Source organism: Aquarana catesbeiana, linkage group LG02 (assembly GCF_042186555.1).
Source record: "Aquarana catesbeiana isolate 2022-GZ linkage group LG02, ASM4218655v1, whole genome shotgun sequence".
NCBI classification, from domain to species: Eukaryota; Metazoa; Chordata; class Amphibia; order Anura; family Ranidae; genus Aquarana; species Aquarana catesbeiana.
The window spans coordinates 277089010-277161098 of NC_133325.1; the positions used below are offsets into that span (position 1 = coordinate 277089010).

The window sequence follows — 72089 nt, forward strand, 5'->3', positions numbered from 1 at the left end:
TTGGAGGTATAAAAATGTTCTTCCACATTGGAATAAAGAGGAAGGACTGCTGCACCATGTAATCCTGCTGGAGCACATGTCACCCTGCTAGGATTCCCTTGGAACCAGGAACCTACTGCTATTGGACTTGAGCTTAATGAACTTACCTTTCCTAGCAGGTATAACTTGGGCAACCTGAGCTAGGTAGCATTAGGACTGTATATGTGCTTTAAGAGAGACTATGCATTATGGACTGTACTGCTGTTGCACGAAGATAAAAAAGTTTCTGACTTTACAACCACTTTAACCACTTTCCGCCCGCCGTATGCAGAATGACGGCCGAGAAGTGGTTCTATTATCCTGACTGGGCGTCATGTGACATCCAGCAGGATAACATGCCGGCGCCCCAGTGGGGGCGCGCAGTGCGGCGATCGCGAGTGCGGCGTGTCAGTCTGACACCCCACATCTCCGATCGTGATAAGAAGCCCCTGTCAGAGGCTTCTTACCACGTGATCAGCTGTGAACAATCACAGCTGATCACAGCGTAAACCAGGAAGTGCAGGTAAACAGCATTCCTTGGTTCGCACTGACAGGGAGAGCCGATCGGCGGCTGTCCCTGTCGGGGGGGGGGGGGTTCTGTGCTGATAATCAGCGCATTGGTTATCAGCACAGCCCCCTCAGATGTGCAAATAAGCTACAAATCAGTGCCCAGCATTGCCCCAATAAAAAAGCCTTCAAGTGCCCACCACAGTGCCAATCAGAGCCCACCACAGTGTCAATCAGTGCCCACCACAGTGCCAATCAGTGCCCAGAAGTAACACATGTCAGTAAAACATTAGTACCTCATCATCAGTGCTGCCCATCAGTGCCACCTGTCAGTGCCAATCAGTACCACCTATCAGTGCCAATCAGTGCCGCTTGTCAATTCCCATCACACCCGCCTGTCAGTCCCCATCACAGCCGCCTGTTAGTGCCCATCAGTGCCGCCTGTCAGTGCCCATCAGTGCCACCTATCAGTGCCGCCTATTGGTGCCCATCAGTGCTGCATATCAGTGCCGCCTCTCAGTGCCCATCAATTCTACATATCAGTGCCTCCTCATCAGTACCCATCAGTGCCACCTTATCCGTGCAACTCATCAGTGCCCATCAGTGCCGCCTCATCAGTGGCGCCTCATCAGTGCCCATCAGTGCCGCCTCATTAGTGCCCGTTAGTGAAGGGGAAAACAAAATTTTATGACAAAAACTAAGAAAAACTTTTTTTTTTCAAAAAGTTTGGTCTTTTTTAGTTTGTTTATCAAAAAATAAAAACCCCAGAGGTGATCAAATACTACCAAAAGAAAGCTCTATTTGTGAGAAGAAAATTATAAAAACTTTGTTTGGGTACACAGTTACATGACCACGCAATTGTCATTCAAAGTGTGACAGCGCTGAAAGCTGAAAATTGTCCTGGGCAGAAAGGGGCGAAAGTGCCCGGTATTGAAGTGGATAAATAAATTCAACTTAGAAAAGATGGCCAAATATCCAATCTAATTATTACAGGTGTAGAACAAATATATTTACATTAGGATACTGTTTCAGAATATTGAAAACATAATATAAAGTACAAAAGAGTTACAAATTTGTAGATGATGCTTAATTGTTCAAATTCTCTTGAATGACAGTTTTCTGTTATTAACATGCAATTCCACACACAAAGACATATAATGTACACAATAATTTATTAGTATATACAGGAAGACATTTCAGTGTTACTTTTAATGTGGAAATGCATTGCTATTTCATATCACTATACAGTATGTAGTCCAGCTAAGGTAGCATGATATACAGAGTCCTAGACAAAAAGTTGACAATGTGCCACAGTTACAGGGAATTCAACTGGTGCTGGAGATGCGGTGTTCATTGTGGTGTAGTATAGAACCTCTACTTGAAAAAGGATCATTGGAACCTTCCCTTCATATGGGGTCCCCAAATATGGTAAGCAATAAATGCTGCAGGCTTAGTTTGATTTTGCCATCATGTGCCTCTGATTTCCTACCTGACATCTCAGCCCAATAGAAAAGGGTAAACCCCGTCAAAAGTTAATTTCATACATTCAACTTTCAACCTGGCATGGTTCTGGCTGGTCAGTCACTTTCAATCTTGCATGGTTCTGGCTGGTCACTTTCAATCTGGCATGGCTCTGGCTTGTCACTTTCAATCTGGCATGGCTCTGGCTTGTCACTTTCAATCTGGCATGGCTCTGGGTTGTCACTGACATCTCCATTGCTTAATTTGTCATCCATTTGAAACCCTGCATTTGCTTCTCCATCCACAAGATCAGCCTTATTTTCTGTTTTGTCACGAGTGAACCGTAACATCAATTTGTAACCTAAAAGGCAAATAACATCATATAATAATGGTATTATCTTAAATGGACTACGTTAAATGCTACCTCTGCTCTTGCTTCACTTAATTATGCGGCCTGATACTCAGATGGGTACTGCTTCCAAGGATAGACTTAACCTCAGCTTAGCCAGGTAAGAAGGGGCATGACAGGGCCCCATGTGTTTAACTTCAGTGTCTTTATACTGGTCATAGACCTTCAAAAAGGCCTTTGTTTATTGCTACAAATTGAACCAGTTCTAGAATAATATACTTTTTAAAGTAGCACACAAGGCAAAACTTTTTTTACATTTGGACAAAGTGGCAAGAAGTTGGAACCACCATCAGGTTTCTATCTCTCAATTTGTCCTGATCACTGGGAATCAAAGTGAGGGTAAAACCCAGATTTTTAGTTGACACCAGAACAGGGAAACTCTACCAATAGAGATGCTTGTCTAAAAGAAAATTCCCTTCACATTTAACAGATATCCTTTCACTTCCTGTTGGGTCTACAGGACAGGAACTAAAGGGAAATCTCCTAAATGATGGCAAAAAACAAAACAGGTAACCCAGTAGCCACCTCTACTCTATTCAAAATGAAAACAAGGTTTGCCTTTAGATATACTTTAAGAAAAATATACAAAACAAAAATTGTAGTTTACAAATTTTTCCTTTTCTTTCCTAGATAGGTAAAGTAGATGGTTCAATTTTATTTATACTGTCTTGAAGTGCTGAGCAGAATCACTATGGTGGTATCACCATGGTTTTTACCTACAAATTCTAATAATAACCAATCCTAAATTAGATTTTGTTAGGGAATTGCAAGATAGACTAGGAAAGAAATAACGATAACCATATGAACCAGTCTAACTTTTCTGGCTTACCTTGTAATGCTCACCCCATACCCGGATGTCCACAAAAAAACATATACAAATCAAAATCAATATATATTTGAATTTCTGAATTTTACAGATTAAAAAAAATATTAAAACTACACTGAGGGAACTTCTTATGGGATAGTTGCAACTTTGCCCCTAACCTGGCACTGACAAATCTGCTGCAGTCTGGTCAAACTGCTAAAAGAGTTTGGTGTTACTTCTCCTACTACGTGGCCCTTTGCCCGTCAACTTGGATGTTACCACAGGTATTATTTTACAGATTTTCTGGCTTTGTTGGGTCACGGATCAACTTGCACAATTTACTGTATATTGATCCAGGTTTGACAAATGTTATGCCCCGTACACACGATCAGATTTTCCGACAACAAATGTTGGCTAGCAGGTTCTCAAATTTTCCGCCAACAAATGTTTGTTGTCAGACTTTCCAATCGTGTGTACACAAGTCCGTCGGACAAAAGTCCTCACATGCTCGGAATCAAGTACGAGCCAGAGATATAACTAGCATTCGTAATGGAGACATCACGTACGTCTTGTACGTCACTATGTTTGTAATTGTTGGCCAACATTTGTGTGACCGTGTATATGCAAGACAAGTTGAAGCCAACATCCTTCGAACAAAAATCCATGGTTTTGTTGTCGGAAAGTCTGATCGTGTGTACGGGGCATTACAATTGTGCTAATTATGTTGATTTGCAAGGGCTTCTGGAAGAGAAGGCATTGGGGTTGATGTTTGCATAATGAGAACCTGTCACTGTCAGTCAAAGATATGACATTATTTGACCCCTTGTGATAGTAGTAAAGTGAAATAACTAGGTAAAATGTATGAACAAATAAATAATAAAATAATAGAAAAAAAATCTAAGGAAAAAGGGCCCTTACACATAGCCGATAGCATGCATATATGCACGTGAATGTTTAATATGCTGAACATTTTGGGTATTTCCATGAATGTATAGTTATAGGGTCCTCATTTTAGTTTACCATGAACTGATAAGCTGTCAAACCCCAGCCATTTTGACCAGGAAAGAAGCTGACTGAGCACAGTCTGTGCTCAATCAGCTTTAACAGAGTACAGAGGTGGCATTGGGGGTCAAATAGCAATGTGATAGCAATACAGTTAAGTTAAAAGTTAAATTCCCCCACCTGTACCTATGCATGTCGGGTGCATGAATGTACAAAAATGTTGGTTGGATATATTGTGTATCCCCACACATGCAGATGCAAGAGGATTAACTCTAAATGGATAAGCTGTGAGGCTCTAAATACCACCATTATAGTCTACAAATTCTCTGCTGTCAGCAAATTATAATGTCTTGGGGTTTAACCAGATGCCGACTGCCCACGTACTTTTACTGCGGCAGGGCAGCCGCTCTGGGCAGAATCGCATACCTGTACGTGATCCTGCACTTCTGGGTCTGGGGCACGCACGTGGGCCCCTTTGCAACCTGCTTCCACTGTGATTGAACACAACAGAAACCAATCAGTGGGTGCGGTGGACACGATGTCCACCGGGACCCACGACCGTTCAGGAGACAGGCAGAACAGCGATCTGCCTATGTAAACAAGGCAGATCGCTGTTCTGTGAGAAGGGGAGGTAGAGATCCTGTGTTTCTGCTAAGCAGGACCATTGATCTCTGCCTTCCCACAGTTCAAGCACCCACACACAGTTAGTAAGTACTCCCTAGGAAAATATTTAACCCTTTGATCGCCCCTGATGTTAACCCCTTCCCTGCCAGTGTCATTAGTACAGTGACAGTGCATATCTTTTTAGCACTGATCACTGTATTAGTGTCGCTGGTCCCCAAAAAGTGTCAAAAGTGTCCATTAGGAGTCAGATTTGTTTGCTGCAATATTGCAGTCCCGCTATAAGTCGCTGATCACCGCCATTACTAGTAAAGAAATTAATAAATAAATAAAAATTCAAAAAATGTATGCCATAATTTGTAAACACTATAACTTTTGCGCAAACCAATCAATATACGCTTATTGGGATTTTTTTTAACCAAAAATATGTAGCAGAATACATATTGGCCTAAATTGATGAAGAAATTAGATTTTGTACATTTTTTTTATTGGGTATGTTTTATAGCAGAAAGTAAAAAATATTGTTTTTTTTTTTTTTTTTTTCAAAATTGTCAGTCTTTTTTTGTTTTAGTGCGTAAAAAATTAAAACCAATGAGGTGATCAAATACCACCAAAAGAAAGCTCTATTTGTAGGAAAAAAAGAACATACATTTGTATAAAAATGGCCTGGTCATGAAGGGGGATAAACCTTCCGGAGCTGAAGTGGTTAAGTGCATTTATATGTGCAAAACGTGTATTTTATTACTCATGCTGAAAATGAAAATATAGCTCTGGTGGCAAATGGGCTAAATGAAGGACAATGCTTGCAGCTAACCAGTGCTATGTATTTTAAGTGACGGCTTACAAAAGCAAAAGAAAAAGGTTATAGGTTCCACTATTGGTTTCACTGATGATCAGATATGCAATAGCTTTTCTTTTGTTGGACTGACAATTTGGCATTACTGGATTAGGCTTCATAAATGATAGACTATGAACAATAATGCTTCATTACTTACCTATTATTAAGAAAATAGCAAATACAATTTGGAAAATGCTGTAGAGAAGTGGGAAAGTAAACATCAAGCTAAGCTCTTCTGGTGTAAATGAAAGCTGAATAATTGTTGTACAAAGCTGAGTATTTTGCATTCCGGTTTCCAAAGAGACTGTGCGACACCTAAACGATAGGGACACAAACAGATTTTTTTTATACCTTAATAGTTAAGCCAACCATTAAAAGACATAATTCTTTTCTACTGTAAATAATAATATATATAACTATGTAGTTATCTGTGTACTTTCCCCCCCTGGATAGTCTTTCTGATGCCATTAAATGGGAATGCCTCCTATGTTGGAGCCTGCCCATTGTAATAGGGTGCCTCTCTAATGTTGGTATTCATAGAGTCGGGGCAGGGATGGGAACTCCTAAAAGTAACTCTCTCTACTGACATTATGTTAGCTCTTTTAAACCCCTAACATCTAGACATAAATAATATGTTCTCATTCTGTTAGCAGAACTATATTTTTAAAGTGTATGTTAACCCTCACAATAAATGTCTCTTATTTGCTCTCCTTTGGTCTGCTCAATATACCATTGAAAGTATTTTGTTACATCTGTTTGATAAGTGCAAATGTTGATTTTGCCAGAAATCTTGTTCTCTCTCTACCTATGCATGAGGAGAGGCTATGGACATGAGGAGGGGGAGGGGATGAGGAAAGGGCTGGCAACACATTAAAAAAATTCAGAGCAGAAAATATACTGTATTGTCATATCAAAGAGGAAGGTATGAGCATACTATATTTCTGGCACATCAACAGTTATTTTTTTCTGTACTTGCAGCATGTTTAACCACTTCCATACCGGGCCATAGTAATATGGCGCCGGCAGGGACATCTCCTCCCTTTTGGTGGACATCATATGACATCCTCCGGTTCTCTCCGCTCCTGCGGGCCCCCTATCTCCAGCTCATGAGAGTACCTGTCACCAGTCCATCAGAGTACCCGAGTACCAGGCTGTCACCAGCTCATCAGAGTATCTGGTTACCTATCTCCAGCTCATGATAGTACCTGAGTGTCTGTCACCAACCCATCAGAGTACCCAAGTACCTGTCACCAGCTCAACAGAGTACCCGAGTACCTGTCACCAGCTCATCAGAGTAACCGAGTACCTGTTACCAGCCCATAAGAGTACCTGAATACCTGTCACAAGCCCATCAGAGTACCCGAGTACCTATCTCCAGCTCATGAGAGTACCCGAGTGCCTGTCACCAACCCATCAGAATTCCCAAGTACCTGTCACCAGCTCATCAGAGTACCCGAGTACCTGTCACCAGCCCATGCCTCATAGAATATATGTTGGGGTGTATGCTTTTTAAAATGGGGTCATTTTGTGGGTGTTTCCATTGTCCTGGTGCTCCAGGACCTTCAAAAGTTTGATAGGTTGTCAAGAAACTAAATGTGTAATTTATGCTCCTAGAATGCCTGATGGTGGCTTTGGCCAATTATGGCTCAGTACACGCCCCACACTATATAAGGCCGCCTGCACGTCGGCCCTGTGTAGTGTGTTCCGATGTTGAAAGAGAGAGAGTGTCATTTGATTTAGGTTAGATAGAGTAGGCAGGCGAGTCAGTTAGCTGCACTTACAGTGTATTGTGTATATATATATGCATCCTAGGTGTTGTATATATTTATATATACACTATATTCAGTTTAGCTAGATCTGTTCCTGTTATTCTCTTCCTACTGACAGGCAGGCAGGTGTTTTTTACAGTATTTACAGCTACCTGAAGAAAATTGCTGGTGTTCTTCTGATCCTATTAGTCCTATTAGCTACAGTATTTACAGTTAGTGTAATGCGTCCTCTGCACAAAGCTACCTGAAGAAAATTGGTGGTGTTCTTCTGATCCTATTAGTACCGCAGGCAGCTGCAGAATTTACAAGTTAGTGTAGTGCGTCCTCTGCACAGTGTGCACCTAAAGCTACCTGAAGAAAATTGGTGGTGTTCTTCTGATCCTATTAGTACCGCAGGCAGCTGTAGTATTTACAAGTTAGTGTAGTGCGTTCTCTGCAGTGTGCACCTAAAGCTACCTGAAGAAAATTGGTGGTGTTCTTCTGATCTTATTAATACCACAGGCAAGCAGGTACAGTATTTACAGTTAGTGTACTGCGTCCTCTGCACAGTGTGCACCTAAAGCTACCTGAAGACAATTGCTGTTGTTCTGCTCCTATTAATACCACAGGCAGGCAGCTACAGTATTTACAGTTAGTGTACCGTGTCCTCTGCATAGTGTGCACCTAAAGCTACCTGAAGAAAATTGGTGGTGTTCTTCTGATCCTATTAGTACCACAGGCAGGCAGCTGCAATGTTTACAGTTAGTGTACTGCGTTCTCTGCACAGTGTGCACCTGAAGCTACCTGAAGACAATTGCTGTTGTTCTGCTCCTATTAATACCACAGGCAGGCAGCTACAGTATTTACAGTTAGTGTACTGTGTCCTCTGCACAGTGTGCACCTAAAGCTACCTGAAGAAAATTGGTGGTGTTCTTCTGATCCTATTAGTACCACAGGCAGACAGCTGCAGTATTTACAGTTAGTGTTCTACGTCCTCTGCACAGTGTGCACCTAAAGCTACCTGAAGACAATTGCTGTTGTTCTGCTCCTATTAATACCACAGGCAGGCAGCTACAGTATTTACAGTTAGTGTACTGTGTCCTCTGCACAGTGTGCACCTAAAGCTACCTGAAGAAAATTGGTGGTGTTCTTCTGATCCTATTAGTACCACAGGCAGGCAGCTGCAGTATTTACAGTTAGTGTACTACGTCCTCTGCACAGTGTGCACCTAAAGCTACCTGAAGACAATTGCTGTTGTTCTGCTCCTATTAATACCACAGGCAGGCAGCTACAGTATTTACAGTTAGTGTACTGTGTCCTCTGCACAGTGTGCACCTAAAGCTACCTGAAGAAAATTGGTGGTGTTCTTCTGATCCTATTAATACCACAGGCAGGCAGCTGCAGTATTTACAGTTAGTGTACTGCGTCCTCTGCACAGTGTGCACCTAAAGCTACCTGAAGACAATTGCTCTTGTTCTGCTCCTATTAATACCACAGGCAGGCAGCTACAGTATTTACAGTGATGCCCTGTACACACGGTCAGATTTTCCAACAGAAAATGTGTGATAGGACCTTGTTGTCGGAAATTCCGACCGTGTGTGGGCTCCATCACACATTTTCCATCGGAATTTCCGACACACAAAGTTTGAGAGCTTACTATAAAATTTTCCGACAACAAAATCCGTTGTCAGAAATTCCGATCGTGTGTACACAAACCTGATGCACAAAGTGCCACGCATGCTCAGAATAAATTAAGAGACGAAAGCTATTGGCTACTGCCCCGTTTATAGTCCAGAGATACGTGTTTTACGTCACCTCGTTTAGAACAATTGGATTTTCCGACAACTTTGTGTGACCGTGTGTATACAAGACAAGTTTGAGCCAACATCCGTCGGAAAAAATCCATGGATTTTGTTGTCGGAATGTCTGATCAATGTCCGGCCATGTGTACAGGGCATTAGTGTACTGTGCTCTCTGCAGTGTGCACCTAAAGCTACTTAAAGTCAATTGGTGGTGTTCTTCTGATCCTATTAGTACCAGGCAGGCAGTTGATTCTGCTAGCTGCAGTATCAGTATATATATACATCCCAGCTTTGTGCAGCTACATCTCACTGCAGGCCATTAGTATGTCTGGAAGGCCAACAAGGAGAGGCAGACAGTCACAAGCCAATAAAAGAGGGCAAGCAGGCTCTGTGTCTAGAGGCAACAGTGCTGGTCGTGGAGACAGGGCATCCTCATCAGCACATGGCTGTGGGACACACTTGTCCTTTTTTTCGGCAGCTGGCTGTGTTGAGCCGCAACATGCGGAAGACTTGGTAGAGTGGATGACCAAGCCGTCCTCATCCTCCACATCCTCTCTCACCCAGTCACTCCTTCCCTAGCCCCACCATGTCCTCCTGAGGGGTCCCCGAACTGTTTGACCACAGTGTTGGGTACATGCTCCAGGAGGATGCCCAGCGTTTTGAAGGCTCCGATGATGGTACCCAGCTAGAGGAAGGCAGTAACGTGAGCCCAGAGAGAGGGGGTGCCCAAGAAGAACAGCAATCTGGCAGTCATGTTCCCCCAGCTGCAGCATACTGCCAGCTGTGCTCCAGTGATGAGGAGGGAGGGGATGATGAGGTCACTGACTTCACGTGGGTGCCTGATAGGAGAGAGGAGAAGGAGGCACATCTCCAACAAGGCAGGATGCCCTCCAGGGGCCAGCTTAAGGGCAGCACACCGAATGCATCACACCGCAGAGCTCCGCATGTGCAGGGCACTGCTGTTTCTGTGCGTTATTCCAAAAGTTTTTTGGTGTGGGCCTTTTTTGAGACGAGTGCATCAGATCCCACCGCCACCGCTGCTATTTGCAAGATATGTCTCAAGCGTATTTTGCGTGGCCAAAACATCACCCGCTTGGGCACCACATGCTTGACAAGACATATGTCAACCTGCCATGTAGTTCATTGGCAAGCGTACCTAAAAGACCCACACCAAAGAACAAAGTGGACCTCTCCTTGTTCCTCATCAGCTGGGATCTCCAACCCCACTATACCTTCAGTCCTCTCTGAAACCTGCACTGAGAGGAATGAAGGTGTAGAATTAGGTGTGTCACAGCCAAGTACTTGCGGGTAATCTGCTATCGGTACACCAACGTCAGGTTGTACCAGGCAAATTTCCCTGCCCCAGCTGCTGCACCGCTGAAAGAAGTTCGCTCCCAGCCATCCACATGCCCAGCGGTTGAATGCTAACTTGGCTAATTTGCCAGCACTTCAACTGCTGCCTTTTCAGTTGGTAGACTCTGCCCCCTTCCGTGAGTTTGTGGAATGTGCGGTTCCTCAGTGGCAGGTTCCCAAATGCCACTTTTTCTCACAGAAGGTGATTCCGGCTCTCTATCGGCATGTGGAAGGCAATGTCTTGGCCTCGCTGGACAGGGCGATCAGCGGTAAGGTGCATATTACCACTGACTCATGGTCCAGCAGGCATGGACAGGGACGTTACCTATCTTTCACCGCGCACTGGGTGACTCTTCTGGCAGCTGGGAAGGATGCAGGACAAGGCGCAGTAGTGTTGGAGGTTGTTCCGCCACCACGCCTCCAAAATTCTACTAGTGGTGATTCTGGCACACCTCTCTCCTCCACCCCCTCCTCTTCTTCTTCCTCCATGGCCTCTTCCTGTGCTGATTTGTCCTCGGAACCAGCGGTGCTCCATAGGCGTTCAAGGGGCTACGCAAGCACGCAGGCAAAAAGATGCCATGCGGTGCTTGAGCTGGTGTGCATGGGGAACAGGAGCCACACTGAGACAGAGATTCTGTCAGCTCTGCAGGGGCAGGTTCAGAGGTGGTTGACGCCACGCCAGCTTAAGGCATGTATGGTGGTTTGCGACAATGGCACCAACCTCCTCTCCGCCCTCTGACAGGGACAACTGACCCATGTGTCCTGTTTGGCTCACGTCTTTAACTTGGTGGTGCAAGGGCAGGTACCCGGGCTTACAGGATGTCCTGAGGCAGGCCAGGAAAGTCTGTGTGCATTTCCGCAGGTCATATAATGCCAGTGCTCGGCTGGCTGACCTCCAGAAGGAATTTAACCTGCCCAAGAACCGTCTAATCTGTGACATGCCCACCAGGTGGAACTTAACGTTGGCCATGCTGCAGCATCTGCACACGCAGCAGAGGGCCATCAATGAGTACCTATGTGACTATGGCAGCAGGACAGGGTCAGGGGACCTTGTTTTTTTTTTCCCACGCCAGTGGGCTATGATCAGGGATGCATGCACTGTCCTGTCACCATTTGAGGAGGCTCACGAGGATGGTGAGCAGTGACAGTGCATGCATCAGTGACACTGTCCCTCTTGTCCACCTGTTGGAGCACACGCTGCGTGGAATAATGGACAGGGCACTTGAGGCAGAACAGAGGGAGGAAGAGAAGGACTTCCTTACCTCTCAAGGCCCCCTTTAGCCAGACAGTATTCCTGCGTGCCCGTCGATCACACAGGAAGAGAAGGATGAGGAGGAGGATTGTGTCAGCATGGAGGTGGAGCCTGGCACTCAGCATCAGCAGCAGTCTTCAAGGGATAATTTACAGTCCGAAGAAACCCATGGACTTGTACGTTGCTGGGAGGAGGTGGCTGCAGATCATGTCGTCCTTAGTGACCAAGAGGACTCTGGACCAAATGCCTCAGCAAACCTACGCTGCATGGCCTCCCTGATCCTACAAAGCCTGCGGAAGGATCCTCGTATTCGTGGTATCAAGGGGAGGGATCATTACTGGCTGGCAACCCTCCTTGATCCATGTTATAAGGTTGCGGACCTTATCTTGCCGTCGCAGAGGGAAAAGACGATGAAACATCTTCGGGAGGCCTTGCAGAAAGGTTTGTGCAACGCGTTTCCAGAGCCTGGGAGGTTACAATTTCCTGGTGCTCCTGGACAACGTGCTGCTGAGGCTTCAGTCAGTCACAGAAGGAGCGGTGAAAAAGGTGGCCGCCTGACCGATGCGTTCAGACAATTTTTTAGTCCGCAGCCTGATGTCTGATCGGTTCCAGCAACCATCGCCAGCGTCTGATTCACATGGTGCAGGAATACCTAGGGGCAAGATCAGACTTGGACACCTTTTCCCCGAAAATCCTCTGGGTTACTGGGTCTTGAGGATGGATCACTGGCCAGACCTTGCACAATATGCAATTGAGCTACTGGCCTGTCCTGCATCCAGCGTTCTTTCGGAACGCACATTCAGTGCAACTGGAGGCTTTGTAACCGATCACAGGGTGCGCCTGTCCACCGAATCAGTCGATCGGCTTACCTTCATAAAAATTAATCAGTCTTGGATCACCAGCTACCAAGCACCTGGTGCTGATGTAACCGATTTATTTTTTTTTAATGTGAGATCCCTTCAAGACTGCCTATGCTGATGCTGAGTTACTATCCTGTTATGCTGAGTCACAATTCTCTTCCTCCTCAATTTTCATGCTGATAGCTTGTAAGAACATTTTTGGTTCTGGGCACCGCCACCAGTGGCCAAGGCCCAATTTTTCTGCCCCTGTTTAACAGGGGCATGTAATTACACTTTTTGATGCAATACTTTGCAGCAGGGCTCATTCCTGCCCTCCAACTATAGCATCTGTGAGGGGTTGCAGTGTTGTGGCAATTTTTCTGCCCCTGTTTAACAGGGGCATGTAATTACAATTTTTGATGCAATACTTTGCAGCAGGGCTCATTCCTGCCCTCCAACTATAGCATCTGTGAGGGGTTGCAGTATTGTGGCAATTTTTCTGCCCCTGTTTAACAGGGGCATGTAATTACAATTTTTGATGCAATACTTTGCAGCAGGGCTCATTCCTGCACTCCAGCTAGAGTATCTGTGAGGAGTTGCAGTGTTGTGGCACAAGCACCAGTGCCCAAGGCCCACATTTTCAGCCCCTGTTTAACAGGGGCCTATAATTACAATTTTTGATGCAATAGTTTGCAGCAGGGCTCATTCCTGTGCTCCAACTATAGCATCTGTGAGGGGTTGATTACCATACAAGACCCAAAGGGCCTGGTAATGGACGGGGGGGGTAACCCATGCAGTTTGTCTCACTGATTTTCATACATATTGCCGGGACCTGACATTACATTAAAGCCGCAAGCAGTTTTAAATGACTTTTATTCCTTTAAAAATGTCATTTTGTGCAGGGACTGTTCTAAGCACGGGAAACATGTGCCACTTTACAGGCATACTATAGACACCCCCCAGGTACGATATTTAAAGGAATATTCCACTTTTTTTTCGCTTTAAGCATCATTAACCAGTTACCAACCGGCCCATAGCCAAATGATGGCTGCAGGGCGGTTGGATAGCCCTGGGAGCACGTACTATGACGTGATCCCAGAATCCTGCTCTTGCGCGCCCCCGAGAACATCCGTGATCGCAGCCGTTTACCATGTGATCTCTCCGTCAAATGACGGAGCGATCACATGTAAACAAACCGGCGTCATGTCATGACGCTGGTTCCTCTCTCCCCTCTCTGTACCGATCGGTACAGAGGGGGAGGGATCAGATAGCAGCAGCGATGTGGGCTAGATGTGTAGTGCCCACCACGCTGCTCAGTGACAAATACAGTCACATCCATCCATGCCCCATCGAGCCATCCCCCCATTCTCAGCAATACCCAGGACTACTCTGCAATACCCTGCAATGCCCCACAATACCCTGCAATACTCTGCAATACCCTGCAATACTCTGCAATACCCCACAATACCCTGCAATACTCTGCAATACCCCGCAATACTCTGCAATACCCCGCAATACCCTGCAATACTCTGCAATGCCCCGCAATACTCTGCAATGTCCCGCAATACTCTGCAATAATCTGCAATGCACCGCAATACTCTGCAATGCCCCTCAATACTCTGCAATACTCTGCAATATCCTGCAATACTCTGCAATGCCCCGCAATACTCTGCAATACCCCGCAATACCCTGCAATACTCTGCAATACCCTGCAATACCCTGCAATATCCCGCAATACCCTGCAATAATCTGCAATACCCTGCAATACCCTGAAATACTCTGCAATACCCTGCAATACCCCGCAATACCCTGCAATACTCTGCAATACCCTGCAATACCCTGCAATACCCCGCAATACCCTGCAATACTCTGTAATGCCCCGCAATACTCTGCAATACTCTGCAATACCCTGCAATACCCCGCAATACCCTGCAATACCCCGTAATACCCTGCAATACTCTGCAATACCCTGCAATACCCCGCAATACCCCGTAATACTCTGCAATACCCCGTAATACTCTGCAATACCCTGCAATGCCCTGCAATACCCTGCAATACTCTGCAATACCCTGCAATACTCTGCAATTTCTTGCAATACTCTGCAATACTCTGCAATACTCTGCAATACTCTGCAATAACTTGCAATACTCTGCAATACCCTGCAATACCCTGCAATACCCTGCAATACTCTGCAATACCCTGCAATACCCTGCAATACCCCGCAATACCCTGAAATACCCTGCAATACCCCGCAATACTCTGCAATACCCAGCCATACTCTGCCATACCCAGCCATACTCTGCCATACCCAGCCATACTCTGCAATACCCAGCCATACTCTGCCATACCCAGCCATACTCTGCAATACCCAGCCATACTCTGCAATACCCAGCCATACTCTGCCATACTTTGCCATACCCTGTCATGTGCGGCCATGCTCGGCCGTACTCGGCCATACTTGGCCATACTCGGCCATACTCTGCCATACTCGGCCATACTCTGCCATACTCGGCTGAATCTATTATGGGGTGTCATTTTTGGTATGTACATGCTATGTGTTAGAAATATTGTATAAATGGACAGCTTTGTGTTAAAAAAAAATGCGTTTTAACCACTTCCCGCCCGCCGGCCGTCATACGACGTCCTTGACTTTGTGCGGGGATATCTGAATGATGCCTGCAGCTACAGGCATCATTCAGATATCAGCTTTTTCAGCCGGCGATTCCCTACACCATAACAATGATCATAGAGGCTGTTCCGCTGCTTGATTGTTCTTACGGGAGGCGAGAGGGGACATCTCCTGCCCCCTCCTGCCGCCCTTAGGTGCTTCTACCGACTCACCGCTACAATCAAAGGCAGGACCTTTTTTTTTTTTTTAATTTCGGGCTTCCCAGCCTAGAGGTGAGATGTGGGGTCTTATTGACCCCATATCTCACTGTAAAGAGGACCAGTCATGCCATGTTCCTATTACAAGGGATGTTTACATTCCTTGTAATAGGAATAAAAGTGATCAAAAAATTTATTTTTTGGAAAAAAGCATCAAACTAAAATGAATAAAGTAAAATGAACAATAAAAAAAATCAAAAAATTTCCCCCGTGTCCCTGTGTGCTCGCATGCAGAAGCGAACGCATACGTAAGTCCCGCCCACATATGAAAATGGTGTTCAAACCACACATGTGAAGTAGCGCTGCGATTGGTAGAGCGAGAGCAATAATTTTGGCCCTAGACCTCCTCTGCAATACTCTGCAATGCCCCGCAATACTCTGCAATGTCCCGCAATACTCTGCAATAATCTGCAATGCCCCGCAATACTCTGCAATGCCCCTCAATACTCTGCAATACTCTGCAATACCCTGCAATACTCTGCAATGCCCCGCAATACTGTGCAATACCCTGCAATACCCTGTAATACCCTGCAATACTGTGCAATACCCTGCAATACCCTGCAATACCCCGCAATACCCTGCAATACCCTGCAATACCCCGCAATACCCTGCAATACTCTGCAATACCCTGCAATACCCTGCAATACCCCGCAATACCCTGCAATACTCTGTAATGCCCCGCAATACTCTGCAATACTCTGCAATACCCTGCAATACCCTGCAATACTCTGCAATATCCTGCAATACTCTGCAATACCCTGCAATACTCTGCAATACCCCGCAATACCCCGAAATACCCTGCAATACCCTGCAATACCCAGCCATACTCTGCCATACCCAGCCAAACTCTGCCATACCCAGCCATACTCTGCCATACCCAGCCATACTCTGCAATACCAAGCCATACTCTGCCATACCCAGCCATACTCTGCAATACCCAGCCATACTCTGCCATACTTTGCCATACCCTGTCATGCGCGGCCATGCTCGGCCGTACTCGGCCATACTCGGCCATACTCTGCCATACTCGGCCATACTCGGCTGAATCTATTATGGGGTGTCATTTTTGGTATGTACATGCTATGTGTTAGAAATATTGTATAAATGGACAGCTTTGTGTTAAAAAAAAATGCGTTTTAACCACTTCCCGCCCGCCGGCCGTCATACTACGTCCTTGTCCTTGACTTTGTGCGGGGATATCTGAATGATGCCTGCAGCTACAGGCATCATTCAGATATCAGCTTTTTCAGCCGGCGATTCCCTACACCATAACAATGATCATAGCGGCTGTTCCGCTGCTTGATTGTTCTTACGGGAGGCGAGAGGGGACATCTCCTGCCCCCTCCTGCCGCCCTTAGGTGCTTCTACCGACTCAGCGCTACAATCGAAGGCAGGATCTTTTTTTTTTTTAATTTCGGGCTTCCCAGCCTAGAGGTGAGATGTGGGGTCTTATTGACCCCATATCTCACTGTAAAGAGGACCTGTCATACCATATTCCTATTACAAGGGATGTTTACATTCCTTGTAATAGGAATAAAAGTGATCAAAAAATTTATTTTTTGGAAAAAAGCATCAAACTAAAATAAATAAAGTAAAATGAACAATAAAAAAAATCGAAAAATTTCCCCCGTGTCCCTGTGTGCTCGCATGCAGAAGCGAACGCATACGTAAGTCCCGCCCACATATGAAAATGGTGTTCAAACCACACATGTGAGGTAGCGCTGCGATTGGTAGAGCGAGAGCAATAATTTTGGCCCTAGACCTCCTCTGTAACTCAAAATGGGGATTTTTAAGTAGCGAAGTTTGGCGCCATTCCACGAGTGTGTGCAATTTTGAAGGGTGACATGTTAGGTATCTATTTACTCTATTTACTCGGCATAACTTCATCTTTTACATTATGCAAAAACATTGGCTAACTTTACTTTTTTTTTTTTTAAAGCACAAAACTGTTTTTTTAAAAAAAAAAAAACGCGTTCGAAAAATTGCTGCGCAAATACCGTGTGAGATAAAAAGTTGCAACGACCGCCATTGTATTCTCTAGGGTCGTTGCTAAAAAACATATATAATGTTTTGGGGTTCTATGTAATTATCTAGAAAATAAATGATGATTTTTACATGTAGGAGAGAAATGTCAGAATTGGCCTGGGTGCTCCTAGAACACCTGATGGTGCTCCGTGCATGTTGGGCCTCTGTATGTGGCCACGCTGTGTAAAAGTCTCACACATGTGGTATCGCCATACTCTGGAGTAATAGCAGAATGTGTTTTGGGGTGTAATTTGTGGTATGCATATGCTGTGTGTGAGAAATAACCTGCTAATATGACAATTTTGTGAAAAAAAAAATTAAAAAAATCTTGATTTTGTAAAGAATTGTGGGAAAAAATGACAACTTCAAAAAACTCATCATGCATCTTTCTAAATACCTTGGAATATCTTCTTTCCAAAAAGGGGTCATTTGGGGGGTATTTGTACTTTTCTGGTTAGGGTCTCAAGAAATGAGATAGGCCGTCTGTACTTCAGGTGTGATCAATTTTTTAGATATTGGCACCATAGCTTTTGGACTCTATAACTTTCACAAAGACCAAATAATATACACCGATTTGGGTTATTTTTACCAAAGATATGTAGCGGTATAAATTTTGCCCAAAATATATGAAGGAAAAATTACTAATTTGCAAAATTTTATAACAGAAACAAAGAAAAAAACATTTGCAAGAAACAAACTTGCAGTTTTGCACTTTTTGTTTGGCATTGAATACCACATTTATCCTGTATGGATCCCTATGGACATTCATTATAATATTGCACGTCTAATTTGAATTAATTTTTGTTCCTACCATTATTGTGTTTTTATTCTTCTTTACCTTATGTCACGTTTTAAACAATATTAGAGGTGTTTAGATTGCACAAGTCACTTTCTTTAATTTTAATACAGTTGGTGCTGTTATATAAGTCACCGTTTTGATGTATTTGAATATTGTGTTTTTAAGCACCCACTATAGGTATAAGATATCTTTTTGCAGCAACTGTAGATCTCCACAGACACTTAGTGTAACTTTGCATACACCATTTTTCTTTTTTGTTTTATGCATTGGAGACCTTTTCTGATCCCACTGATTTTAGAGTGATTAGACACTTTTGTTTATTTTCACATATTCACGTCCAATCCCACACAGCACGTTAGGCACTACAGCCATCGTGTGATCAGTAGGCTCCTCATTCCACGGCCACTATTGTCTATATCTTAGCCACTGATTACTACTATTTTACCCACACTTGGGAAGTGTGGAGAACATTAGGATTAGCGCAGCACCATCCCTACCTATTAAGGGGGTTTAAGTGCCCAGTGGTCAAGTGGTTAAAATCACTGCTCCCGAAAAAACGGCCATTTTTAAAACTTTTCTGCATTGATACATGTCCCCTGGGGCAGGACCCCGGTCCCCAAACCCTTTTTAGGACAATAACTTGCATATTAGTCTTTAAAATTAGCACTTTTGATTTCAAACTTTCGAGTCCCATAGACCTTAATGGGGTTCTAAAGGTCAAGCAAACTTTCGGTCCGTTCGCGGTTCTGGTGCGAACTGAACCGGGGGGGGGGCGGGGTGTTCGGCTCATCCCTACGCTCTATGTAGCTAGGCTGTGTAAGGTCTCACACATGTGGTATCGCTATACTCAGGAGGCGTAGCAGAATGTTTTACGGGTTTTATTTTTGCTATGCACATGCTATGTGTTCTTATAAATTGACAACTCTGTAAAAAAAAAAAAAAAAAAAAAATAGGTTTTCCTTTTCTTTCCAAAACTTGTGGAAAAAAATGACATGTTCAAAAGACTCATTATGTCTCAAAGAATATACGTTGGGGTGTTTGCTTTCCATTTTGTGGGTAATTCCATTGTCCTGGTGCTCCAGGGCCTTCAAAGGTGTGATAGGTCATCAGGAAATTATATGTGTAATTTATGCTCCTACAACGCCTGATGGTGCTCCCTGCATGTTGGGCCTCTGTATGTGGCCACGCTGTGTAAAAGTCTCACACATGTGGTATGTGGTATCACCATACTCAAGATGAGTAGCAGAATGTATTTTGGGGTGTTATTTTTGCTATGTACATGCTATGTGTTAGAAAAATCGTATAAATTGACAACTTTGTGTAAGAAAAAATACGTTTTCATTTTCTTTCCACATGAGGACCCTTTCCAAAAACTTGTGGAAAAAAATGACATGTTCAAAAGACTCATAAAGCCTCATAGATTATACGTTGGGGTGTTTGCTGTCCAAAATTGGGTCATTTTGTGGGTAATTCCACTGTCCTGGTGCTCCAGAACCTTCAAAAGTGTGATAGATAGGAATTAAATTAGATGTGTAATTTATGCACCTTGAACGCCTGATGGTTCTCTCTGCATGTTGGGCCTCTGTATGTGGCCAGGCTGTGTAAAAGTCTCACACATGTGGTATCGCCGTACTCAGGAGGAGTAGCAGAATATTAACTTATTATGACAACTTTGTGTAAAAAAAAAAAAAAAATTTCTTAATTTTCTCAAGAATTGTGGGAAAAAATTACAACTTCAAAAACTCATCATGCCTCTTACTAAATACATTGGACTGCCTACTTTCCAAAAAGGGGTCATTTGGGAGGTATTTGTACTGTCCTGACATTTCAGGGCCTCAAGAAATGAGATAGGCCATCAGTATACCAGGTGTGATCAGGTGTGATCAATTTTTATTGATTTGCACCATAGCTTGTATAATTTTCACACAGACCAAATAATATACACTAATTTGGGTTATTTTTTACCAAAAATCTGTAGCAGTATAAATTGTGGCCCAAATTTCTGAACAAAAATTACTTATTTGCAAAATGTTATAATAGAAACTAAAAAAAAGTGTTTTTTTTTTTTCAAAATTTTCGCTCTTTTTTTACTTATATTGCAAAAAATAAAAAACACAGTGGCGATAAATACCACCAAAAGAAAGCTCTATTTGTGTGAAAAAAAATGATAAAAATGTTATTTGGGTATAGGGTTATTGGGTATATTGCATGACTGAGTAATTGTCATTCAAAGTATGAGAGCGATGAAAGCTGGAAATTGGTCTGGGCAGGAAGAGGGTATAAGTGCCCTGTATTTAAGTGGTTAAAAGGTATAAAATATATATATCTTTTTTTTAAATTTTGCTGTGAAATATCCTTTAAAGTGTTGTTAGATTTGTTGTTAGAGTGTTGTTAGAGTTTACATACTCTTATGCCCCATACACACGGTCAGAAATTCCATCTGAAAAAACTTGGATGGATTCCGCGGTGACTTACATCACTACGACGAGCCGAGAAAATGAAGTTCAATGCTTTCAAGCATGCGCCGAATTGTTTCCGAGCATGCGTGAGTTTTTGCACGTCCGAATTGCATACAGACGAACGCATTTTTGGATAGGAACTTTTTCCAACCGAAAAATAGAGAACCTCAATCTTTTGCTGGCTGGAATTCTGCCAGCAAAAGTCTGATGGAGTATACACACGGTTGGAATTTCTGACCAAAAGCTCACATCCGACTTTTGCTGGCGGAATTTCTGATCCTGTGTACGGGGCATTAGGTCTAGCAAGTGACCCCTAACACAACTAAGACAATTAATCTTTAATGGTTGAACACCGCTAAGGATTAGAGAAAATATAGAATATAATAAAATAGAAAATCTGGTTATTTGGTAGTTTGGACTTTGCAAGACAATTTTTTTCTTTGCTTGTCACGATGTTAAACAACTTTTGTGCAGAATGACAGTGGGCCCTCAACAGAAAGCTAGCACTCGAAATGAAAATACCACAATTAAAGTTGTTGTGGCTTATGAGGTAAAAGTCTGCATCTCTAGTGAGCTGAAAATAGGAAGCAGACATCTTAGACATAATCAGTCCTCTTAGTATCAATTTTTAGAGACCTAATACACTACAGCTGTGGCCAAAAGTTTTGAGAATGACACAAATATAAATTTTCACAAAACCTGCTGCCTCAGTGCTTATGATGGCAATTTGCATATACTCCGGAATGTTATGAAGAGTTATTGCAATTAATTGCAAAGTCCCTCTTTGCCATGCAAATCCCATAAAAAACATTTCCACTGCATTTGTGAAGAAGGCTTCAGGGTGCCCATGAAAGTCCAGCAAGCTACAGGACCATCTCCTACAGCTGATTCAGCTGCAGAATCAGGGCACCACCAGTGCAGAGCTTGTTTAGGAATGGCAGCAGGCAGGTGTGAGTCCATGTGCACGCACATTGAGGTGATGACTTTTGGAGGATGGCCTGGTGTCAAGAAGGGCAGCAAGGCTGTCACTTCTCTCCAGGATAAACATCAGAGACACACTGATATTCTGCAAAAGGTACAGGGATTAGACTACTGAGGACTTGGGTAAAGTAATTTTCTCTGATGAACCCCCTTTCCAATTGTTTGGGGCAACTGGGGAAAACCTTGTCCTGAGAAGAAAAGGTGAGCACTACCATCAGTCCTGTGCCATGCCAACAGTAAAGAATCCTGAGACCATTCATGTGTGGGGTTGCTTCTCAGCCAAGGCAGTGGGCTCACTTACAATTTTGTCTAAGAACACAGCCATGAATAAAGAATGGTACAAAAACATCTTCTGAGAGCAACTTTTTCCAACAATCCAAGAACAGTTTGGTGAGGAACAATGCTTTTTCCAGCATGATGGAGCACCTTGCCATAAGGCAACAGTGATAACTAAGTTGCTTGGGGAAAAAAACATCGAAATTTTGGGTCCATGGCCAGGAAAATCCACAGACCTCAATCCCATTGAGAACTTGTTGTCAATCCTCAAGAGGAGGGTGAACAAAAAAACCCCACAAATTCTGACAAACTCCAAGCATTGATTATGCAAGAGTGGGCTGCCATCAGTCAGGATGTGGCCCAGAAGTTGATTTACAGCATGCAAGGGGCGAATTACAGAGGCCGTGAAAAAGAAGGGTCAACACTGCAAATATTGACTCTTTGCATAAACTTAATGTAGCTGTCAGTAAAAGTTTTTGGTACTTATAAAATGCTTGTAATTATAATTTAGTATATCATAGTAACATCTAACAAAAAGATCTAAAAACACTGAGGCAGCAGACTTTGTGAAATTATTATTTGTGTCATTCTCAAAACTTTTGGCCACAGCTGTATAGCTATATGATGTGGTCATCATAGACTATATTAGTAAATAATTAGGTAAAGGTTTGTTTAAGTGTATCACTTTAAATGTTGACTTTCCACTCTGCAAGGCAGTCAGGCAAATCTGTTTTACCCACTTCTTGAGCTCTATACATCTAAATATTTAAAAATATCTATAAACATGTATGATCTAATCAGGTGAACATCCAGCTGTTTGGTCCAAGTGAGCTGATATGCTTATATATGGCCGGTATTTCTTAAAGCGGTATATAAAGCCCGCTTTGTTATTTTTACCTACAGGTAAGCCTGTAATAAGGCTTACCTGTAGGTAAAATAAATATCTCCCAAACGTGCACCGTTCAGGAGATATTCACCCTGCATGCAGCCGCTGATGTCACTGGCGCATGCGCTCTGAAGGTCTGGGATACTGTGCCGGACCTTCAGAGCTTCTTGCCAGAACCAAGAGCCCCTGCGCGCATGCACGGGAGTGATGTTATCGTGGCTCCAACCACTCACAGCGCCAGAGCCCACAAACCGGGAAGAAAGGCCTGGAGAAGATACCAACCCTCTCATCGGTGACCGGGCACCGCTGAAAGGGCTTCATTCTAAGGTAAGTATTTCATAATGTGCTAGTATGGATGCATACAAGCACATTATGCCATTGTCTTGCAGGTTATTTTTTTTTATTCTGTAGTGGTTTACTACAGCTGAAATGCAAGAAATGAAGAGCCGTGTTTTATTTTTTAGAACCTTTGTCTGGAAGTGATGCATACCTGCTCCATGTCTGATTAGATATATAAGCCAAAATGAATCCAAACGCATAGCCACAAAACGGAAATATTGTTCCTAAAATCCATAGCTTAGGTGCAATTTCCCATGATCCTTTGTACAGAACTCCACCAATTACGGCGATGATAACAATGAGAAGGCCACCAGTGATCGAACCAATCTACCAGAGAAAAATATAAGAAAGTATATAACATTTATGCAATAAGTCAATGTTTTTTTGCTTTAGGGTTACTTACACAATTTCAAGACTTCAAATATTACCAATGGCATTTCATAAAAGGAAAGTGGTCTTTAAATAGAGTAATAGTACTTTGCAGTACCATCCCAACTCATTGTATGTTTATCTGCTATTGGTGTCTGTTGTGGTTAGTGGGTTTTACTCTGAGAAAGACCTGCTAGTCTTAAAGCTGAACCTAGGACACAACATTTTTAATATCTTTTTGATTTCATATTCTTCACTTATTCGTGCATCACGGTCTTATTCATTTACTTTCCTCTGATAAGCATATAACGGCACTTGTAAGCTCCCCCTGAAAGTACAGTTGCTGCTATTCTTCCTGCCTCCTAGTTGAACCCATGATTTTTTAAAAAAACGTTGAATGGGAAATGTGCAGAAACACAACCGTTGTGCTGGAAACGTCTGCGAGGCCAAACGTATAGTGGCTACTGTACTTTTGGGAGGAGCTTACAAGTGCTTTTATATGCTTATTGGAGGAAAGTGAAAATTATATTGGTGAAAGTGTCCCCATAAGGTGCCACATCCGAATTAACTAAACCAGAAAGAGATCCCCAGGGTGGACTTTTAAGGCACTCACATGATATGTAGAAGAAGTATGTATTTTATAGAACAATATAAACATAGTAAAAACAAATGTTTTTACTGACGCGTTTTGCACTCATGATTGAGTGCTTACTCATAGCTATGAGTAAGCACTCAATCATGAGTGCGAAACACGTCAGCTGAGCCTGTATATTCTGCCAGATTGTCTTGTATTTTTGATGATCCTATTTTTACAATAAAGACATTTTTTCCACTTTATCTGGTGTGCGGCATCCAGATTCACCTATTCAAAGCTTTGTTCTACCTTGCATTTAGCCAGCACCTGGGACTCTTCACCTCTGAAGGATTCACATTAATCACACACCTGGGTTTGGATCTACCTGAGCAGTGAAACACTTTCTTTGTTTCGATTGCATGCAGGATAATTACCCACTTGCCGACCACCTAACTGGGAAAATACGTCATTACATTGACATTAAATACCATGGTTATGGCTGCATCTAGATGCCATAACCTCTGTATTTTCATTTCCTTTAGGCGATTCTCTTTCAAATAAAAGTGATCCCTGCTGTGAATTCACCGTGAGATCACTTTTAGAAATGGCGGGAGAGGTGACCCCCTCCCGCCACTTCCTGGGCTTAGGTTACCAATCACTGAGCCTGGGAACAATCCGGTGCCAGCAATCTCTTCCCATAGAGATAAGCAATGGCAAGATGGCCACTGCTCATCTCTATGCCCTTGGAGGACCATAGAGTTGTCATGATGTCACTTCCGCTTCTCGGGCTATGTAAACATGTTTTTTTCTCCTTAAAGCAAAAAATATTTTTTTAAAAATCTTTTGCTTATAAGGGTAAAGGAGAGATTTGGGGTCTTTTAGACCCCAGATCTCTTCATAAAGAGGACCTGTCATGCTGTATTGTTATTGCAAGAGATGTTTATATTCCTTGCAAAAGCAATAAGAGTGATAAAAAAAAGGGACAGTGTAAAAATTAAAAAAAGTAATAAAATGAATAAAAAATGATAATTTTATTTTGAAAGTAACCCCGTCCCTGCATGCTGGTGGGCAGTAGTGAATGCATACGTAGGTCATGCCCACATTATGTAAACGGTATTTGCACCACACATGTGAGGTATTGCCGCCTACATCTGACCGAGAGCAATAATTCTAGCACTAGACCTCCTCTGTAGCTCTAAACTGGTAACCTGTACAAATGTTTAAAGTGTCGCCTATGGAGATTTTTAGGTAACATAGTTGGGTGCCATTCCACGAGCATGTGTAATTTGAAAGCATGGCATATTCGGTATCTATTTACTTGGTGTAACATCATCTTTCATATTATACAAAAAAATTGGGGTATATATTATGTTTTTTTAATTCATTAACCCCTTGGTGTCGGCTCCCGCCGGCCCTTTAAGGGGTTGGGCATTTTGGGAGGCGGGGCGGGGCTTATGACCATGCGACCGCCAAGATTTGCTGTCATGGCGGTCACATGATTGGAAAACTCCAGATCATAAAAAGCGATTGGGGAGCTTTTAGTGATCCGCCGGCCACTGTCCCGGGAGCGTGCAGGGCCCACATTCTTGGCACAGCTCTATCAGTGCTAATGCATACAAATATGCAGCTCCTCAGCACCAAGGCCTAGCCGCCGAGAGGCCGCATATTTTCATGCAGTCGGCGCCTGGGGGTTAAAGTGTATTTTTTCCCAAAAAATAGCGTTTGAAAAACTGCTGCGCAAAAACCGTGTGACATAAAAAAATTACAATGGCCGCCATTTTATTCTCTAGGGTCTCTGCTAAAGACTTTTTTCATATATATATATATATATATATATATATATATATATATATATATAATGTTTGGGGTTTCTAAGTAATTTTTTAGCAAAAAATACTGTACTGATTTTTACTTGAAAACAACAAATGTCAGAAAAGGGCTGGGTTCTTAAGTGGTTAAAAAATGTTAAAATATCTAGTCACAAGATATTAAAAATATTGTGCCCTAAATTCAGCTTTACCGCCATTGCTAACAACAGATGGACTTTTCAGCACTTTGAGAACATATAGTTGTGCTCTTAAATTTACATACTCTGGCAGAATGTATGATTTCTTAGCCATTTTTCAGAGAATATGAATGATAACACAAAAACTTTTCTTTCACTCATGGTTAGTGTTTGGCTGAAGCCATTTATTATCAATCAACTGTGTTTACTCTTTTTAAATCATAATGACAACAGAAACTTCCCAAATGACCCTGATCAGAAGTTTACATACTCCAGTGATTTTGGCCTGATAACATGCACACAAGTTGACACAAAGGAGTTTGAAGGTAGGGTAACCATCCTCACCTGTGACTAAAATTTCAGCCACAACTTCCAGGCAAATTGTTCGGGGTGCAAAAAAATACAAGGATTCTCTGAAAACATGTGGTGTGCCTGTTTCAAGATGCACAATAAGGAGGCACTTGAAGAAAGATGGGCTGCATGGTCGAGTCGCCAGAAGAAAGCAATTACTACGCAAATGCCACGAAGTATCCCACTTACAATACGCCAAACAACACAGAGACAAGCCTCAAACCTTCTGGCACAAAGTCATTTGGAGTGAAGATACCAAAATTGACCTTTTTGGCCACAACCATAAACATTACATTTGGAGAGGAGTCAACAAGACCTATGATGAAAAGGTACACCATTCCTACTGTGAAACACAGAGGTGGATCTCTGATGTTTTGGGGATGTATGAGCTACAAAGGCACAGGAAATTTGGTCAAAATTGTTGGCAAGATGAATGCAGTATGTTATCAAAAAATACTGGAGGAACATTTGCATTCATCAGCCAGGAAGCTGCGCATGGGACGTACTTGGACATTTCAACATGACAATGATCCAAAAAACAAGGCCAAGTCGATCTGTCATTGGCTACAGCAGAATAAAGTGAAGGTTCTGGAGTGGCCATCTCAGTCTCCTGACCTCAATATCATTGAGCGACTTTGGGGAGATCTCAAACATGCAGTTCATGAAAGACAGCCCAAGAAGTTATAGGAACTGGAGGCTTTTTGCCAAGAGAAATGGGCAGCTTTACCATCTGAGAAGATAAAGAGCCTCATCCACAAATACCACAAAAGACTTCAAGCTGTCACTAATGTTAAAGGGGGCAATACACAGTATTAAGAACTGGGGTATGTAAACTTTTGATCAGGGTCATTTGGGTAGTTTCTGTTGTCATTATGATTTAAAAAGAGTAAACACAGTTGATTGATAATAAATGGCTTCAGCCAAACACTAATCATGAGTGAAAGAAACGTTTTTGTGTTATCATTCATATTCTCTGAAAAATGGCCAAGAAATCATAAAGTCTGCCAGGGTATGTAAACTTATGAGCACACTGTACCTGTTTAAATAGCAGAATACAGGCAAACTAGCTGTGGGATGCAATATGCTTTTAGAGAGCATGAAAATATTCTGGCTTGAGAAGCCAGATGCTAAAGGTTTGGTTCACTTTGACGACATGAAGCATGATCCAAATTCAGCAGTTTGCTAAGTGCTTGAGAGTAACCAATCACTGGGCTTAGTATGTGGATCCAAGAAACATGCTTCAGGTATTTCATTGTTGCACCTGAGGTTACTGTAGGTTTGCACTTTTTAAAAATGTTGCTTTACCAACCTTAAGAATTTTCTTTGCAATTCTTGGCCATTTATAGTTAACAAAAATTCCAAATCCAACGGGGACAACCAGGGCCACCAAGGAAATGCCTAAAATATAATTAATAAAACGAGAGATAAGTTCCAGGAAATTGACAGTGTTCCCTAATACTATATCTTTCAAAAAGTGTGGATTGCATCAAGATAGTGAAATTTCTTCTGTCTCATACAGTAAGACCTAGGCCTTTTTCTGCCTTGAACATGCTATAATATGCAGAAAAGAAAGAGGTAGCTATGCTAAAAAAACTGATTTAATTTCATTATATATTACAGCTTTGTTTGTTGTTAAGTCACCATTTTAGCAAATAGCAGAACTAACATTTTCAAATCAGAACATTGCCCAGTTACTGGTTTAGGTTGTTTTTATTCTTTTAAACCCATGCTTTTTCAGCCTAAAATGTTTCCCTGATTTATTAGACAAAGTAAGTAAAAGCCAGTCAAGACAGTCCATTAAAATACATTCATGAAACGTGTTTTATCTGATCACCCAGTTTAATGATTCACATGCCTACTGTTATACTGCGCTAGCAGATAGGAGACACCTCTATTTCTGTGTTTAGCTTTGCAAATTCCTATGTCAGAAAATAGGTGCAGGAACTCAACCACGACCCCCCAAAACTCCCTCTTCCCTCTACAGACCCTCCAAACCACATTAAATAGGGGGTTTGGTCAAATTTCACTAACAGTGGGAGTGTCTTAAAGGGCATTAAATACCAGGAGTGCATTACATACAGAGTGTAGAGTTGGGAGGGTTGCACACAGAGTGCAGATTTCAGGGGTGCGCTGCATACAGAGTGCAGATTTCAGGGGTGCGCTGCAAACATAGTGCAGAGTTTAGGGGTGTGCTACATACAGAGTGCAGAGTTCAGGGGTGAGCTGCATACAGAGTGCAGAGTTCAGGGGTGTGCTGCATACAGAGAAATACAGGGGATCAAATCTGTTGGGAGCTGTTGGGAGAAGCGACTGTCCCTTGTAAACAGAGAAGCTGAACTTCTGTATTGAAAAGTGATAGTGGTTAACGGGGGGCAGAGGGCCTGAGCCAGAGGTGGTGGAGCTGAGTTCTACCAAGTGCCAGCTGAAAAAAAAGCCTTGCCTATGTCACTGCTCTTGTTTTTTTGATTTGTCATACTTTTTCATTTTGTGATTAGCATACTTTTATAATGATAATATTGATTGAAATAAACTATATATCTTTTTCACTCAGTCTGCATATATGTCCAAATAGTCCCAAGAAGTAACCATTTTTCTAGGGTGAAGTTTTCTCTCTTCCCCCTATTTTTTTTTGCATGTTGTTGGTCTGGTTACATGGCACTACACCTAATGTGTGTATGCGGCCAATCTGTGACTTATCTAAGTCATTACTCTACCTTCAGTCAGCTCATTTGATAAAGAACCAATATCATCATGCTGCATGACACAGGAAAGATATTAAAAGGAAAAGTTACATCATCTTCCTGGTTATGCCAATGTTGGAAGTATGTGAATCATAAGATTGGCTGAACAGAATTACATATCATCTGTCATGTAAAACACCAACTATAATGTTAAGGCAATGCTTTTCAAATAATAAGAATGACTGCTGTTATTATAAAGGCATATAGTACCTTTGAAGCTAATACAAGTCTTAGACCCACCAGCCCTATGCTGTGCATACATTTAGCTTTTTTGTTTTTCAAATTAGACGCCTTTCATAAGCTTTTAAAGTGGGGCTAAACTGTATCTCATCCATCCATCCATTTCTCCATGCTTTATCTTGTTGAAAAATCACTTTGAAAAACACACCCTTGCATTTCTAGCTGTGGCCATCTTGAGTAAGGGCAGATGATTCATGTAGCATTTACTTCCTGGAATTTATCTGCCCTTAGCTCAGGTATGCAGGTAGGGAGGTATCTATCTATCTATCTATCTATCTATCTATCTATCTATCTATCTATCTATCCTTATATACTGTATATATATATATATATTTAGGTAAAGTGAAACTAAGCTTTCTCAATCAACATTAACTATTTTTATTCCTTATACATCTATCTATCTATATATATATATTTATAGATACAGTTATGCTCATAAATTTACATACCCTGGCAGAATTTATGATTTCTTGACCATTTTTCAGAGAATATGAATGATAACACAAAAACTTTTCTTTCACTCATGGTTAGTGTTTGGCTGAAGCCATTGATTATCAACCAACTGTGTTTACTCTTTTTAAATCATAATGGCAACAGAAACTACTCAAATGACCCTGATCAAAAGTTTACATACTCTAGTTCTTTATATTGTGTATTGCCCCCTTTAACATCAATGACAGCTTGACGTCTTTTCTGGTATTTGTGGATGAAGCTCTTTATCTTCTCAGATGGTAAAGCTGCCCATTTCTCTTGGCAAAAAGCCTCCAGTTCCTGTAAATTCTTGGGTTGTCTTGCATGAACTACACGTTTGAGATCTCCCCAAAGTGGCTCAATGATATTGAGGTCAGGAGACTGAGATGGCCACTCCAGAACCTTCACTTTAGCTAAATTTTGGCCTTATCACTCCAAATGACTTTGTGCCAGAAGGTTTGAGGCTTGTCTCTGTGTTGTTTGGCGTATTGTAAGTGGGATACTTTGTGGCATTTGCGTAGTAATGACTTTCTTCTGGCGACTTGACTATTCAGCCCATTTTTTCTTTAAGTGCCTCCTTATTGTGCATCTTGAAACATCCACACTACATGTTTTCAGAGAGTCCTGTATTTCACCTGAAGTTATTTGTGGGTTTTTCTTTGCATCCCAAACAATTTTCCTGGCAGTTGTGGCTGAAATTTTAGTTGGTCTACCTTTGGTTTCAACAGAACCCCTCATTTTCCACTTCATTAGAGTTTGAACACTGCTGATTGGCATTCTCATTTCCTTGGATATCTTTTTATATCCCTTTCCTGTTTTATACAGTTCAACTACCTTTTCCCGCAGATCCTTTGGAAATTCTTTTGCTTTCCCCATGACTCAGAATCCAGAAACGTCAGTGCAGCACTGGATGAAAGATGCAAGGGTCTGTCAGGAGTCCAGAAACGCATTGACCTTTTATACACACACACTAATTACAAGCAAACAGATCACAAGTGAGGATGGTTACCTTTAATAGCTATTCAAACCCCTTTGTGTCAATTTGTGTGCATGTTATCAGGCCAAAATCACCAGGGTATGTAAACTTTTGATCAGGGTCATTTGGGTAGTTTCTGTTGTGATTATGATTGAAAAAGAGTAAACACAGTTGATTGACAATAAATGGTTTCAGCCGAACACTAACCATGAGTGAAAGAAAAGTTTTTGTGTTATCATTCACATTCTCTGAAAAATGGCCAATGAGCACAACTATATATCTATATAGTAAAACCTTGGTTTGAGAGTAACTTGTTTTGAGAGCGTTTTGCAAGACAAGCAAAATTTTTAAATAAATTTTGACTTGATAAACGAGCAATGTCTTGATATACAAGTAGCGTCATGTCACAACTGAGTATAAAACAGAACAGCGGCGCCTCTAAGTGTAGCAATGGTTACATTTAATGAAGGTCCAACATTTAACAACTCACATGGTTGATGATTCAAACAGACACATCTAAGTATGCAGGCATCTGGGGTAAAGCTGTCCAAATAGACCATCCTCCGCACCTCCATCAACGTCGTCCCTTCTACGCTGCGCTCCATGAGCGCTTCAAGCCTCGCTTTCAAATCGCTCTACTACAGGGTAGTCTTCTCGGTCACGATTGCAGATTGACAGCAGTGAGAGCCGGTGGTGCAGAGGATGGTCTATGTGGACAGCTTTACCCCAGATGCCTGCATACTTAGACGTGCCTCTTTTAATCATCAACCATGAAGATAGATCTCTCTCTCTCTCTCTTATATATATAAAATCACCCATCTAACACCCACTATTTTAACATTGTCTTCTTTTGCCAATAACCAACCAGAAAAAAGAAGAAAGAGCAAGTAGGGAGGAAACATTGAAGGTTAAAGCATTTGTTACCCAACATTTCATATTCCTGATATGTGCCTGCTGTACCATGTGCTTGTATGAAAAAGTATCCTATTCTCTTTGTATTGCTTCCTTTGTGTGAAATCCCTGGTGTTTGTCAGTCCCTCTGCTTTCCTATTACAAACTGACCACACTAAGCAGGAGAACACACTGTGGTCAGTTCTGTAGCTGTGCTGGGAACTCAGCCTTCCCTCTTCCAATGATTAGACTTGTCCTGACCCCCCCTCCCCCACAGCCTTTCACTGGAAAGCTCAGTGTGCTGCTGCTTCTCCTCTCCCTGGCTCTTGTGCAACTGAGAACAGAGGGAGTAGAGGGAATGTGATCACTTATAAAAAAGGGAAAAAGGTATTTATGATATTTTTTATATCTATACACAAATGTTTTGCATTTCATTTTTAGTTCAAACTGAATGAGTTGTTTTCCAAAGTGATCAATTACAATCACTTTAAGTGGTAGGGGAAATAAATGTTAATATTTCTATTCTGGTTGGCATTCTAGAAAAATATGAACATATAACAAAGAAATGGTGACTTACAGACCACTTACCAATACTATCATAAGGAATAACAATGGAGCTGGCATCCACAAATATTTTAGTGTAGAGGAAGAGACATAGAGGCATCATGCCTAATGCGAGGAGTGTGGAACAGGTTGTCATGCTTATACTGCAAAACAAATCAATATGCAGTGATACTTTACATACATCTTATTTATTCAGAACAAATGGCATATAGCAGTCACACCACAGAGCAAAAGCAGATGTAGAAAATCTAATGTTGCCCTCCAGTCGGCTATAACAATATATCTGCTAGTTAACGCAGCCAGCTGTAATAGTGTGGAATGAGGATTGGTTAATACGCTCTTTTTGCCTGCCAGTAAATAATTATAAAGGTTTTTAAATATCTTGTTTGTAAATATCATTAACATTTTACATCTTTAAAATTCATCCTTGTATTTTTTTTTTTTTTTCATTGTAGTGATTCATCTACAGTATTGAGGCTACAGAGATTTTAGCTATTTAGATTTTGGTGATTTTGGGGATATTTACTAAAACTGGGGCACTCAGAATCTGGTGCAGCTGTGCATGGTAGCCAATCAGCTTCTAACTTCAGCTTGTTCAATTAAGCTTCGACAATAAAACCTGGAAGCTGATTGGTATATATGTAGAGCTGCACCAGATTTTGCACCATGCAGTTTTAGTAAATAACCCGCATAATATCTATAGCTGGGCAAATAGGGGTGAATGTTTAGAAAAACCACAGCCAATTAAAACTGACCCTGGCATTTAACATTTCAACATACATTATTATATTTCTTATAGCAATCTGTTTGATATGGGTTTTCGTTCAAAGACCTGTTTGTTGTCACTGAATATATTTCAAGGAATGGTTAAAGGGTCTAAACTTTACTGCCTATATTACACAAATATCATCTTGATGTCTCAATGTGAATCATTAAATCTGGAATATTACAATCTTCTACTGCTACTACTGCAAGTAAAATTAGGATCTACAAGCCCTATCCATTTTCTGCTATAGATTTAAATAGAACACATACAATTGTCAAGTTTTTACTGCTGATTGGTTAAAGTGATGGTAATATTTTTTTATAGAATAAAATAATTGCAATATGTTTAAATATACAATCACCGGCCACTTTATTAGGTACACCTTGCTAGTACCGGGTTGGACCCCCTTTGTCTTCAGAACTGCCTTAATTCTTGGTGGCATAGATTCAACAAGGTGTTGGAAACATTACTTTTGAGAATTTAGTCCATATTGACATGATAGCATCACACAGTTGCTGCAGACTTGTCAATGATGTGAATCTCCCATTCTACCACATCTCAAAGGTGCTCTATTGGATTGAGATCTGGTGACTGTGGGGGCTATTGGATTACAGTGAACTCATTGGCATGTTCAAGAAACCAGTTTGAGATTATTTGAGCTTTGTGACATGTTGCATTATCCTGCTGGAAGTAGCCATCAGAAGATGTGTACAATGTAGTCATAAAGGGATGGACATGATCAGCAACAATACTCAGGTAGGTCGTGGTGTTTAAATGATGCTCAATTGGTACTAAGGGGTGTAAAGTGTGCCAAGAAAATATCCCCCACGCCATTACACCACCACCAACAACAAGGCAGGATGGATCCATGCTTTCATGTTGTTTATGTCAAATTCTGACCCTACCATCTGAATGTCACAGCTGAAATCAGATTAATCAGACCAGGCAAAGTTTTTCCAATCTTTTATTGTCCAATTTTGGTGAACCTGTGCGAATTGTAGCCTCGGTTTCCTGTTTTTAGCTGACAGAAGTGGCACCCGGTGTGGTCTTCTGCCGCTATAGCCCATCTGCTTCAAGATTCAATGTGTTGTGTGTTAAGAGATGGTATTCTGCCTACCTTGGTTGTAACGAGTGTTTTTTTGAGTTACTGTTGCCTTGCCTTTTTCATCATCTCGAACCTGTCTGCCCATTCTCCTATCGACCTCTGATATCAACAAGGCATTTTCGTCCACACAACTGCAGCTTACTGGATATTTTCTCTTTTTCGGACCATTCTCTGTAATTCCTAGAGATAGTTGTGTATGATAATCCCAGTAGATCAGCAGTTTTTGAAATACTCAGACCAGCCCGTCTGGCACCAACAAGCATGCTAAGTTCAAAGTCACCTAAATCCCCTTTCCTCCCTATTCTAATGCTTGGTTTGAACTTCAACATGTTGTCTTTACAACGTCTAGATGCCTAAATGCATTGAGTTGCTGCCATGTAATTGGCTGATTAGTAATTTGTGTTACCAAGCAATTAAACAGATGTACCAAATGAAGTGGCCAGTGAGTGTATATAGATTGCACCTTCTATCTATCCTCCTTGGTTTTATACCTAAGATGCAAGCTTTTTTCTGCTTTTCTCAGACTTCTAATTTGAGTACGATTGATCTCCATGCCCCTCTTGTGTGTGTGAACATAGCCACCCTTTCCTGCTAGCCTCAGAGATGGACTACACATGCAGACACATTCAATTCTATGAGAATTGTAGTATGCAAAGCAGAAGTGAGGTACATCAGTGGAGGATGGCAAGCATGCACGGGACAAAAAAGAAGTCTAACAGCAACATTTAAGAGATTTTTTTTAAAGAAAAAGAACCTAAACAAAAACACAAATAAAATAACAGAGTCATGGTATACTTGTTTTTCTTTAGAACAATTGATGTAAGAAAATTAAGTTTAGTATGACTTTAACTTTGACTTCAAGAATCAAGAGACTACACCATCATTATGTAATCCTTACATAATGAAGGTGTAGTCTTGATTCTTGATGTTTCACAGTGCCATCTGTAGCACTTACCTCAAGTCCATGTCTCCATCTAACCAGTATGCGACGATGTTGGAGCCAGTTCCTCCAGGGCAGCAGCCCATAATTATAACTACAACCGCCTGAACTGGATGAATGTCAAAAAGTAGGGAAAGGATAAAGGCTGTCAGTGGCATTATCCCAAACTGACAAAGAAATCCTACGGCTATACCCCAGGGACGCCTTATGTGGCCCCAGAATTTCTTAGCTTCAACTGTGCAGCCCATTGAAAACATGACCAGAGCTAACATGACTGTGATCACAATGCTTAATACTGTGTTTAAAATGGCATTGAAATTACTGGCTGGCAAAACACAGGAGGTTATGTTACAAATGGCTGCATGGTCAGGGCAGTAATAATCATTCTGTAGAATCTGTGATCTTAAGAGCCCAGACTGTTCCATTCTGAATAGCAGTGAAATGCTTTAATTCTAAGAAGCTGCAATGTTAAAATCAATCCATCGAGCACAGTTCTTTGACTAAATGCTTTGGAACTTCTGCTCCTCCTATTTAAAGTGCATTCGATGTAATAAAAAGCTGTAAATACTTAGCCGGTGCATGTCCAGTGCGCCTATCCTGAGCTTTGCTGTGCATAGTGGAGTGCAAGAGTCCCACCATAAAATTCCACAGCTACGTATTTTTTAACTTTTATGACATTTAATTAAGTTTAGTCATTTATTTATTTAGCCTAATCTCATAATTATGTCATTTGTATGGGTCTCTGACCTATCTGGCACAGACCAGAATTCAACTGCTTTTAGGTAAAACGTGCTCACCTTAAATGCAATATTTCAATTTGTGTTTTATTCATTTTTCAGATTGAAGGCAACTTCACTAAGAACTAAAAAAAGAATAAACCTTCACTGTTTTTTGCAGATATACCACAGGTTAATAGAATATCATAGAGTGGAGGTATTTATTATCAGAGTATCACCTACATTGAGTTCTTCTTTGCATCATGTCTGGCTGGTTCACTGGGGTTTTGGGGTTTTTCTTGCATCTGCTGATGATTTTTTTTTTTTTTTGCACACAATGTATTGATGAAAACAACACAGCAGAAAGTAGAAGGTATTTGTGTACTGGTCGTGGTATCAGCAGAACTGGCAGATTTTACTTAGCAACTAAACTAATGAACACTGGTTAAGTGGAACAAAAGGCACAGGAGTCTATTTATAAAAGTTTTCCCCCAAAATTCACATACTGTTTACCAATGATTCACAAATCTTTCTAACTGTTCAGTGAATATCGGGTGAAAGTTGTGTGAATCCTGGTTGAAATAGTTTATAAAGAGACTCCATGTTGTAACAGATTCCATGTATAACCCAGTCATAGGCGTGCACACAGGGTGTGCCAGATGTGCCCAGGCACACCCTAATCACCCCCTGCAGCCCTGGGAGCCTCTCCCGCAGTACTGGCTTCCCTCCTCTCCCACCAGCTTCTGCTGCAGGCACACACAGATGATGTTTCAGGATGAGTGGTAATGCCATTTACCATCCTCTTACCTTTCTGAATGAACACAGTGAGTGATTGATACCATACAATAATCTTGGACTAATAGAGCTAAGGTTAGACACATTCGACCACAGGTTCGATGGACACAGATTGCTATTATCAGCATCATGTCGAATCTCCTATCTATATTGAAACTGTTGTAGCAAGGAAAACGAAAATAAAGCATTTTGTTTATGTCGGATCTTTCGGTTTTCGGATTCTGCACTTTTGTTATCGTTTGTTAAAACGATAACGAAAATACCCGAAATTCGGACGAAAATGCATTCGGACAAAAATGAATGCACATGTCTACTCCTTACATCTCAGGTGTCCCCAGTGGAGTCCCTCCTTACATCCTCCTTACATCTCCTTACGGTCTTCATGCCATTTACAAAAGAGCAGCTCCTGGAGGTGAAAGGGAAGAACCAATAGATGGAGCCTTGGTTCCGCCTCTTGTTTCTTCCTCACGATAGCTGGTCTACTGTAAAATGGTGGCCGGCAGAGACAATTCAGTGCCGGACGTGGACCTGTAGCGGCGGCAAAAAAAAGAAAAAAAAACGGGAAAACATCGATTTCCCGGGACATTTCCTGGGAAACGGTAAGACTGGGGCAAAGGTCTAAATACCGGGAATATGCCAGGAAATTCAGGACAGTTGGCAACTATGCAGCATACCGCACTGTGTTCCAGGTGCAAGCCGAGACTTCCCGTCTCATACCCGGAACACAGAAAAGTCTACCACATTAGTGCTCAGCCGCTCAGAGCAAGCAATGTATTCTGTCAATGAATACAAAGCTTCCTCTAATTGGCCAGAGTCAGAGAGGTGGGTTAATAATGTCACAAACTCTTCCAATCAGAGGAAGCTTTATATTCATTGATGGAATACATTGCTTGCTCTGAGTGGCTGAGCACTGCTATGGCAGAATCTTCTGTGCTCGCACCTTGTAACACAGTGTTCAGTGGCGGAACTACCAGGGATGCAACAGTTACACTTGTGACAGGGTCCTGGCGTTCCGCCACTGTAAGGGGGCCTCAAGACAGCAGGAAAGATTTTTGGATAGCAGGTCTCAAGGAGAGTGAGCTCTAGCACAGCTGTATCCACCATGCCTCCAGCTGTCAATATTGATCTGTCCATTTTTAACTTGCCCATGGATATAATTATCTTGCATCTTCTCCTGATGAGTGGATAATTCCATGAAACGCGTCGAGCTTGAACATGATGCTACTTCACAGTAATCGTGTGCTATTATGCATATACTATATTATTATGAATCAATTCATTTCTATTCATATAATTATGTTTATGTCAAATTCTGGGTACACATACCTAATGTCCATTTTAATACAATCATGTTGGAATACTTTTGTGTACATACATGTAATAATTGGATGTTATTTATTGAGACTTCTTCATATTATCAATGTTTTTTACCATATGTATACCCAGATGGATCATTAAATTATTTACTTTTCAATAAATCGATTCCTAGTGTCAGAAGACATCTGCTCGCCGGGCTCCGGGGCGTATGCGCGGTGGACTGGCGCTGCGGCGCACACCCGTGCGCGGCCCAATGGTACCGCGCGTGCAGGTGCACAACGGTCCCCGAGTGCACGCCGTCACCCATGCGGGTGCACGGTAGCGTGTCATAAGAACACACACATTGTGTGGGCTATTTCTGACGGCTCCAGCACCCAGTCGGGTTGCTGGTTTGTCGTCAGCTATCCCCAGTTCCGGTTTCGCTGTGCACTCTGCTCCTTGCTGTTTACCAATACTAACCCCTGGCTATTCACAACGGACTTGCTCTCTGCCTGATACCAATACTGACCCCTGGCTATTCTCAACAGACTTGCTCTCTGCCTGATACCAATACTGACCCTTGGCTATTCACAACGGACTTGCTCTCTGCCTGATACCAATACTGACCCCTGGCTATTCACAACAGACTTGCTCTCTGCTTGATACCTGTGCTGACCCCTGGCTATTCATAAACGGACTCTGCTCTCTGCTTGATACCTGTGCTGACCCCTGGCTATCCATAACTGACTCTGTTCCCTATCTGATTACCCGGTTCTGACCCCTGGCTGGCTTCACGGACTTTCTGCAACTCCACACTCGATCCCCTGACCCTGCAGTGGCACCTTCATCTGCACCTTCAGTCCGCTCCCGGAGACTTCTACCTTTGGAGTTCTTGCCTGCTGGAGGCCCGTGCCTCTGCGTGCCCCCTGCTCCCTGTATCATCTCCGGGGGACAGGGTGTGTGTGGTCGTAAGGGTGAGCCGCTCTCGGCATCTTGGCCTCGGTGAGTATTAGTCGTGACACCTAGTGTTGTGCTTCATACAATGTCCCAAACCAATTTCTTTTTTTTAATGGTACTCACTTCCGGAGACTTGCTCACAGCTTGTGCTGGGAGTTTCGAGTCCCACACACTGCGATTACTCTGTATCTCGCATCTCTCTCTCCCCTCTCCTGTCTCACACTAACACACGGACTGAAGCCCCCCCCCCCGTCCTCAGTTTGGATGTTATCCTAAACACAGACAGGAGGAGGGGGGGAATGGACACAGCTACATATCTCGTGCTGATCTGAGGGGTTTGAACTGAATCTGAATGCAATTTACACTGAATCTGAATGCAATATATATGACACTTGAAGGGGAAGGTGATTTAAAGAAGGGGGTGGGGGGCAAGTTGTCAAAGAAGAATACTTGCAGTGATTTAGGGGGGATAAGAGGATGCTGTATTTGCTAGGGGGCACTTTGGGAGGGGAGGGAGCTTGTGCTGGGTGTGGACAGTTGGATTTTATATTCAACCTCCTTTCTAGCACAAATCATCTCCCCTCCCAAAGTGCCCCCTAGCACATACAGCATCCTCTTATCCCCCCCCCCAATCACTGCAAGTATTCTTCTTTGACAACTTGCCCCCTTCTTCTAAGAGATGCTGGCTGCTTGTGAGGGGACAATGGTGGTGTCTGGGATCCCGGGCAATCATCCCCGGGTGCCTGCGCTAGTGCACCCCCTGTCAGGCAGGTTAGTGGAACCAAAACTTTTTTCGGCACTGGGCTCCAGGACTCAGGGCTGGTTCACACCATGAATCACAAAGGAATGCGCTGTGCATTCTTGTGCGATTTACATGCCTTCCAGGTGCTATGTGATTTCAGCCCTTTCATTTAATTGGCCTGAATTTGTGCCAGTCTGCATCAAGAGCTGTGCAGGCTCTATTTTGCAAAATTCACAGCAACTGGATTGCATGGTACCTCTGATAATATGATCTGGTGCAGGCAAACACTTTGTTTGCAACCTGCATTTGGGGAGTCATTAAGTTGACACCCATTGCAGATCACTACAGCAATGCATTTTGAATGCAGTGTGGAAAATGCGCACAAAATGTAGGTTTCCCTCATGGCATTCTGGTGTGAACAGACCCTTAGTCCTTATACACAGGATTTCCTTCATATCTCAGGAAGAAAACCAGGACTGTTAGGAAGTATGGACTTGAATTAGAAGGGGAGAGGATTTGTGTTTTTGTGGGGTTGCACTGGGGGAGAGAACTCACAGAACTGGGGAGAGTACTTATGCTGGCAAGGGGGAAGATGAGGAGAGGATTTGACCCTGGATGGGGGGAGGGGGTTGTGCTGGAAGGGAGGCCCAGGGGGAGAAAATCTGTGCTAGAAGTGGGGAGAAGATTTTTGCTGAGAGGGGGATTGGGTGGAGTTGGATTTGTCCTGGGGGGATTTGAGGAGACGTCCTTCATGTTGCACCCCATCACAAATATGGGTGCAATGTAAAGGAGATCCTAGCACAACAGTAGACAGTGGAGGTTGAATTGTGGAGGGGAGAGGGTTGGTAGGAGGATGGTGGGGTTGGGAGGTCACCAAAATGCACCTTCACCTTTATAGACAAAAATCCTTACTGGTATTGATAACCGCCCTCTGACTTGGCCCGCTCCCCACTGCTCCTAGCCCAATGCTACCAGTCTGACCTTCCATCCTCCATTGGTGTCCCCAGTGTGAGCCACTTGCTGTCAGAGCTCTCCTCCTGTACCACTCATATTCCTGAGGTCGGCGATGGGTATGCTGGTTCTCCTGTCATGGGTAATCTGCTCAGGGTCCGCTCACTGAGTCTGTCAGTAACTTCCTGTTTAAAAGCCTGTCGGAAGCTGGGATTGCAGGTCTTACATGCCAGTAAAATCTATAACATTTATGGCAGAACCTGAATACAGGTGATGGAACTTCCAGGGTCACAAAGAAAGGTTGCACTTGTGACTGGACCCTGGTGTTCTACCACCGTGGGGGGCCCTAGGATGGCAGGAAGTGGGCCACTGTGGGATCATTATAAAAGGCCCCACAACAGGAGTAAAGGGCCCCCGGGACCAGAGGTGGGGGGGGGGCCTTCATGGTTTCTTGTCCCAGGGTCCAGAAGATTGTAGTTACGCCTCTGACAGTGCAGTATGCCGTATGTAGCCGCAGCTACATATGGTTTATACGACACATCTAGCGGTCTAACAGGTTAGTGAATGAATGAATGAATAATTTGTATAGCGCTGCAAATGCAAATTGAATCGCCTCAAGGCGTGAGGGATATAGTTTGTTTGGGCCTGCTTGGTGTGGAGTGTAATATAAAGTGTATGGAAAGATGGAGTTTTTCTTTAAATCAAACAAATTATTTTTAAATACATGTCTTCCTTTTTCTCTTTCTTTGTTTGGATTCAAAGGCTAATAGACAATAATGGTATGTTTCTTAACCTCCCTGGCGGTATGATTATTTCGGATTTTAGGTGCTGAAAGCGGTACCATTATTTTGCATGGAAATTTGGCGTTTTATATTGTAGGTCTGTAAATCTTAACAATAACACACTTAAATCTGTCCAAACCAGAGTCTAGTAGATATCCCGGGTATGATAAAGTTTGAAACACAAAAACATAAATTATAATATAATAAATAAAAATAAATAATTAAAAAAAATTAAAAAAAATAGTAATAAAATAAATTTCCCCACAATTCACTATCGCTCAATTCTGCAAGTGTTCTAATTTACTATCGCTGTTTTCTAGCTGGTCTAAAGCCACTTTTGACGTAAAGGGACACTTTTTGGTTGCTATGGACATTCTCCAGTTTCCAGGCAGAAAGAACAGTGTATATCATGTAAAACTGCATGCAGGGCATGGGCCAGAGCACTGGGGACAAAAGGGATGTGAAATCATTTCATACAGTACTGTAATCTGTAAGATTACAGTACTGTATGTGTTATGATTTTGACATTTTTTTTAATTTGCCGCCAGGCTCCGCCCCCGTGCGTCGCGCCGCTCGCAGGGAACGGAGCCTGGCACGGAGAGGCTTCGGAGGAGGACGGAGCCCTCGGACACTGCGGGGGACATCGCAGGATCCCGGGGACAAGGTAAGTAACGCTGCCCCAGGATCCTGCAATGCGATCCCGAGTGTGGCTCGGGGTTACCGCTAATGGTACTGAATTTTAACCCCGAGCCACACTCGGGAAAACCGCCAGGGAGGCTACCCACTTAAAGACCGAGCCTCTTTCTGAGATTTGTTGTTTACAAGTTAAAAACAGGTTTTTTTTGCTAGAAAATTACTTAGAACCCCCAGACATTACAGGCATACCCCACTTTTAAGTATGCAATGGTGTTTATTTACTAAAGCTGGAAAGTGCAAAATCAGACTCACTTCTGCATAGAAACCAATGAGCTTCTAGGTTTTATTACCAAAACTTAATTGAACAAGCCGAGGTTAGAAGCTGATCGGTTTCTATGCAGAAGTGAGCCTGATTTTGCACTTTTCAGCTTTGGTAAATAAACCCCATTGTGTACTTAAAAGTGGGGTATGCCTGTATACATTTTTTTTCTAACACCCTAGAGAAAAAAATGGCATAGTTGCAATACTTTCTGTCACGCCGTATTTGCGCAGTGGTCTTACAAGCGCACTTTTTTTTGGAAAAAATACACTTTTTTTAATTAAAAAATAAGACAACAGTAAAGTTAGCCCATTTTTTTTATATTGTAAAAGATAATGTTACGCCGAGTAAATTGATATCCAACATGTCACGCTTTAAAATTGCGCCCGCTCGTGGAATGGCGACAAACTTTTACCCTTAAAAATCTCCATAGGCAACATTTAAAAAATTCTACAGGTTGCATGTTTTAAGTTACAGAGGAGGTTTGGGGCTAGAATTATTGCTCTCGCTCTATCGATCGCGGCAATACCTCACATGTGTGGTTTGAACACCGTTTTCATATGCGGGCGCTAGTCACGCATGCGTTCAGTTCTGCATGCAAGCTCGTCGGGACGAGGCACGCTTAAAAATTTTTTTATTAATTTATTTTACCTTTTAAATGTTGTCACTTTTATTCCTCTTACAAAAAATGTAAACATCCCTTGTAATAGAAAAAAGCATGACAGGACATCTTAAATATGACATCTGGGATCAAAAAGACCTCAGATCTCATTATTTAAAAAAAATGGCCCTTTAAGAGCTATGGGCGGAAGTGAGGTTATGACGTCGCTTCCGCCCAGCAATTGCATGGAGATGAGTGGGGGCCCTCTTCCCCTCACTCATCTCCATACCCATCTACTTAGAGGACGCGATCGCCTCCGCCGCTGCCGACGGCTCCGGTATGCGACTGAGGGCACCGGATTGCGGTGGGAGGGGGGGGCCCTCTCCCGCCACCGATAAAAGTGATCTCACGGCGAATCTGCTGCAGAGACCACTTTTATCTTGTAGCGGACTGCCCGCTGAAGATGAGGATACTGGGGTTATGGCAGCTAGCTGCTGCCATAACAACGATATCCTCCTTTAAACAGCTGCTGTATAACGACGGTGGGCGGTCCGTAAGTAGTTAATGTCCCTAGATATATCAAAAGAGTTACTGTGCTTTGAGGCTGGGTTCACACTATTGTGAATTGGATGTGAGTTTTCCCGCATCCAATTTGCACATCAGGAGATTGTGACTGGCTTTCTATGGAGCTGGTTCACACATCTCCGGAGCGGCTCAGATGCGAATTGCACAGGAGTCCTGTTTATCTTCTGGTCCGTTTCAGGTCTGAATTTAGACAAAAATTCTGACTGAAATCAGACCTACAACGGTGAATGGGGACGCACCGGACCCCTGCTGTGAGCCGCTCTGTACAGCAGTATGAACCCAGCCTAAAAGTACAGTTATATAATTATACAGCTATACTTTATTATTTTTTTTATCCTTTCAGGACTGATGTACAGTAAAACCTTGGTTTGAGAGTAACTTGGTTTGAGAGCGTTTTGCAAGACAAGCAAAATATTAAATAAATTTAACTTGATATACAAGCAATGTCTTTATATACAAGTAGCATCATGTCACACATTAGTATAAAAGAGAAGAGAGGCGCCTCAAAGTGTAGCAATGTGGTTACATTTAATGATAGTACAACATTAGAAACTCACATGGTTGATGATTAAAGCAGGCACATCTAAGTATACAGGTATCCGGAGTAAAGACATCCACAAGGACCTTCATCGATGGGATCCCTTCCAATCTGCGCTCCACAACAGGTTCAAGCTCGCTTTCAGATTGCTCTACTGCAGGGTAGTCTTCCCATTCATGATTGCAGTAAGCTTTACCCCAGATGCCTGCATACTTAGATGTGCCTCTTTTAATCATCAACCGTGTCAGTCGCTAAATGTTGTACCTTCATTAAATGTAACCACATTGCTACACTTAGAGGCGCCTCTCTTCTCTTTTATACTCTCTAGCTCCTGCTGGATTTTGCTTCTAATCTCCTTGTGGAGGCTGCCATTTGTGGATGGATATTTTATGGTTACACAACTTATCACATTGCTATAATCTTTTTATATGGACTATAAACTGAAGGACTTATGAATAAATGGTGGATTGAATCATTTAAGTTTCCATTATTTCTTATGGGGAAATTCGCTTTGATATACAAGTGCTTTGGATTACAAGCATGCTTCCGGAACAAATTATGCTTGCAATCCAAGGTTTTACTGTATATGGATTTATGTACTCTAGCTATTCTTTATAAAATGTATTTAGCATGTATTTTAAGACACAAAGATCCAGATCTATCCTGAAAGTTTCATATTGACTGGACTAGACTTATAAAAATTGAAGTGGAAAGTAATAGATACATAAACACCCAATTCTTATTTGCTGTTATTCATTTGATGCATAAGAACCAGTGTGGTCTACTGTTATTATTCTTTGAGAGAGAGAGAAAGGAGTGAGTGGTTTAAAGCAACTTGTAAGCTTGTGTTTTATACATCCCTGATTTTTTTCTTTGTATCTTTTACTCACTTGAATATCAGGCAGCACTAAACCCTATCATTACCAGGCTATTTTTTTAGGTTTCAGGGCTGTTATAATTTCACTGACAATCAGGGGTGCTTTCTGAAAGCAGTGGACCTGTGTGCAAGATTAGAAGTTGAGCCCCTTGGCCTTAGAACAAGCAAATGTGGCATGCTGTCTTCTTGATTCTCCTCTTGGCCGATAAGGAAACCCGATTGCCCAAGAGGAGAAGCGACTGTATTGGCCGCCAAGGAAAAGGAGACGCAGGGTGAAGCTGCTGAGGAGGAAGCCGCCGAGTTGGAGGAGATGCAGAAAGGAGCCGATGCTGCCCGTGACCTAGATGGGGTAAGTGTGGGGCTGGTGGGCAGACGAGCGAGCAAAGGGGGGGGGCTTGACTGATTGACCGCCCCTCCCACCCAAAAAAATGGAGCACCAGCCACCACTGGTTATATGGTAAAATAGTGTAGCAAAGTCTTTTGATAACAGCACGCTTCTATACCTCCCAACTGTCCCTGATTTCGAGGTACTGTCCCTCACTCAAAACAAAGTTCCTCTGTCCCTCTTTCCTTTTCATTTGTCCCTCATTTTAGTCTGATCTATAGAGTTTATATATATAGAATGTGCTACTTATCTATCAAAAACTGTTTTCCAGTGCTAAACCTTTATCCAATTTCTAAATTGCTGCATTTGTAAATTCCAAAAGTCAATATTAAGGAATAGTAGTGGTAAAAAAGCACTTGTTGGTTTAATGATGGTATGGTAGACATTATAACGTATACCATATACTACTTTTACCAATATGCTACCATTAAAGTGGTTGTAAACTCTGTTACACAGACATCCAAACCTGCAAAAACTAATTTCAGGTAGGTGGCCCGCAGGCCCGCAAACTTGCCCCCCCCCCCCGCGCGGCAAAAAATATTTTTTAAATCACGTTTTCAATATTTTTCGCAGTGCTTCGGGGGAAGGGGGTGGGTGGTATGTGATGGGAAAGGAGAGGAGGGGAGCCTGCTGCCGGGGACAAGGGGGGGGGGCGGAAGAGAACACGGGGTCTGGAGGAGAACATGGGGGGGCGGAGAAGGACACAGAGGGGGCTGGAGGATTACGGGGGGGGGGAGGACATGGAGGGGGCCAGAGGAGAACGAGGGAGGTGGAGAAGGACATAGAAGGGGCCAGAGGAGAACGGGGGGCGGAGAAGGACACGGTGGGTGACGGGGGAGGAGCACACAGAGCAGCTGGGAAATGATCGGTGCGGCTGGAGGGACAGCTGTGAACAACGATCTCCCTGTATAACTGTTTAGCTGATAGCCGCAGGAGGGAGAGAAAGAGAAGCGGCTGTCAGCTAGAAATCGATACAAAGGAGATCAGTGTTCACAGCTGTGCCCCGCCACAATGATCATTCCTGGGAGTTTGTGAGGCACTTGCGGGTGTGCGGGAGCCCCCGCAGAAATGCGTGAGTCTCCCGCCCCTCGTGGGGACTTGAGATGTTTGTGTTACACTGCTTTTTAAGGCTTACCTGTAGGTACCGTGAATATCTCCTAAACTTGCACCGTTTAGGAGATATTCACTGTTTCTGCATGTGACGTCACCGCCACATGCTCACTGAAGAAACGGCCTGCTCGTGCCGTAGCAGTAGCCATGCCGTGACCAGCGGTGACGTCGTTGCAGCTCCAGCCAATCACAGTGCCGGAGCCCGCAAACCCGAAAATAATTCTGGGAGACATGTCGCCGGTCACATGTAGTATGCAATACATACTAGCTCATTATGCCTTTGTCTTGCAGGTTTTTTTTTCTGAGTTTACAACCACTTTAACATTATAACCCTAAATCAGACGGTTTTTCAAAAGTTGATGAACTGTAGACATAAGGGGGTTTATTTACTAAAGCTGGAGAGTGCAAAATCTGGTGCAACTCTACAAAGAAACCAATCAGCTTCCAGGTTTAATTGAACAAGCTGAAGTTAGAAGCAGATTGGCTACCACGCAGAACTGCACAAGACTCTGAGGGTACTACTTTTAGTAAATGTACCCCATGCTCACTAGCATAAGGTGAAAAGCACATATGATACATATATAACTTGAAATTGTACAATCAAATAAGATATGTATGCTACCATCTAGTGGACAGCTTACAAAATATGCAGAACAAATAAAAAAAAAAAATACATGTTAAACCCTTGTAGCAAACTGATAATTATGGGATCCAATAGACAAATGTGCCAGACAGTGCTACTGATAGCAAGATATTAGATTCATTTTCAAACTGGCATTAGAATATGACAACTGAAATCTGAAATAGGTTGCTATTAAAAAATGCTTCGACTTACCCTCACTTTCATAGAATGTTCTGTTGGTTGCACCACTCACATAGCACCATGGCGTTATTCAGACAAAAATGTTGATCTTAGACCGTTTTTCCCATGTAGACCTTGGACATAATGGGGTTGATTTACTAAAGGGAAAAAGACTGTGCACTTTGCAAAGTGCAGTTGCCCTCTTCAAGAGCAGTTGCTCCAGAGCTTGGTAAATGAGCAGAAGCTCTGCTGACTTCCATCATCCAATCATGTGCAAGCAAATATGCAGTTTTTTTTAATTTTCCTTGCATGGGATTGGGTACTCTTTGCAAAGTGAAGCCTTGCCTCATTTACTAAGCTCTGGAGCAATTGCACTTGCAGAGGGCAACTGCACTCTGCAAAGTGCACAGTTGTTTTGCCTTTAGTAAATCAACCCCAATGAATACTAAAACTGGAGTGTGCAGAATCTGGTGCAGCTGTGTATGGTAGCCAATAAGCTTCTAACTTCAGCTTGTTCAATTGTTAAAGAGGAGCTCCAGGCTCCCCTCCCAGAAAAAAAAAAAAAGAGTAGTAGTAGTTGCTGACTTTTAAGAATAGGGCACTCACCTGTCCAGGCATCCAGCTGTGTCCTCACCCAAGCCGATTCTTCAATTGGCGCCACTATCTTGACTAAGGGAAACCCGCAGTGAAACCGTGCGACTTCACAGTCGGTTTCTTACTGTGCATGTGCGCTGCGCTTTGTAAAAGGGGCAGTTTCGGGGGAAGTGGGGGAGGCTGAACTTCAAAATCAGGTATCCGCTCTCCCCTCCCCTTAAAATGTGCCAAATGTAGCAGCAGAGGAGGGGAGGAGGCCGACAAACAGAGCCTCCCCTTTTGGGTGGAGCTCCGCTTTAAGCCTTGAAAAAAAAAAAAAACTGGAAGCTGATTGGTTTCTGTGCAAAGTTGCACCAGATTTTGCACTCGGCAGTTTTGGTAAATTAACCCCAATGGGACATCTCTAATTATGCGTTTTATGGAAGAAGATTTTGTTTTCTATTCTGGTGGTGAGCTACATTTAAAAAAAATAAATAAATAAATAACACTAGAATAGCTAACAGTTGACACAATCTACTGGACTGGTATAAATTGAATGGATTGTTTAGGTAGGCGGTCCCACCATATAGCTAGACTGGTGCATCTAAGCAACTTTACACAGTATTGTATTATGTGTGGCAAGCTTAATACTGAGTATGTAACCTACACTCACTTTTTTAAAACCCCACTATGGGATTATTGTTTTCCCCCACGTTTTAGTTTTTGCCCAGAATTGGGCTTTAAGTAATTTTCTTACATATTGATAATCTTGTATAATTTGTTCATTTTTGTTTTATTTCACCTTATGAGGCACTTAATGTAACAGAGAGTTATGAGGCACTCATTGGTGGCATGGATAAAGAGGACTGAGGTGTGTGGCACCGGTGTAATACAGACGTATAAGGCACTACATGTAATACTATTACTGAGTTATGAGACATTCATTGGTGTCATGGATACTGGGATTGAGCTGTTTATGCTGGAGTACAGTTCTGACACTCTTTCATCATGATCTGCAGCAGTGGTGGCTGGTGTTTGATAATTCGGGGGTTAAACCAATGCCACCCCCCCCTTAGCGGGAGATGAAGCCACCCTCCTGGAGATGGACATGAATGCGGGGAACACCTGAAGCACCCCCCTCCCCCGTGGGAGATGGGTGGCCTCCTTACCTTAGGAGGCAGATGTCCTGCCTGGGATGACGCCGATCTCCCCTCCTCCTCCCTCCCCTCCTCCTCCCTCCCCTGTCAGAGCCGGGGAGTACTGGATGGCTGAGCTACTGCGGGTGAGCCATTGTGACGGCTGATGGGTCAGTCTTCCCCTGCTTGTCCTCCGGCCGTGTGTCTCCTCCAGCCGTACGTCTCCTCCCCCTTGGCCAATAAAATTGCTTTTCTGTTCGGCCAATCGGTAACAGGTCTCACGACCCACTTCCTGCTTAGCTGGGAGGAGAATCGGTGTTACAGTAGCGGATATTCATTCGCTATTGTCACAGAACTGGGTGGGCTTCGGGCACAGTGCTCTGCATCCCAAGCCCAAACTTTTTTGAAGCCTATTAGAGCCTCTGGCTCTAATCATGTGCTTAAACCCCCCCCCCCCTTTCCAATCCATGCATCTGGCACCCTGTATGTAGATTAGGGGCCGGGCGCATGGATCTTCCGGGCAGCGCCTGTGCACTCCTAATGGATGGGCCACCACTGATCTGCAGTTCTCTATAGGAGGAAGTGACATTGCAGGGACATAATGTCCTCCTATATTAAGTGGGATAGAGCTGCTTTATGGAGACTAGGATAGAAATGACTTGTGTATGCTGAGAGTGGGGTTGGGAGGCTCCTTTCCTATATCACAAGCAGTGGCATCACTATGGGGGCACAGGATGTGCAGACTGCACCCAGGTGACACCCACCAGAGGGTTGCTAGGATTGTGTAAAGTATAGGTGTTCAGTGGTGTGGGGGCTGTGTAATGAAAAGGAGTCCAGAGGTGTGGGGGCTGTGTAATGTAAAGGGATCCAGAGGTATGGGGGCTATGTAATGTTAAGGGGTCCTGAGGTATGGGGGCTGTGTAATATAAAGGAGTGCAGAGGTGTGGGGGCGGTGTGGGGGCTGTGTAATGTAAAGGGATCCAGAGGTATGGGGGCTATGTAATGTTAAGGGGTCCGGAGGTATGGGGGCTGTGTAATATAAAGGAGTGCAGAGGTGTGGGGGCTGTGTAATGTAAAGGGGTCCAGAGGTATGGGGGCTTTGTAATGTAAATGGGTCCATAAGTATGGGGTCTGTGTAATGTAAAGGGGTACAGGGGGACAGGGGCTATGTAATGTAAAGGGAACCAGAGGTAGGGGGGCTGATAGACATGTGCATGACGAAAAAATTTGTTTTGTTTCGTTTTTATTTGTTAATCTAGTTATTTTGTTTAGTTAAATTTGATTGGTTCGTTCAATTCACTTTTGGAATTTGCTTTCGGAATTCGTATTCGGAATTTTCTAATTTTCTTCTAATTTAACAATTTTTTTGATTTGAAGTGATCAAATCAATACATTTTTGAATCAGTCGAAACAAAATGTTATATTGTTTTCGATTCGAATTCAGCAAAGTGAACAAACAAAAGAAAAATCTTCATCAAATGATTACATTGACTCTTTAAATCATCTTTGGCTTAACAAAAACAGCATTATTTCTAAATGGTACTAAATGGTAAATAACACACACAGTCTTTGATTTCAGCAATATGTATAGTGAATATTCGACTGGAGTTCAATGTAAAATTAGATTCAAATTTCAGTCTTAATTTCCGAAATTCGGATTAATTTCGTTACGTCATTCGGAACATTCAGTAAAATTAGTTAATATTGTAATTCAGGTATTCAGATATATCCGAATCTTCGAATAATCAAAGATTTGTCCGAATATTAATTTGGAATGACATGAACCGCACATGTCTATTGTGTAATGTAAAGGGGGTCTTCCTACATTTTACCTGCAGGTATAGCTGCAGTCCTATAGACTCCTATTAGCTTGCTAGTTTTTTTCTGCATTTTCTAAAAGTGCACCTAGAGTCCTGCATGCTGCATCTTTGGCGCACTTTCATAAAACAGGAAAATATATATTTTTTTTTGTGGGGGGGGGGGGTGACACCATGTTTTACTGCACCAGGTGACACCAACCCTAGTGATGCCACTGATCACAAGCCAGCTAAACTTCCTTTTCACAGACCACAGCCTGGATGACTTTTCCTCATTTTTGGTCAGCAACACACTACTGCTATTTACCTGAATGTGTCTGAGTGTGTAACTGTAACAATCAGTGTTGCCGACTGCCCACATTTTTACAGGCACTTTTCTCCCTGCCCATAGATGCCCATATTAGGACAAAAATATAAAATGACAGTAAAAAATAGCCGTGACCGGGTTGGCTTGGAACTGCGCACGCGCAGTTCTGGAACTTGCCGAGCTGATCCTGTATTCGGCTGGTGGGCGGGGCCACCCGGGCCCGGGGGGGTGGATTTCACAGAGGCTGTGCGGGGCACTACTGGCGAGGCGAGTGATGTCATGGCGCACACCGCCAGGCGCACCAGCCTTTAAAATCTGTAACCAGGTGCAGGAGGCTGAGCATGCGGAACGGAGCAGCCCATGGTGGTCTGCATCCAGGAAATCCAGATTCCAGAGTGACAGCCAAGCCAATGGTGACAGGAGGTGTTGCTGGTGGCAGCAGGTGATGGTGGCAGAGGGTGATGGTGACAGGTGATGGTGACAGGTGGTGTTGGTGGCAGGGGGTGATGGTGACAGGTGATGGTGGCAGGGGGTGATGGTGACAGGTGATGTTGACAGGTGGTGTTGGTGGCAGGAGGTGATGGTGACAGGTGATGGTGGCAGGGGGTGATGGTGACAGGTGATGGTGACAGGTGGTGTTGGTGGCAAGGGGTGATGGTGACAGGTGATGGTGGCAGGGGCAGGGCTTTTTTTCTCAGAGAATAGGTGCAGGAACTCAACCATGCCCGCCACACACACACATACCTGCCAAATGGCATCAAATAGTAGCTCTTCCCTTTGCATATAACCCTCTTCCTCCACTGTCCTCATCTCCCCCCCTCCTTAAAAGCTCCACCATCTGTCATATGTCTTACCTTTGTTGCAATATTAAGCTGAAACACCTATCCGGCTGTAGTACCTCCCAGCATACTATACTATACTACAGTCAGTTGCAAGGGAGATCATGCAGTAGGAGCTTCAACAACTGGTCACCAGGGAAAAAATGGAGACCACAGAGGGTTCAGCCTACCACGCACCCTCTCCTGCCCATAACTGCACTGAACCCTGGGTACCGCTTCTGTATCTCCTGTGTCCCTGTCCGGCACTCAGTGGGATCTGCGCAGGAGATCTGACCTGTGGGAGCTACTGGAAGATAAGCTATCACTTGTAAATGCAGAAGCTGGACTTCAGTGTTACCAAGTGGTAGTGGTGAGCAGGGAGCAGAAGACCTGAGCCAGAGGTGGTGGAACTGAGTTCCCCCTAGTCCCTGCTGAAAAAATGCCCTGGGCAGGGGTAATGCTCAGGTGGGTTGGGGTCATATATGGCCTGCTTATTCCTTGATTGCTGTTTTTTTTTTCTTACTTAACTCCACCAAATTCCTTTTCTGCAAATTGCATTTAACTTCATATACAACAGAAGTAAAACAAAGCAAAGCAATATAATATATTGCAGCTTACCAATCATTAGATGGGGTGACTTAATTTGTTTTCTTTTCCCCCCTCTGTTTTCACCTAGTGATCTGCCCAGTAACACACCACTGTGTTAGTGAGACACAACTATGGATGAATGAGCACAGGAGGCACAGCAGACAGTGGCATTGTTAGTCTAAAACTAACTAATTGAACTAACGAATTAATTAATTAACTAATTGAAGCCAAACTCCAGCTCACACTTTATAATCTTTATAATAACACTTTAAAAACTTTTTTTTTTGGGATAAAGATTTTGCATGAAGAAATAAAAGCTGCTCTTGTTACTGTCCCCTGCCAGTGTTATATAGTTTGTCTTATCCATGTAAACTGATACATTCTGCTGGAGAGCCTGTGCTTTTGAAAAACAACAGACTTGCTAGCTAGATCACCAGATGAAAATAGAAGAAATAATGCCTAAAAAAGGAACTAATGCAGCCATAACATCTAAGAAATTGGTAAGCTGCATTATAATAAATGTTTACTTTTAGGCTGGGTTCACACTGCTGCGGTGGCAGACATCGCATGTGATTCGCAGCGCACTGCTGTTCACATCACATGCGATGTCTGTGCTGTGCGATATCAGCCATACAGATAGTATGGCTGATATCGCACCGCATTCGGTCCAAACTCGCACAGGACCCTTTTTTTTGTTCGGACCAAAATCGGATCGCATGGGTGTTCACACCTATGCGATCCGAAAATGTCAGTTCGCATTGCGATATGCGGGCTGAACTGGGGGTGTCATTAACATTGTATGACACTCCCCAGCAGTTCGCATATGGCAGTGTGAACTGCCGTGCGAGTTGGTGCGATGCGGGAACCCGCAGTAAATTCGCTGCATTCCCGCACCGCAGCAGTGTGAACCCAGCCTTAATTTCAAGACTACTTTGATTATCTAAGATGGATTGTGTAAACTAGAAAATGGGACATAAAAATATGTGTACCCTGTAAAGTAATATGCTGGTGACTGTTTTTTTATTCACTGTGCAACCCAATACACAGATAAGGCTTGCGCTATAAAAATGTGTCAGACAAATCACAGGCATGTGACATTTTGTCCTTTGCTTTTACTTGGAATTCTGACTTAGAGGATAAAAGACACCGAAGTACAGTAGGAGCAGTAAGAGGAGTTTCGATGCTTGTTCATCTATGAATGTGTAATCCTGGAAATGATGTTCATGGAAAACAGATGCTGCATTTATTTTATGTTTATTAATAGCACCGTATAAACCACTAAAACTGTGGAAATTTGTTCCAGGGGATTCCGGTGGAAACAGTTATTAGGAACTGTTTATGCAGACACAAAAAGATGTACCATTAAAATATGATTATGTGGGACTAATAAACGACTTGCTGGGCTTCCATCATAACCTTCATGTTGGTCCAGAAGAGAAGGCAATACAGATGTGTGCTGAATCCAGAACACTTTAAAGGCATTAGTGCAGGGAGCCTGCATTCTTTACTGGCCATGCCTATTGTCACGGGACACATTATTAAACTGCTAATCTAACGTTCAATGGTATTTCTTTATGGATACATTTTTGGCCCGTTTGTCTCATACTTTTATGTTTTCTTCAAGGGGCTCTGTATGTTGAAACATAACATTGGGTCAAGATATTTTTTTTTCAAATTATTTTATAAAAAATGTAGGGTTCTGAAAACAAAATAGGGAAAAGAACAGGGAAATGGAATGCAATTGTGGGATTTCAAATTGGCAATGTGAAAATATTTACAGTAGTATAATAAAAGCTAGCAATCAAGTGTAATGCCAAAAGCATAAATGCCTTTGCATACTTAAACACCGTACATGTATACAAAGAATAAAGTAAAAATAGGGCAAATGAAGATTTTCTTTTCAAGAGTATTGTAGAAAAAAATAATGTTTCTGGTCATGAGGAGCGCCAAGGTCCAGAAAACCCTTCTTCTGGTTCTGGCAAGTGTTGAATTCCAGGAATTCACCTCCTTTGTAAAAAGTGAAGGCACACTATAAGTCAAGTCCAAGGAGGTGCATGACATCTCCTGGGCTTATCTCTATTATTTACAGTGACAGTTTTATTGCATTCCTGGCAATGACATCAGAAGACAACTATCACTGTATTTCGGGAAGAAGTTGATGCTTCAGGTCTAAGCATCTTTGACATTAGAATCAGTGCAGCTGCTACTGTATGCCTGCCCCTCTCCTCCTCGTGCCCATTCCCAGAAGCCTTTGTTTTATGTGAGTTCATTCACAAAATACAAAAGCTGCTCTGAACAACAGAGAGGCAGATGCTCTCTTTTCGCACAGCCCCAAGTGTCACTTTATGCTCTGGAAGAGCCATATGGCAAGCACAATCTTTAAAATCACACTGTACCAAACCGCATGGTAGTGCAGTTTGGTGGCTGTGAACTAGGGGTGTTGAAAAAATTTGTATAATCGATGCATCGTGATTCACCCATAAACAAGTCTGCATCGCTGCAGAGAATGACTGAATCGCGATTGCATCGATTATGTCATCCCAGTGTGCCCCTGTCAGAGTCTTTCCTCCCTCCTCCTCTCCTTGTGTATGTCACACAGAGTGGCGATCTCCCATTGTGTCACGGAACTTGGAACTGAAATGTTCAGTGGCCACTATAACAAAGTCCCATCTCCTAGACCGGCTCCTATGATAAACTGAGCCAATGCTGGGAAATTAAATCAGTGTGATGTGTATCATAGGAGCCAGTCTAGGAGGTGGGACATTGTTACAGCAGCTGCCAGGCAATTCAAATCCAGTCTCCATGACACAGCGGGAGATCTCCACTCTGTGTGATCCAGGCACTGGTAGGCTACACTTGATAGGCACTGATTAGGCTGCATTTGATGTGCACTGGTGAGGCTGCATTTGATGGGCACTTGTGAGGCTGCACTGATGAGCACTAGTGGGGCTGCATTGATGGGCACTGATGAGGCTGAACTGATGGCCACTGATGAGGCTGCACTGGTGAAGCTGCACTGATGAGAATGCACTGGTATTGCTGCATTGATGGGTTTTTGATGGAAATCATGGGCAGTAATTGTGATGCATCGTGGAATCGAATTGAGTCATTGACATGATAATCATAATCGAATCTTGAGACCAGTGAAGATGTGCAGCTTTACTGCAAACACACCTGCGTTTGCTAGATGTGGGAGGGTGGCATTATGAATTATTAGCACCCGTACATGTCTGCAGAGAGGACTTTGTTGCAGCGGCTGCCAGGCAATTCAAATCCAGTCTCCATGACACAGCGGGAGATTGCTGCTCTGTGTGATCCAGGCACTGGTAGACTACATTTGATAGGCACTGATCAGGCTGCATTTGATGGGCACTGGTGAGGCTGCATTTGATGGGCACTTGTGAGGCTGCACTGATGGGCACTTGTGAGGCTGCACTGATGGGCACTGGTGAGGCTGCATTGATGGGCAATGGTGAGGCTGCATTTGATGGGCAGATAAGGCTGCATTTGATGGGCACTGGTGAGGCTGCATTTGATGGTCACTGATAAGGCTGCATTTGATGAGCACTGATAAGGCTGAATTTGATGAGCACTGGTGAAACTGCATTTGATGGGCAATGATAAGCTGTATTTGATGGGAACTGGTGAGGCTACATTTGATGGGCACTGATAAGCTTCATTTGATGGTCACTGATGAGCTGCATTTAATGGGCACTGGTGAGGCTGCATTGATGGGCACTGATAAGCTGCATTTGTTGGCCATTGATAAGCTGCATTTGAGGGGCACTGGTGAAGCTGCATTTGATGGGCACTGATAAGCTGCATTTGATGGGCACTGATAAGCTACATTTGATGGGCACTGGTGAAGCTGCATTGATGGGCACTGATAAGCTGCATTTGTTGGGCACTGATAAGCTGAATTTGAGGGGCACTGGTGAGGCTGCATTTGATGGGCACTGATAAGCTGTATTTTTTGGGCACTGGTGAGGCTGCATTGATGGGCACTGATAAGCTGCATTTGATGGGCACTGATAAGCTGCAATTGATAGGCACAGGTGAGGCTGCATTGATGAGCACTGATAAGGCTGCATTTGATGGGCACTGATGAGGCTGCATTTGATGGGCACTGATGAGGCTGCATTTGATGGGCACTGGTGAGGCTGCATTGATGGGCACTGGTGAGGCTGCTTTTAATGGGCACTAATGAGGCTGCACTGATGGCCACTAATGGGGCTGCACTGATGGCCACTCATGAGACTGCACTGATATTGCTGCACTGATGGGTTTTTGATGAAAATCATGGGCAGTAATTGTGATGCATTGTGGAATCTAATTGAATCATTGACATGATAATCATAATCAAATCTTGAGACCAGTGAAGATGTGCAGCTCTACTGCAAACACACCTGCGTTTGCTAGATGCGTGAGGGTGGCATTATGAATTAATAGCACCTGCACACGTCTGCAGAGAGCAGAGCATTTCTGTGCGATGTGGGAAACATGCACAGAAACCTAGGTTTCCCACACCACAAGGGATGTGAACAAACCCTTAAAGTCCAATAAGCAGCTGAGTGACACACAACAGGAAGCTGTAAAGCTGCAGTAATGAACAGTGGTTTCACTATCCTGATCATGCAGTTTAGCAAAGCTACATTAATCATAAAGGGGTTGATTAACTAAAAACTGGAAGCTAATTGGTTTCTATGCAGAACTGCAGCAGATTTTGCATGCTCCGGTTTTAGTAAATCAACTCCGAAGTGTCCGAAAATAATTTTGGGTATTTTTAGTATTATGTATTTCAAAATCCAAAATTAGAACTGCTCCTCTCAGCAGCTGTCATTTTACAGCATGTATCATATCTGTTTTGTTATAGCATATTGAGATTGGCAAATGCCTGAAGAGGGCACTTGTCTGCTGTAGATTGCCAAAATGAAATGGAGTGCAGGGGCGCTGGGTGCAGAGTAAGTCACAGTGTGTTATTTGTTTGTTCCAGACCTCAAATAACTGCACTTTCCACATGAAAAGAAACACAGCACAGACTGATGATTTTACAGCAGCAAAAGCCTATTTTCTTCTGGGAGTTTTGATTCACCATACAAGAATGGCATGCCGGGCTGTGCAACATTAAAGACTTTATGAAACAGTAAGCGTTCTCCAATAATATATAGGCAGCAGTAGCTTAACTGATCTGGGAGGAAACTAGTGTGATTCTTTTCAAACCACTATTGAGTCTGTACATAAATACACTGAAATGCTGTGAGATGTGAACATCGTGTTACAGCGGAGCAAAATAAATCTCACTGAGAATAATATCTGAGTTCACATGGCCACTAATAAAAGAGAAGTGGCTGCTTGTAACATTTCTCTAACTTTACAGATATAAGTAGAAGACTATACTCCCAAGAGGGTAGAAAAGAAGACAGATCTCCTTCTGCACTGCTCTTTCTATTGCTCTGTAGTAAAAAACAGACCTCTTTTATAAAGTACGGCATTTCAACAAGGACAGTGCTAATTGATTTTCCAAGACCAGCTCCAATACTCCTCATCTATAGGTAGTCCAGGAATTGGCATTAGCCGCATGTACCCAAAATCATCATTTGAATCTTAGGTTAGAAGAAGAAATTTAGGAAGGAGGTTGCAGTACAGGTCACACTGGGAGCGTTTAGCCAAAGCCATCATTTCAATCTCAGGTGAGAAAAAGCAATGTTTCTTGAACAGGCTTGTGATTTGGGGATAAAGCAGAGGAACAGGTGGCTGTATTGTGCTTTGGCATTAAATTGATTTATGAAATGAAGAAAAATTCCAATATACTCACAAAGGTAAGTACAATCAGTCACAACAATCAAATCCAATCCCATCCAATAGCAAAACTCCAAGGATGCCCATCAGTTAGGAGTGAGGCTTTCACGTTTCAAGGGCAGAACCCTTTCCATCAGAGCCCATTTGGGTTTTGCCCTTGTAACACGCAAGCCTCACTCCATGTTGATGAGCATCTTTGGAGTTTTGCTATTGGATTGGACTCGATTTTATTGATGTGCCTGATTTGTACTTACCCTTGTGAGTATATTGGAATTTTTTACATTTGTTAAATACTTTTTTTTGTAATACACAAGGCCGGTGTACCCTCTTTTTTGTTCTTATTGTAGCCATTGTCAGGGCTGGCCCAAGACATTGTGCTGCCTGGATCCAAGAATGAAATGCTGCCCCAATCTAAAGAAAAAAATCAGGTCCACCGAAAGGCTTCTGCATCTATTATTTTGAATCATGATAATTAAAACTAAAATTTAATTTATCAGGAAGTCAGATTTACAGGAAACAGCATTGTGTCTTTATGCAAAATTATATGACATACCATTATGTTAAATTCCAAGGGGCGGCCTAGGGTAGTATAGGGAAAGGCTAGGGTAGTATAGGGAAATGCCAGGGTAGTATATGACAGTGGTATCAGTGGCAGTGCTGGTGGTATGGAATCAGTGGCAGTGGTAGGGAGGGATGGGGATCAGTGGCAGTGGTAGGGAGGGATGGAGATCAGTGGTAGGAAGGGATGGAGATCAGTGGCAGTGGTAGGGAGGGATGGGGATCAGTGGCAGTGCTGGGGAGGGATGGGGATCAGTGGCATTGCTGGGGAGGGATGGGGATCAGTGGCAGTGCTGGGGAAGGTTGGAGATCAGTGGCAGTGCTGGGAGGGTTGGGGATCAGTGGCAGTTCTGGGAAGGGATGGGGATCAGTGGCAGTGCTGGGGAGGGATGGGAATCAGTGGCAGTACAGGGAAGGGATGGGGATAAGTGGCAGTGGTAAGGAGGGATGGGGATCAGTGACAGTGCTGGGAAGAGATGGGGATCAGTGGCAGTGCTGGGAAGGGATGGGGATCAGTGGCAGTGCTGGGAAGGGATGGGGATCAGTGGCAGTGCTGGGGAGGGATGAGGATCAGTGGCATTGCTGGGGAGGGATGGGGGATCAGTGACAGTGCTGGGGAAGGTTGGGGATCAGTGGCAGTGCTGGGAGGGTTGGGGATCAGTGGCAGTTCTGGGAAGGGATGGGGATCAGTGGTAGTGCTGGGGAGGGTTGGGGATCAGTGGCAGTACAGGGGGGGGATGGGGATCAGTGGCAGTGGTAGGGAGGGATGGGGATCAGTGATAGTGCTGGGAAGAGATGTGGATCAGTGGCAGTGCTGGGAAGGGATGGGGATCAGTGGCAGTTCTGTGAAGGGATGGGGATCAGTGGTAGCGCTGGGGAGGGATGGGGATCAGTGGCAGTACAGGGAAGGGATGGGGATCAGTGGCAGTGGTAGGAAGGGGTGGGGATCAGTGACAGTGCTGGGAAGAGATGGGGATCAGTGGCAGTGCTGGGAAGGGATGGGGATCAGTGGCAGTGCTGGGAAGGGATGGGGATCAGTGGCAGTGCTGGGAAGGGATGGGGATCAGTGGCAGTGCTGGGGAGGGATGGGGATCAGTGGCAGTGCTGGGAAGAGATGGGGATTAGTGGCAGTGCTGGGGAGGGATGGGGATCAGTGGTAGGCAGGGATGGGGATCAGTGGCAGTGCTGGGAAGGTATGGGGATCAGTGGTAGTGCTGGCAAGGTATTGGGACCAGTGGCATTGCTGGGGAGGGATGAGGATCAGTGGTAGGGCGAGATGGGGATCAGTGGCAGTGCTGGGGAGGGATAGGGATCAGTGGCAGTGCTAGGGAGGGATGGGGATCAGTGGCAGTGCTGGGGGGCGGGGTCAGTGACAGTGCTGGGGGGGGTCAGTGGCAGTGCAGGGGGGGTCAGTGGCAGTGCAAGGGATGGGGATCAGTGGTAGTGGTAGGGCGTGATGGGGATCAGTGGCAGTGGTAGGGAGGGATGGGGATCAGTGGCAGTGCTGGGAAGGGATGGGGATCAGAGGCAGTGATAGGGAGGGATAGGGATCAGAGGCAGTGATAGGGAGGGATAGGGATCAGTGGCAGTGCTGGGGAGGGATAGGGGTCAGTGGCAGTGGCAGGGAGGGATGGGGATCAGTTGCAGTGGTAGGGAGGGATAGGGATTAGTGGCAGTGCTGGGAAGGGATGGGATCAGTGGCACTTGTAGGGAGGGATGGCGATCAGCGGCAGTGCTGGGAAGGGATGGGGATCAGTGGCAGTACTAGGGAGGGATGGGGGTTAGTGGCAGTGCTAGGGAGGGATGGGGATCAGTGACAGTGCTGGGGAGGGATGGGGATCAGTGGCAGTGCTGCGGGGGTGGGGTCAGTGACAGTGCTGGGGGGGGTCAGTGGCAGTGCAGGGGAGCGGGGGCAGTGGCAGTGCAAGGGGGGGTCAGTGGCAGTGCTGGGAGGATAAATTCACAGGTAGTTATACTCACTTTGTCTCTGTTTCTGTTGTGTCCGCAGCAGCAGTGACTCCTATGCTGAGATTTGGAGATGGGGTCTCCTCCAGCCCCTCCCACTTCGGGCCTCATGAGTCAGCTGACTTCTGGTCTCTGTGAGCTGAATAGGCAGCTGCGAAAAGGCCGAGTGGGCGGCTGTAGGCTGCAGGGACAGCTCAGCTTTTTTGTGTCCCACATGCAGCCCCACCCCGCTCACTGCTGGGATGCACTATCTGCCCGTCTGGACGGGGGAGACATAGAGCTTCTTTTGTCCGGATGTCCCCTTTTCTTCTCAGGCTGGCCCTAACCCACACAGGCAGCCAATTAGGAGGGGGCATCTCCAAAGCCCCTTACTAGGGATGGGCTTTATGTTCAAATCGAACATGAGTTCGACTCGAACATTGGCTGTTCGCCCGTTCGCCGAACAGTGAACAATTTGGGGTGTTCACGGCAAATTCGAAAGCTGAGGAACACCCTTTAAAAGTCTATGGGAGAAATCAAAAGTGCTAATTTTAAAGGCTTATATGCATAGTATTGTCATAAAAAGTGTTTGGGGACCTGGGTCCTGCCCCAGGGGACATGTATCAATGCAAAAAAAAAGTTTTAAAAACTGCGTTTTTTTCGGGAGCAGTGATTTTAATAATGCTTAAAGTGAAACAATAAAAGTGTAATATTCCTTTAAATTTTGTACCTGGTGTCTATAGTATGCCTGTAAAGGGGCGCATGTCTCCCATGTTTAGAACAGTCTGACAGCAAAATGACATTTCTAAAGGAAAAAAAGTCATGTAAAACTACTATCGCTACTATCACTACTAGGGGCGCATGTTTCCCGTGTTTAGAACAGTCTGACAGCAAAATAACGTTCTAAAGGAAAAAAGTCATGTAAAACTACTAGCGCTACTATCACTACTAACTACTGTAAAACTACTATCGCTATTGCCGGCTATAATGAATTGTCAGTCCGGCTATACACATAAAAGTTCATTGATAAAAACGGCATGGGATTCCCCCACAGGGGAACCCCGAACCAAAATTAAAAAAAAAAATGCGTGGGGGTCGCCCTCAAATTCCATACCAGGCCCTTCAGGTCTGGTATGAATATTAAGGGGAACCCCGCACCAAAGTTGAAATAAAAAATTTCAAGGCAGCTGCGAAAAGGCCGAGTGGGCGGCTGTAGGCTGCAGGGACAGCTCAGCTTTTTTGTGTCCCACATGCAGCCCCACCCCGCTCACTGCTGGGATGCACTATCTGCCCGTCTGGACGGGGGAGACATAGAGCTTCTTTTGTCCGGATGTCCCCTTTTCTTCTCAGGCTGGCCCTAACCCACACAGGCAGCCAATTAGGAGGGGGCATCTCCAAAGCCCCTTACTAGGGATGGGCTTTATGTTCAAATCGAACATGAGTTCGACTCGAACATTGGCTGTTCGCCCGTTCGCCGAACAGTGAACAATTTGGGGTGTTCACGGCAAATTCGAAAGCTGAGGAACACCCTTTAAAAGTCTATGGGAGAAATCAAAAGTGCTAATTTTAAAGGCTTATATGCATAGTATTGTCATAAAAAGTGTTTGGGGACCTGGGTCCTGCCCCAGGGGACATGTATCAATGCAAAAAAAAAGTTTTAAAAACTGCGTTTTTTTCGGGAGCAGTGATTTTAATAATGCTTAAAGTGAAACAATAAAAGTGTAATATTCCTTTAAATTTTGTACCTGGTGTCTATAGTATGCCTGTAAAGGGGCGCATGTCTCCCATGTTTAGAACAGTCTGACAGCAAAATGACATTTCTAAAGGAAAAAAAGTCATGTAAAACTACTATCGCTACTATCACTACTAGGGGCGCATGTTTCCCGTGTTTAGAACAGTCTGACAGCAAAATAACGTTCTAAAGGAAAAAAAGTCATGTAAAACTACTAGCGCTACTATCACTACTAACTACTGTAAAACTACTATCGCTATTGCCGGCTATAATGAATTGTCAGTCCGGCAATACACATAAAAGTTCATTGATAAAAACGGCATGGGATTCCCCCACAGGGGAACCCCGAACCAAAATTAAAAAAAAAAATGCGTGGGGGTCGCCCTCAAATTCCATACCAGGCCCTTCAGGTCTGGTATGAATATTAAGGGGAACCCCGCACCAAAGTTGAAATAAAAAATGCCGTGGGGGTCCCCCTCAAAATCCATACCAGACCCTTCAGGTCTGGTATGGATTTTAAGGGGAACTCTGCGCCAAAATTAAAAAAAAAATGGTGTTGGGTACCCCCAAAAATCCATACCAGACCCTTATCCGAGAGAGAGAGAGCGGCCCCCCTCCTGAACTGTACCAGGCCACATGCCCTCAACATTGGGAGGGTACTTTGGGGTAACCCCCCAAAGCACCTTGTCCCCATGTTGATGGGGAGAAGGGCCTCATCCCCACAACCTTTGCCCGGGGGTTGTGGGGGTCTGCAGGCGGGGGGCTTACCGGAATATGGAAGCCCCCTTTAACAAGGGGACCCGCAGATCCCGGCCCCCCCATGTGAATTGGTACCATTTCACAAAAAGTGTCAAAAAGGTTAAAAAACACAAGAGACGGTTTTTGACAAGTCCTTTATTAATTTCTTCTTCCATCTTCTTTCTTCTGGTCTTCCTTTGGTGTTCTTCTTCCTCCATCTTCTTCTTCTCCATCTTCTTTTTTAATTTTGGTGCGGGGTTCCCCTTAAAATCAGGTCTGGTATGGATTTTGATGGGGACCCCCACTCCATTTTTTTTACATTTTGGCGCGGTGTTCCCCTTAATATCCATGCCAGACCTGAAGAGTCTAGGATGGATTTTGAGGGGGACCCCCACGCCATTTAAAAAAAAAATTTGGCGCGGGGTTCCCATTAACATCTATACCAGACCTGAAGGGCCTGGTATGGAATTTAGGGGGACCCCCACACATTTTTTTTTTTAACTTTGGTTCGGTGTTCCCCTGTGGGGAATTGTCAATTCATTATAGCCGGCGCTAGCAATAGTAGTTTTACAATAGTTAGTAGTGATAGTAGCGATAGTAGTTTTACATGACTTTTTTTCCTTTAGAAATGTCATTTTGCTGTCAGACTGTTCTAAACACGGGAAACATGCGCCCCTTTACAGGCATACTATAGACACCCCCCAGGTACGAAATTTAAAGGAATATTACACTTTTATTGTTTCACTTTAAGCATTATTAAAATCACTGCTCCTGAAAAAACAGCTGTTTTTAAAACATCTTTTTGCATTGATACATGTCCCCTGGGGCAGGACCCGGGTCCCCAAACACTTTTTATGACAATAACTTGCATATAAGCCCTTAAAATGAGCACTTTTGATTATGCATGTTTGTGTCCCATATACTTTAACGGTGTTCACGCGCTCGAACAAATTTTTTGCCTGTTCGCATGTACTGGATGCGTACCGGGGGGGGGTGTTCGGCTCATCCCTACTGATGTCTGCTGGTAGCGTTATGATTGACTTCATGGACTTCACTTACAGGAGACTGTCATTGTCCTTTAGTGCTGTTTTTGGTTTCTGCCTTAGGTTTTAGCTCAGGCCACAGAGGGAACAAACTTAATACAAACTATTCCTATGGCTAGAACACAGAATGGACTTAACCAGGCAGAGAATCTCTTTTACTGTGTTCTAAAACTTTATAGAAGGGCTCCATGCAGATTCTCAGCACAGTACAGTGCACTGAATTAGAAGACATTCTAATATGTTACATAATTACATAGTTACCTTTTTACATAGTAGGTGAGGTTGAAAAAAGACACAAGTCCAAGTCCAACCTATGTGTGTGATTATATGTCAGTATTACATTGTATATCCCTGTATGTTGTGGTCGTTTGGGTGCTTATCTAATAGTTTTTTTAAACTATCGATGCTCCCCGCTGAGACCACCTCCTGTGAAAGGGAATTCCACATCCTTGCTGCTCTTACAGTAAAGAACCTTCTACGTAGTTTAAGGTCAAACCTCTTTTCTTCTAATTTTAATGCGTGGCCACGTGTTTTGTTAAACTCCCTTCTGCAAAAAAGTTTTATCCCTATTGTAGGGTCACCAGTATGGTATTTGTAAATTGAAATTGAAATCATAGCATCTCTTCTCTAGGGAGAATAAGTTCAGTGCTCGCAACCTTTCCTCATAACTAATATCCTCCAGACCCTTTATTAGCTTTGTTGCCCTTCTTTGTACTCGCTGCATTTCCAGCACATCCTTCATGAGGACTGGTGCCCAGAACTGGACAGCATACTCTAGGTGCGGCTGGACCAGAGTCTTGTAGAGTGGGAGAATTATCATTTTATCTCTGGAGTTGATCCCCTTTTTAATGCAGGCAAATATTCTGTTTGCTTTGTTATCAGCAGCTTGGCATTGCATGCCATTGCTGAGCCTATCTTCTACTAGGACCCCCAGGTCCTTTTCCATCCTAAATTCCCCCAGAGGTTCTCCTCCAGTGTATAGATTACATTCATATTTTTGCCAAATGCATTATTTTACATTTTTCTACATTAAACCTCATTTGCAATGTAGTTGCCCATCCCATTAGTTTGTTCAGATCTTTTTGCAAGGTTTCTACATACTGCGGAGAAGTTATTGCCCTGCTTAGCTTAGTATCGTCCGCAAATACAGAGATTGAACTGTTTACCCATCCTCCAGATCATTTATGAACAAAATAAATAGGATTGGTCCCAGCACAGAACCCCGGGGGATCCCACTACCCACCCCTGACTATTCAGAGTACTCCCCATTTATCACCACCCTCTGAACTCGCCCTTGTAGCCAGTTTTCAATCCATGTACTCACCCCATGGTCTATGCCAATGGACCTTATTTTGTACAGTAAAAGCTTATGGGGAACTGTGTCAAATGCTTTTGCAAAATCCAGATACACCACGTCTACGGGCCTTCCTTTATCTAGATGGCAACTCACCTCCTCAAAGAAGGTTAACAGATTGGTTTGGCAAGAACGATTCTTCATAAATCCATGCTGATTACTGCTAATGATACCGTTTTCATTACTAAAATCTTGTATATAGTCCCTTATCATCCCCTCCAAGAGCTTGCATACTATTGATGTTAGGTTAACTGGTCTGTAATTCCCAGGGATGTATTTTGGGCCCTTTTTAAATATTGGTGCTAAATTGGCTTTTCTCCAATCAGCTGGCACCATTCCAGTCAGTAGACTGTCAGTAAAAATTAGGAACAATGGTCTGGCAATTACTTGACTGAGTAACCTCGGGTGCAAGCCATCTAGTCCCGGTGATTTATTAAGTTCCAGAAGTCTAATTTTAATTCTGTCCTCTGTTAACCATGGAGGTGCTTCCTGTGATGTGTCATAAGGATAAACACTGCAGTTGGTTACTGAAGCCCCCCGATGCCTTGTGAAGGCTGAGGAAAAGAATAAATTCAATACCTTTGCCATCTCCCCATCCTTTGTAACCAGATGTCCTTCCCCATTCTTTATGGGGCCAATATGGTCTGTCTTCCCTTTTTGACTGTTTACATACTTAAACAATTTCTTGGGATTTTTTTTGCTCTCCTCCGCTATGTGTCTTTCATGTTCTATCTTAGCCACCCTAATTGCACCCTTACATTTATTGTTGCATTCTTTATAAAGTCTGAATGCTGATGATGATCCCTCAGCCTTGTATTTTTGAAGGCCTTCTCCTTTGCTTTTCTATGTATTTTTACATTGGAGTTAAACCATCCATTCACGTGAAATTTTATACATATATTGGACTACACGTGTTTTATACCTTGCCCAGTTTTCTGTGTACCGTCCTCTGTTCCTACAACTGCGTGTCTCTCCTTATTTATGAATATACATGTATTTACCCGACCACAACATTATTAGTTCCTGAAGAAGCGTGAAGACACGCGTAACATGTTGAGCATTTTCCCGCTATGAAATATTATATTTGTTGATTTGCTACTCAGCCACTTTCTCGGACCTCTACTTATCTTGGATGGCCATCCCTATGTCCAAGTTCCTATATGTATAGATGGTTTTGTATAGCAACAACATTATTGAGTATTCACGCATATACGATTTGTGGTTTTTTAATCATTAATGTTTTATCCATATCTATGTTTTTCTTCAATAAACTAGTTTTGTGATAATTTTGGTTTCACTGTGCCTAAAAAGTCCAAAGTCGATCCCCCTTTTTTTCGGCAATTTAACTTCAGGACGTGGCACCCTTTTACTGTTTAGGTATCCACAGTACCACTCTGTGTTATGATACATCTCCATTTGTGATTTAATATAATAGTAATAAAATGAATTTCCCCACAAATCACTATTGCTCAGTTCTGCAAGTGTTCTAATTTATTATCGCTGTTTTCTAGCTAAAACAACTTTTGACAAGAAGGGACACTTTTTGGTTGCCATGGACAATCTCCAGTTTCCAGGCAGAAAGAACAGTATTTATAATATAAAACTGCATGCAGGCACTGGACAAAGCGCTAGGGACAAAAGGGAGGTGAAATGATTTCATACAGTAATGTAATATGTAAGATTACAGTGTACTGTATGTGTTATGTTTTTTGTACCTTTTTGAATTTGCCACCGGGCTACGCCCCTATGCGTTGCGACGCTTGCAGGGAACGGAGCCCAGAACACAGAGCATCGGGCAGAGGACACAGCCTGCAGACATGGGGGGGGGACATCGCAGGATCCTGGGGACAAGGTAAGTAACCTGGACCAGGATTCTGCAATGCAATCCCAAGTGTGGCTCAGCCACACTCCAGAATACCACCAGGAAGGTTAAAGGAAGCCTATGCTCAGAGAAATGCTTGGGCTGCTACTGCTGACCTTCTTCTGAAAATGCTAATTGCTTGGCTGCAATTCTGATCTTTAGACTTGGTTCACACCTATGCAGGTTGCAGTTTGCATATTCCAGGTGCATTTTGCATTTTTCAATACACATTTTTGATCCACTGAAGTCTATGGAACCAAAAGCCAGAAAAAAGTCCCTGGCCCTTTCCATAAAATGAACAGATGTGAACGTGACCCATAGGAAACTGTCTTAAATTGACAGTAGTGTGTTTCTGCAAAACTGAAAATGCACTAAAAAATGCATAGGTGTGAACCAGGCCTTAAAGCCTCCTACACACGATGCGATTGTTGGCAGGGGATTGTCTGTTGATAGACTGTTGTCCTAAAATCTGACTGTTAGTACGCTCCTTCTGACAATTGTTGTCTAATTTTCGGCCAACAAATGTTGGATGACATTCTAGTAAATTTTCGGTGGACAATGGTCTGTTGTCTGATTTTCGTATCGTCAGTACACAAGTCCGCCACACAAAAGTTAAAAAGTACAAACACGCATGCTTGGAATCAATGCTCACCAAACAGGAAATTAGCAGAAGGGGCCCAAAGAGTAGCACTCAAGAGCTGAAATTCCTCGTAGTACGTCACTACGTTCATGTTTGTTGGCTGACAATTGTGTACCGTTAGTATGCAAGACAAGTTCCTGGCACATGCCCTTTGGACAAAAATCAGATGCTCAGTTGGTCAACAATCGGATCGTGTGTACGACTCTCGAGGCTTATGTCACTGGCTTTAAAGCAGTACTTAGCAAGTGAGTTCAGAGTTGAGTCAGAACACGTGATCAGCATGCATTTTCAAGGCACTGACCAGAGCAGGACAGTATTAAGGAAAAAGAATCAGCAGAGGTCAGCAATAGCAGCCTATGTATTTCTCTCTGCATGGACTTCCTATAAGTAATGTTAAAGTTAAACAACAATTATTTTTGATAACTTTGATTTTAGTTTTCCCAGAGTACCATTGGTTATCTAAAGAAAAAGTACATCAGATGCTGCATGCTTTTCTGCCTCCATTTGTCTGAATGAAATTTTAGACTGGGCCATCCCATGAAAGACATTAACAAGTCATACACGCCTGTGTAAGCTGCAGTTTGAGTTTGTCACAAAAAAAAAAAAAATTATAAATAATTTAAACTGTATTTTTTATTAGTGATCATAATATGTACAGACATACTTGTAATCTGTATAAGCTACTTTTAATGGCAAGATGCTGGGTATTTAGAAGTGTAGCTGAAGGGGTGGTAGAAGTTTGATATTTCACATAGAATCAGTTGAAATGTACAGTATATATGTTACTGATTTATTTTGATTTGGGTTTGGCATGCCAGAGGTACTGTAATGTACCTAATTGATTCAGTTATCTATCTATCTATCTATCTATCTATCTATCTATCTATCTATCTATCTATCTATCTATCTATCTATCTATCTATCTATCTATCTATCTATCTATCTCTCTCTCTATATATATATATATATATATATATATATATATATATATATATGATAAACTGTTAGATGTGAAGACTGCATAAGTTTTCTTTTTAGGCTTGCTTTCGTTTGGTGGTATTCAGCCAGTAAAGATATGTATGGCAGGATATCTGTGCTAAACCCAATAAACAAACAAAAACAGTGCATATACCATGAACGTGTATAACTAGCAAAGATGCGCAATCCAAAAAATCAAACAAAGAGGCACATACAAATGCCAGCATGTGCTATAATAAACCAATGTGCTCAACTAATGCAAAAACAGGAAACAAAAAAAACCAAAAATTTATAAAAATGTGTAGTCCAAACAGTGCTTGTCCCAATGTGAACAATCAGGACAAACTTCTCAGAAGGACAAACGATTTTTCTGTTCATCAAACAAAGTAAGTAAAAACAGCGCCGCATATCAGATGTGATGGATCTCAAATTATAGAGATCGGATAGGCACACACAGGAAGGATCACATGGCCAAAGATCCTGTAATTGGAAAAGTCAGTGGATACAACACCTTTGGCCATGTGATTCTTCCTGTGTGTGCCTATCCGATCTCTATAATTTGAGATCAATCACATCTGGTAATCACATCTGGTAATCACATCTGGTAATCACATCTGGTAAGCGGCGCTGTTTTTACTTACTTTGTTTGATGAACAGAAAAATCGTTTGTCCTTCTGAGAAGTTCGTCCTGATTGTTCACATTGGGTCAAGCACTATTTGGACTACACATTTTAATACATTTTTGTTTTCTGTTTTTGCATTTATTGTCGCCCAGCATTTGGCCTGTGTGTATGGGACTTTAGCTGGAGTTTGGCTTCAATTTGTTAAATCTGCTAGTACATCTAACACTCCCCTCCCCCCAGACTGACAACGCTGCTGTCTAAATGTGCCCTCTGTGCTCTTTCTTCCATAGTGGGGGCACTCTAATACAGGAGGTTTGTCACTGGCCAGATCACCAGGTGAACACAGAGAGAAAAAGCCAAAGAAAAGAAAACCAATGCAGCTACCACATGAAATGATTGGCAAGCTGCAATATATGACAGTTTTGGTTTTGGGTTTAATACCACTTTAATTGTTCAAGTATAACCTCAGTACTATATATCACAAAATATTTGCTGGTACTACACCCTGAATCCTTGCATAAAATAAAAAATGAAAAGAACATTGATTGACAGCCTATGAGATGGGCATATGATATAAGATGGGCATATGTTTGTTCACAAAAGCAAACAGTTACTGTGTCATAAAGTCATTAAACTCTGAGATCATTTCCTTCATCAAAGTTTTATTTTAAGGATAGGTAATGATCTGATATAAGATTTCATAACGATTTGGAATGGTGAATGTGCTGCTTGCCAGGTGCTAATTATCTTGTTTGATTTTTTTTATCACTGTTTATGATGGTGTTAGTTGTAATTGCAGTATTAAACTATTCTAACAAAAATTACTATTTCCAAAGCATACTTACGACAAAAGAAGATGGCAGTTATAAATAACAATTGGCAGCAAAAGTATATTATCTGTGCACAGTTTTCCACTAAAGAACTTCACAGATCTGGTTCTATAGGTTTGCACCTCACCTGTACCCAAACCTTACAGACCTATCTGTGAGTTTTTACCCATAGCTCACGATGAAACCTACTTTTAGCACACCTTGTTACAAGACACTCCTATATTACAGCAGAGAAAGCTGGGACTGTTCTATTCCACGAGGGTGCCATGCTAGAGGAGAGGACTTCTATGCTACACAGGAAGCAGCTATGTTACAAAAAAACATTTGCGTGGTACAAGGCATGTCATATTAGACAGAGATGCACATTTTTAAAGAGCTGCCATGACATAACTTACTTGGCATGGCCTCAAAGCAAGGTTCTCTGCATATAATGTCTGAACCATACCTTCCAACATTGAGAGAAAGGAAAGAGGGCCACATAGAATACAGTATATAGATAATGACACACCCCTGCCATGCCTCTAGTAACAGGAACCATGAGGATTAATGCACAAAAATGATTGATTTAACGCAATTTGTTTTAACCACTACTTTTTCTTTATTTTAACACAACAAATAGAATAATTTAAAGGCTAGAAAAAAGGTTTAGTGCAGTAAAACACTTTTGTTAGAATACTTTATTTTAAATAGAGATCCTATCAGACTAAAAAGAGGGACAACAGAGGAAGAAAGAGGGACAGTTCCTCGAGACGAGGGGCCTTTGGGAGGGATGCTATCCTTTTGTTTTTTTTTTTTCCACAATATTTTATCGGTAAAGAAAAGTAGGTTTACAATGCTTTGAAATAATCATAAGGGAGGGAAAGGGGAGGGGGACAAGAGCAAGTGGGTATAGGTGGTTTGATCAGTCCAATACTGATCGAATCCTGGCCATGCACCGGTAGGGTGTAATTGCTGTAACCAATTCAATAGCATATATCAGTGGGGTGGGGAGCAGGGAGGAGGGAAGGGGTCTAAGGTGGTTTTGAATCAAACGTCCAGGAAGAAGCTACGCTACCACGCAACAGCGAAACGGGTTGACGTCATCACCGGCATCAGCGCTGTCTATCGAGCGGACGGAGAGTGGGGAGCCGCACAGCAGCGAAGCACCACGTAGCCCACCGCATTAGCTGACGGCACCTGGAGCTGCCCCGGTTATCAGCACACAGCGAGGGCTTTCTCCCTCTACAGGACCCGATCGGATATCTCCAAGGAGGCTTACGGCTGCAGCCACAATACCGGCCCGACAACCTTCCGGACCCTGTAAACCACCTCCAGCACGGCCTGTGGAATAACCTCCAGGAATCTCTGTGGAGGTGAAGG

General features: G+C 43.1%; 1 protein-coding gene across 1 annotated transcript; it reads right to left on the reverse strand.

Annotated features, from left to right (window-relative positions):
* Nucleotides 1–2029: 2029 nt before the first annotated feature.
* On the reverse strand, nt 2030–35730 carry LOC141129879 (ileal sodium/bile acid cotransporter-like). Its single transcript, XM_073617922.1, has 6 exons — nt 35315–35730; nt 32513–32631; nt 27915–28003; nt 23458–23633; nt 5819–5976; nt 2030–2347 (listed from the first exon to the last, which is right to left on the reverse strand). Exons 1-6 carry the CDS (start codon nt 35722–35724, stop codon nt 2103–2105), a joined length of 1197 nt encoding a protein of 398 aa, XP_073474023.1. The 5' UTR covers nt 35725–35730; the 3' UTR covers nt 2030–2102.
* Nucleotides 35731–72089: the final 36359 nt, after the last annotated feature.

Bases quoted from the DNA above. Each gene is read 5' to 3' on its own strand.
- LOC141129879 (XM_073617922.1), bottom strand. From the start codon at position 35,724: ATGGAACAGTCTGGGCTCTTAAGATCACAGATTCTACAGAATGATTAT. The intron at 23,634-27,914 runs GTTGGTAAAGCA...TTTCTCTGGTAG, and splicing joins TTGCAAAGAAAATTCTTAAG to ATTGGTTCGATCACTGGTGG. The intron at 5,977-23,457 runs GTATGCATCACT...CCTATCGTTTAG, and splicing joins TCTAATCAGACATGGAGCAG to GTGTCGCACAGTCTCTTTGG.